Genomic DNA, 72089 nt, shown 5'->3' on the forward strand with positions numbered 1-72089 from the left:
GTCGTTTCAAGAGACTCCCGATTAATGAGCGGCTGTGCCCTTGTGACAGAGCCGAGGTTGAGACAGTGGAGCATGTCCTTCTATTTTGCCCTATGTATAGCGCGGACAGATCTAGGTTACTGTCTCTTCCTGAAACCATCCCTTCTGGACCTGATGGCTGTGTGTGATTTGTTTGTACATTGCCTTGGGGATGTCTCCTCGTACATCACCTCTCAGGTTTCCAGGTTTTTCTTGAGAGCTGTGACCATTAGAGGAGAGAGCTGTAACCTCCCTTAATTGGGCTTTTGGTGACTGGCTGCTGTGTCTCTTTTGTAGTGGTCGTGTTTTGGTCTGTGACTGTAAATAAAGTATTATTATTATTATAAAGGTACTTCAAATCTAAGTGTGGAAATGTGAGCAGGAAGGGTTATTTTACCATACCCTTGGTGAACATGCAAAATTGTGCAAAAAAGCCTTGCCCTATTGGGTCATTGTTTCAGAGATATTTCATTACCTAAACAGAGAACCAGAATGACCATGGGTGGGCAAAAACAATAACAACAACTGTGGGATAGGGAGCAACTTCTGACTACCTTTGGCTTCCCCCCTGAATTTTCTTATGGGAAGCTGACAGGAAGTATCACCCCCCCCCTCTCCTCCCCTGGGTTAATTTCCAGGGCTGAATGGCTTGCAGAAATTATTTTTTCTGAACTATGTTGAGACCTTAAGATTAAATGCAAACTTACCATTCTTTATTTCCTATTTTAAACAGAGGTTTCTGTGTGAGGTGTGCACAACTCATCACCAATTCTCTTTCCTGGGCTATTGTTTTTTCCCTGGATACTTACTGTTCTTAGGCCAATGAGTGATTTCTTCTCCAACTGTCATGCTTTCACCTCCAAGACCTTTGGTCAAATGTTCGGCTGAGTCTGATGACACAAGGCAGCCACCATAGCTTGATCTGTCCCCTTGACTAAGAGCATGGCAGAAACCCAGGACTTACTTCCCGATGTCTGAGAGATCTTCCCTTTCAGTGGTGAGATTCAAATTTGTTTAATACCAGTTCTGTGGGCGTGGCTTGGTGGGTGTGGCAGGGGAAGGATACTGTAAAATCTTCATTTCCTCCCAATCAGCTGGGAGTCGGCAGAGAATAGATGGGGGCGGGGCCAGTCTGGGGTGGTATTTACAGGTTCTCCAAACTACGCAAAATTTCTCTTACTGGTTCTCCATAACTGGTCAGAACCTGCTGAATACCGCTCTGTTCCCTTTGCTTATGATCCTTGTTCTTGAATCCCACCACCAGGCTGGAAATCCTTCTGAGCATTGAGTGTGCTATTTTTTTTAAACCACACAGGCTGTCATCTCTTAGTTGCCTTGAAAATAAGCTGCCTCAAAAATAAACTAGAGCAGTTAACATACTCAGAGCTTGATACAAACATATTAAAGTCTAATGGCATTTCAATGCTCCCATGAGCTGAATGTGTCAAGAAGTGAGAGACAGAGAACTGAGGCAAGTGGAGGCAGCTGAAGTAAAAGGGACAAGAGGCAGCAAGGAGATAGTGAACCTTGTGGTATAAATTCAGCACCGGAAAGAGAAAGGAACACTTTACTTTTTCTGGTGTTCAGAAAATGTGAGTTGTTTTGCTGGAGTGTATGTTGACTTCTTAAGGATTAGTGCACTAAGGAAAGAATGAATATGTGCAAAATATTTATTCCAAATCAGAGCTATTATGGAAAGTAAAGATGCGGCTGATAACTAAAGAGATTCTTCAGGAATTCTTCCAGCTCCTATAGGGCCCCACTTATTCAGTATACAATGAACGACTACCAAGAGATTCCCAGCCAAAGGAATATTACATTGTGACAATATGGACTTTTCTTCATAGTCCACTTAAAGTTCTATCCACTCGTCCTTGAGCCAACAGAAATATATAATGGCAAGAATTATGCTGTCCACACTGCCAATTGTGTTCCTCCACAGCAATGAAGCCAACGAATGGTGCTATCCTTATTTATTGAGGGCCAAATTAAGGAAAAGGACTGGTAGATTCCCCATCTTTTATTCTCCACCTGCTAATTAAATATCTGACAATAGGGAAACTATCACAATTAATTGTTCTTTGAGACATTGGATAGGGTGGGTAGATGGGACATATGGATGCTTTGAACAATGAGTTTAGCCCCTGTCAGAGTGCCTGTCTAACAATTGGAGGGCTCTAAGGGAAGACATGAGATGATAGGGAACATAATGTTTCTGATTCGCCAACTCAATGCAACTCCTCCTCTGCATCTATTATATGTCAATACTTCTAAATGTGGGTAAAGCACTGTTAATTTGCTTCAGTAGTAATAGCTGATAACAGGTGAGGCACACAGGGAAGATGTGATTGATTTGCGTGAGTGTCCCAAGGAATTGAAAAAGTCCAGTTCTGCCCTTGGGGCCAGTAGCACCCAGAGATAACCAAGGAACAGTCACGGATCTAGATCTTGGCAGACTTCCAGAATTGCAACATCATGATGCGTCTGTAACAACAATAATCTCCATGACAACTAGTGTCATCAAAGCCAAATTGAAGTGGATGAAACGGCATCCTCCCAAGGTGAATCGAAGTAACCGTGATGCATTGTACAAATAGTAGTAGAAACTGTTCTAGTCAATTCTGATTCAGAAATTCATTTACATAGACCCAGGAGTATTGGCCGAACAGGGTAAAGATTGTAGCACTCTAGAGTCACTCCTCAACCCAAATAAATGAAATAAAAATGGTAAAAAGTATGCAAAATCCTTTGTCAGCAGAAAAAGTGGAAAACTTATGATGCTTGGGGGTGTATAAGTGATGGGATTCAAACTTTTTTACTACTGGTTTTGTGGGCATGGCTTGGTAGGCATCGCATGGCTTGGTGAGCATGGCTTGATAGGTGTGGCAGGGAAGGATAATGTAAAATCTCCATTCCCTCCCCACTCCAACGTAACGTTACTGCAAAATCTCCATTTCCTCCCGATCAGCTGGGACTCGGGAGGCAGAGAATAGATGGGGGTGAGGCCAGTCAGAGTTGGTATTTACTGGTTCTCCAAACTACTCAAAATTTCCGCTACCAGTTCTCCAGGACTGGTCAGAACCTGCTGAATACCACCTCTGGGATGTATGTCCCATTTCTGCCATGGTTAGTTGTGAGTGAGAGGAGTGAAGTCAAAAACTGCTTCTGCACTTGAGAAAAACAATTTCTGAAACTATTGAGTAGTTCTGCAATTCGGCTGAAATACTCTCCCTGCCCTCTTTTCCAGGCTAAGCTCCGCTCATGCTCTTCCTTGAGCAGAACATAAACATTTATAGTTTTGGAAAAAATGCTCAGCTCCTCCCAGGTGGTGAGAGAAATGGACTGATTGGCACAGACCCATCCACAGGCATCCACACCAGTTTCCCAGCTAGTCATTTGGCCACACACAGCTGTTTGACTGGTATAACAACATCTCCAGCTGGATTGTTCCAGTGTGACATCCCTAGGCAACTAGGTTAGCACACTTACCCCACTCGTGCCCTTAGCTTAAGAAAAAGAAAGCCAACCCTGAGTGTGTGCAGGTAAGTGAGATGAGAGGAGGCAAGGGAGCACCTATAAGGAGATAGGAAGTGTTGCATGTCTGGACAAGTGCAATGCACAGTTTCAAGCAAGCAAGAGCACTGATAGTGAACTGCCAAGACTACAGGCCACAATGAGCAGGCCATCTTGGCTTGGTTCTGCATGAAGTTCACTTTGGGACTCAATAGCAACACTGCTTAAGAACAGAGCTTGGAGCTTGGCTAGGAGAATGGCAGCAGTAACAAAAACAGCATGCATGCTGAGGCATCTGCATCTGCCGAAGAATGCAAGAAGTTCTGGAAGCAGGCAAAGATTAAATGCCATTTGACAAAGATTTTTAGCTGCTGTAAAAACTGGGCAAAGACATAGTTACATGAACAAACAACTTGTAAGGAAGGCATGTTGAAAATGCAGTGAAAGTGCTCATTATGGAAGTCATTAAGAGAAAACGGTGGGAAAGCAACCAAAGGAAGTAAACAACTGGAGTGCTCCTGGACCAGATGAACTCCGTGGATTCTAGATAAAATCACTGACTACATTCAGCATTAGCAGACCAGATGAATAGAATTTTGGAAGCACCAGAAATTGAAGAATGATTAACAACTGAAAGGATCTTCCTAATGCTGAAGGATAAGGAGAAGGGAAATGAGTCTGGAAACTACACACCCATAACTTGTTTGCTAACTGCATACAAGCTACTTACAGGCATAATTGCAAATCAAATTTATAGCTATCTGGAAAGGAACAATTTACTTCCTGTAGAATGAAATGAGTGCTGCAAAAATTCAGAGGGAATGAAGGACCCGTTATGAAATGACAAGTTGGTTTTGAAGAACTTAAAAAAAACCCCCAAAAGGTTTATTTAAGGCTTGGATATACTGTAAAAAGGCATCTGATTCTGTTCCATGTAACCGCACTGAGAATGATCACAAAATTTTTAAAATCAGCAGAAACATTTGGCAATTTATAAATACTTCTATGAAGTTTTACTATTAAGTGAAATGGATGGCTAGTGGGGTAGAGTAAGGAAAAGATGAAATTAAACATGGAATTGTGTCTCATTATCACCGTAGCTCTTTATAGCAGCAATAGTTCCACTGACAACAATTTTCAACAAGACAAAATAGATACGAATTGGCTAAAAAAGAAGTACAACATTTTCATGTACTTTATATTGATATTTTAAGATTATTTGGAAAAACAAAGGTTGAATTGGATTTCCTGTTAAAAAAAAAACCCACAAAAGAATTCAGCAAAGATTTTGGAATGCAACTTGGCATTAATAAGTGGGCAACTATGGCATAATTGTTAGAAATGATGGCATACAGTTGATAATGAAGCCAGAATTGAGAAGACAGCAACAAAGAGCAGATGCTACCCTCATTAGTATCAGGATAGACTGTATTCCATTGTGCATGGCTAGACTACCTGGGCTTCCGAGTGTCAAATGAGGGAATAGAGATGGACCCAACCCAAGTACGAGCTGCCTTAGGCTGGCAACCCTCTCACATCTGCAGACAGCCTAGATTTAAGATGACCTCTGCTAAGTAGTTATTTAATCCAGTGTTTCTCAACCTTGACAACTGTTAGATGTGCGCGCGTCAACTTCCAGAATTCCCCAGCTGGCACTGAAACACTGCTTAAACTTGCTTCCTGATGTGTACAATATCACCAAAATGAGGAGAGGATCACTGAGAGGATCAGACATTTAGGCTCCAGTATCAGTGCTTGATCACTTTATAAAGACCAAATTTTTTAAAAGGAGACGATCACAAATTTTCAGAGAGGAACTCTGCTCAGCATTTTTCCATGGTTTTTGTACATAAACCAAAATAGCAATAATACATTCTGGATTAGTGTGCTTGAGATTGTGATTTTATTTTATTTCAAAATGACGGGCTTAGTTCAATGTAATAGCTGTTTTGCACCTGTCTTTCGCAGTACTCTTTTCAAATTTGGATACTGTCCCCTTTGTAAACAAATTACTAGTCTACATAGACAGATTACCTATCTAGAATCTGTAATCAGTGCTGTCCAAGCAGAAACTAGGTCTCTACTTCAGCCATTCCACTCTTTGGCGATGCCATGCTATCAGCCCCCTCTGCCACAAAGATCTTGCAGAAGAAGAGCAGTCTGGACAACCGTGGGATCTGGCAGGTTGAGAGCCATAAACACAAAGCTTTTGCTGTGACCCAGCAAAACAGATATAGTGCCCTTGCTGACCTTAATGGGGACGCTAAAGAGATAGATCAAGGTAGTTGTGATAATGATGACTCAAATAAGCAGGGGACTCAAATAAGCAGGGGATCATGGTCCAAAACGAAGAATCTTCTTCGGAAATGCGAAATGGGGAATCAGGTATCACACATCAGTCACAGAAGAAGATCAAGGTATGTAGAAAGAGAAGTCACCTTCTGGTTGGTGATTCAATCGTAAGGGATGTAAATTTAGGAGAGGATACGGAGGTTTCAAAAGAGGTCAAGTGTCTGCCAGGTGCTACCGCCAGCAGAGACAAGAGACGTATTCTTAAGATAGTCAAGAATGCAAGTAAGGACTGTGACGTTGATGCTATTATACATCTTGGCACTAATGATCTGTCCCAGAAAGATGTACTTTCTGTGCAGAATGATTTCCAGAACTTGGGGTATGAACTTAATAGTATGGGTTGTAGGCTTATCTTTTCAGAGGTTTTACCTGTATATAAGGAACAAAAAGGGAAGGGCCAGCATGTAGCAGAGTTTAATGTTTGGCTAAAGGAGTGGTGTAAAAGGGAAGGCTTTGGTTTTATTAGTCATGATGCCTGTAGCTGGTCCAATGAAAAACTGTACAAAAGAGATGGGTTGCACCCATCCAAGAAAGGGACTGAGTTACTTAGCATTAAATTCACAGATTTTCTTGATAAACATTTAAACTGAAGAGCGGGGACAGAGAATTAATAGATACAAAACATTTCTGTCCCCAGCAAACTAAAATCCATAGGGTTATAAGTGCATGTAACATAGATGCATGTGTGGGTAAGATTATCACTCCTGCTGTCAAGCAAAACCAAGCATTTAATAGTGATTGCCATACCATGTGTATGTATCACACAAATGGCAAGAAAATAGGGGCCACACCTATATCTATTTCTATATTTATATTTATGTATATTTATTGTGTTTTTAATATGACTGTACACCACCCCGAGTCCCTTCTGAGAGAGGGTGCGGTTTAGAATCAAATAAAAGTTAAAGTTAAAAGTTAAAGCAGTCAGGCATAACACAGGTTATGTAGACAGTAATCACAAGGTCAGTCAAAATGGACTCAAATGTCTATATACCAATGCACAGAATATGAGGAATAAACAGGGCGAATTGGAAATTCAAATAAAAGAGGGCAGATATGATATTATTGCCATTACAGAAACTTGGTGGGATGAAACCGACAAATGGAACATAAAGCTAGAAGGATTTAAATTATTTAAAAGAAATAGACCAAATAAAAGAGGAGGTGGAGTTGCACTATATATAAGAAATAACTACGTCTCTACAGAAATAGAGCACAACAATGATAAGAACAATCTTGAATGCATTTGGGTCAATATTAAAGGTTGTGGGGGAAATGACATTGCCATAGGTCTATACTACAGGCCACCCAACCAAGCAGAGGAAGTAGATGAACTTTTTGCTAGTCAGCTAACTAAGGTATGTAGGAAGCACACCACAATAGCAATGGGAGATTTTAACTACCCTGACATCAACTGGGAAACAAACTCTGCACCAAGTGGAAGATCCAACAGGTTCCTAACAAAACTAGCAGACAACTTTGTTTTCCAAAAAGTAGAGAAGGGAACAAGGGGATCAGCCATATTGGACTTAATTCTCACTAACAGAGAGGAAATGATAGAAGGTGTTGAAGCCATAGGAACCCTCGGGGCAAGTGACCATGCAATATTGGAATTCAACATTATCCAAACACAAGTAGTAGAACAAAGTCAAACTAGAGTCTTGGACTTTAAGAAAGCTAATTTCAATAAACTTAGAGAGAGCTTGGGAAAAATTTCATGGATGAGAATCCTCAAGGGGAAAACAACTCAAGAAGCTTGGGAAATTTTGAAAAATGAGATTACAAAAGCCCAGTCTAGCACAATACCAATGAAGAAGAAAAATAACAGCTCCCAAAAGAAACCAGCATGGCTGCATAAAGAACTATCTGACAAACTGAAAGACAAAAAAGGTAAGTATAACAAGTGGAAGGAGGGGGACATAACTAAGGCAGAATATCAGCAAATAGCCCGAGCCTGTAAAGATGAAGTGAGGAAAGCTAAGGCTCACAATGAAGAAAGGATTGCCACAAAAGTAAAAATTAACAAAAAAAGCTTCTTCCAACATGTTAAAAACAAGAAAAAAGTTAAGGAAACAATTGGTCCATTGCTAGGAGAAAGTGGCAAGAAGGTGACAAGCAACAGGGAGAAAGCAGAACTATTTAACTCATGTTTTGCATCTGTCTTTACACAAAGGGATAAAACAGTCCAACCTATCAAAAGCAGCACCACAAAAATCAGATTAGGAACACAAATTGAAATAGGGAAGAAAATGGTAAGTGAGCACCTGTCTACCCTAGACGAGTTCAAATCACCAGGACCGGATGGATTACACCCCAGGGTTCTGAAGGAACTAGCATACGAGATCTCAGAACCACTGAATTATATCTTTCAGAGATCCTGGAACACCGGGGAACTACCAGAGGACTTGAAAAGAGCTGATGTGGTTCCCATCTTCAAAAAAGGAAAAAAATTAGATCCAGGAAACTACAGACCTATCAGCCTTACCTCAGTACCAGGAAAGATTCTGGAAAAAATAATCAAGCAACAAATTTGCGAACACCTAGAAGCAAACAAAGTAATAGCCAAAAGCCAACATGGATTTGTCAAAAACAGATCATGCCAGACTAATCTTATTGCATTCTTTGATAATGTGACAAAATTAGTGGACCAGAGGAATGCCGTTGATATAGTTTACTTGGACTTCAGTAAGGCTTTTGATAAGGTAGACCATAACCTACTACTAGATAAAGTAGAAAAAAGTGGGTTAGACAGCATCACCACCAGATGGATTCGTAACGGACTGACCAACCGCACTCAACGGGTAGTCCTCAATGGAACTGCATCTACATGGAGGGAAGTATGCAGTGGAGTACCCCAAGGCTCTGTTTTAGGCCCAGTACTCTTCAACATCTTCATCAATGATTTGGATGAGGGAATAAATGGGGAACTCATCAAATTTGCAGATGACACCAAGCTGGCAGGAATAGCCAACACTCCAGAAGATAGGCTTAAGATACAGAAGGATCTTGACAAACTTGAACATTGGGCACTATCTTATAAAATGAAATTCAATAGTGAAAAGAGTAAGGTTCTACATTTAGGCAACAAAAACGGAATGCACAGGTACAGTATAGGTGATACCTTGCTCAGTAGTAGTAACTGTAAAAGGGATCTTGGAGTCCTAGTGGACAACCATTTAAATATGAGCCAGCAGTGTGCAGCAGCTGCCAAAAAAGCCAACGCAGTCCTAGGCTGCATCAACAGAGGGATAGAATCAAGATCACGTGAAGTGTTGATGTCGCTTTATAATGCCTTGGTGAGGCCACCCTTGGAATACTGCATTCAGTTCTGGTCGCCACGATGTAAAAAAGATGTGGAGACTCTAGAAAGAGTGCAGAGAAGAGCAACAAAGATGATTAGGGGACTGGAGACTAAAACATATGAGGAACGGTTGCAGGAACTGGGTATGTTTAGCTTAAGAGAAAGAAGGACTAGGGGAGACATGATAGCAGTGTTCCAATATCTCAGGGGTTGCCACAAAGAAGAGGGAGTCAAACTATTCTCCAAGGCACCTGAGGGTAGAACAAGAAGCAATTGGTGGAAACTAATCAAGGAGAGAAGCAACTTAGAACTGAGGAGAAATTTCCTGTAAGAACAATTAATCAGTGGAACAGCTTGCCTCCAGAAGTTGTGAATGCCCCAACACTGGAAGTCTTTAAGAAGATGTTGGATAGCCATTTGCCTGAAACGGTATAGGGATTCCTGCCTAGGCAGGGGGTTGGACTAGAAGGCCTCCAAGGCCCCTTCCAACTCTACTATTGTATTGTATTGTAGATCTCCAAACTTGAGACGAAGAAGAAAAAAAGTGCCTTCTTCCCTCCTACTCACACCTTGAGGCCAAATGCTGCAATATTAATTTTATTACATTCTCAGTAACTTATTGGAGATTAATTTTAGAGAAAGCTATGAGTTGCGATGGATTGAAGGCCTAAATCTGTTCAAATATGCAATATTAAAAATTGATTGTTATTTCTTCTTGTCATGCAGTTGGTCTCCAGTGACTGGGGCAAGAGGAAAAGGCTAAATTTCAAGTTGTTATTCTTGCCCATGGCTGAGCAGTGTTACTGGGTAAGTTTTGAATGTTGTGTTTCAACTTAGCATTATGGATTTCAGTTTTCTAGACGGTGCTTTGAACCCTAATAGCAATTTGGAGATTAATAATCAGAAACATTTCCCCTTATGGCTGGAATATTTTTCCTTCTGATATTTTGCGAAAGTAGCCCAGGGCCTGCTAGTTAGGGTTGGAGAAAAATAAAAATTTTTGGCTAAAAATATTGGGAGTTATCTCAATGGAAGGAAGACTGTTCTATTTCCTTAAATTGATAAGAATCCATGTTGTTGTTAGTTGTGAAGTCATGTCCAACCCATCGCAAACCCATGGACAACATTCCCCCAGGCCCCCCTATCCTCTACCATTCTCTGGAGTCATTTAAACTCACACTTTCTGCTTCAATGACTCCATCCAACAACATCATTATGTCGTCTCCTTCTTTTGCCCTCAATCTTTCCCAGCACTAGCCTCTTCTCCAGTAAGTCCTTCCTTCTCATTAGGTGGCCACAATATTTGAGTATCTGGCCTTCTAAAGAGCACTCAGGGTTGATCTTCTCCAGGACTGACCGATTTGATCGCTTTGCAGTCCAAGGGATTCACAGGAATCTTCTCCATAGCTGAGATGATTTTACCACTCTCTATTTTCTGAAACTTCCAGATGAATCATTATAAACCTTGACTCAATTCAGATGATGTTAACCTGATTTATCCTCTTCTTTCTTTCAGATGTTAGCAAGGAGCCAATTACACTTAGAGCGTATGGCTAAATTGGTACATTGGGACTGTGGTTCCATAAATTTGTAAGATATTCCATAAGAAGTTGTTAACTTGCGACTTAACTCATGTTTTCAAAAGTGCCTATCTACTTAAACTTAAATGAATACTTGGTGGGGCGGGGGCGGGGATGGGACTCATGATCGGCCAATATATCCAGATAATGATGGGCATGGAATTTTTTGACAGGAGACAGAGGGCAGTTTGTTCTTGGGGAAGATATCCATGTTGTCTTGTACTGATGTTGTGTACTCAGGCCCATACTCTGGGCATCAGAGCTCTTGCTCCTTAAAAGCCAGGTCACTTGTTAATAACACCCCTCCCCCATTTGTAACCTTATTAGGAAACAGTAAGCCAACCTGGCATGAATTATTGATACTTGGCTGGGGCTGGAAGGGTCCCTCCCCTTCTGTAAATGAGCCTAGCTGGATGACATCAGCTGAGACTCTGGAGCAGGAATGAGGGTATGTAGCAGTTTTTTTTTAAATCAGGGAACAGGCTAAGACTGATGTCAGGCCCAAAACTCAGAATGACATTTTTGTCTATAGATAAAATCTTGCTAGATTGAGGAATCTACTATTTGCAATAGAGTCTGAAATATTAGGAAGGGGCTATCCTCTTTCTTTCACACATGATATCTGGGCTGAGGTATTTCTTTTGGGATCTTTGGCCTGCCACACTCTCTCTCTTTCTTTACTATGCTGTTTCATTAGTGGGGAATAGGGAGGGGCAATAGTAAGGAATAGAATTGTAGAACGTGTTATTGTCAAAATAAAACATTCCTTTCTAGAAGCCCAAGGTCATCCTTTGTCTCTGCACCTCTGCACCTGACCAGAACTAGATGGATGGAAATGCCACCGTGGCAGTGGAAGATTGGACCATGTTATGGACTTGAGGGTGTGGGGGCAAGGTTTTGAACTTTCAACTGGGTGGAAACCCAGGAAGCTTTCAGATTTGAGTTTCCACAGATTGTACCAACATGTCTCTCTTATTAAATTGGAGCTTTGGTGAAAGTTATGCCTTGAACTCTGATTTAATTCTGGATGATATTTGGAACACTGACATTAACCAAAATCTCCCTTAAAATAAATCACCAGCAATCCTGGCATGGGGTGCTGGTGAGGAGGGCTGACTCCCAACACTGACCTGACCCAGTCAGCTTAAAATATCAGCAAAGAATTAAGATAAGATCCTTGAGAAAAGAAGCTATGATGAATTGCTTCTCTGAAGTTCTTCCGAAGTACAAGGCATTTGTGTAGGAGGAATTTTTCAGATTTATAGCATCTGGGAAAATGCAGGCACAGCCAGAGGGGAATGGCTGGCAGGGACAAGATGATTGGAGCCTTCCAGACCAACTTTTGCAGCTAAACGTGAGTGCATACTTCCCCTCCTTCCCCAGCCAAGGCTCGGAAAAAAACCTGGAGTGGAGATTTTGACTCCTTCCAAACAGTGATAAATGAAATGACCCATTACCCTGCAACTGAGTTGAAGATAGATTCTCTATCAAAATGGGGAGTTCAAACCAGCCAGCAGGAAGGGGTTTGGCCAACATCTATTCCTAATCAGCCATCAATGTATGGACTGCAGCCTGTGACTCAAGCACCACCAGGTTGGGCTTTCTTCCCAGGTCATGGATGGGAGAAATGCCAGTAGACACTTGCTTGGTCATCAACATGGGCCATATCTTCCCCTAGCTAGCATCTGATGGTTGGCCTGCAACCTGTGAATCAAGCAACCCCAGAATGGGTTTCCTTCCCAGGTCATGGATGGGAGATATGCCAGTGGACACCTGCTCTTCCTCAGCAGATGGCACCATGGCAGATAACTGGGCAGTGGCCAATCCAGGGATTGACCCCCCACACTGAGTACAATCTCATCTGCAATGCCCCAACAGGTTCTTACCCCACCTTGCTACAGAGAAGAGTTCTCGACAATGGAGGAAGGGATGGATGAGGGGGAAGCTGCAGGATGGATAGCAGAACAATGTGGTGAGGCGGTTCCTAAGTTTAGAGATGTAACTGGGTTCCTTCCCTCATAGGGGGCAATAAATGCCACCGTTGCTGTCAACTTGGCCACAAAGCGTCAGAGTGCTTAGCTCCAGCCCCAATGCCACAAATATGCACACCAACCACCATGGTGGTAAAGAGAAAGCCCTAGATGCCACCAGAAAAGAGTCATCTGGGCCAACAACCTCAGAGAGAAGATCCCCAACCTAAGGCTATGAAGAGTCCTACCAATGGGGAGTGCACCCATCCTTCACCTTCCAAGCCAATCTCCAAGTACCCGAAATGGGGTGGAAGGGGAAGTTGAAGCAGTCATGGACACTGGCTGCCCTCGATGCTTAATCAGCATGTTGATTGTAAAACAACTGGGCATATGCACAAGACCTCTAGCCTATCCCATTTGGGTTCAGCAGGTAGATAGAATGATAATTGGAGGGCCCCCAGCCACGCTTATGACCCGAACTGGTAAAGTTACAAGTGGACCGCCACTATGAGCTTCTCAGATTCATTGTGGCTCCAGACATGCCAGAATATATTATCTTGGGGCTTGCATGGCTTGACAAGTAGAAGCCTATGATAGAGTGGGAAGACGGCAGTAGGAAATTGATGATTGCGTTTGGGCCACTACCACCGGTGGAGGAAAAGGGCCACCCAGCAATGATTGAACCCAAAGGGCCAGAACCTGCAGCACCTGCAGCAGAGACAAAAAAACCCAGGGGTCCAACAAGTACCCAAAAACTTGTTGGGAGATGTTTTGTCGAGAAAACCGCAGTACGACAGTAAGAAGGGAGTTGTTGTTCATCCCATCATTTCTTCCTCCCACCAAAAGGCAGCCCAAGTCACTAACCAATGACAGCTATGAAATTGGCACTCCCAACAGACCAGTGGCTCAACAATAACCAGGATATCCTAATGATGGAAGATGGATTAGCTAGAAGGGGTCCAAACTGTATGTCCCTACGGGGTTGAGGCTAGAAGTTCTACAGCAAAGCCATGAGGTGGAACTAGGAGGCCCCTTTGGATTCCTAAAAATGCTTCACCTCACCAGGCATTAATTTTGGTGGCCAAAGATGAAAAAGGAGATGGATGATTACATAAAAAGCTGTGCTACTTGTGCAACAATGAAAATACTGCTGGAGAAGCCCCCTGGACTACTACAACGAGTGGCCAGCCCTAACCGACTATGGGAAGAGGTCGCAATGGACTTCATTGTCAAACTCCCAGACAGCAGTGGGAATAGAATGATCTGGACAGTTATTGATTTGGTTTCCAAGCAGGCGTACTTCCTCGCTTGCTCAGGTTGCCGTCCGCAAAGAAATTAGCAAAAATGTTTGTGAAACACATTTATTGCCTGCACCGAGTGCCCAAGAGGATCATTTCAGACCGCAGAGTCCAGTTCACAGCTAAGTTCTGGAAAGAGGTTCTGAGCTCCATTGGGTCCACACAAGAACTGAGCTCAGAGGTTCATCTCAGCATGAACTGTGCAGCGGAGTGGGCCAATGCGATGGTGGAACAATACATCTGGTGTTATGTGGACTATCAGCAAGACAACTGGTCGGATTTGCTACCCTTCACTGAAGAGGCGTACAACAAAGCAGTCCACAGCAGCACTGATTTAACTCCTTTCCAGATTACCAGTGGCATGGAATTTGTTCCCATACCTGAGCTGCCTAGAGAACCTCCTTCCCCCATGTCTCTGAATGAATGGATGGACCCACTAAAGAAAGGATGAGAAAATACGAAGAAAGCTCTAGCAGATGCGGAAGAAGGCTACAAGAAGCAAGCTGATAAACACTGCTTGCTCCAACCCCCTTTTTGTGTGGGGGACAAAGTTTTTTGTCTACCAAATGCATAAGATTAAGAATGCCTAGCAAGAAATTGGCCCCCAAATTTCTAGGTCCATTCCCAATACTGAAGATAATTAACCCAGTTACAGTTCAACTCAGTCTACCCAGAATTGTAGGGAAGATTTACCCAGTATTTCATTGTAGCTTGTTGAAACCAATAATTGGGTCCAGCATAAGACTGTCCACCCAAGCTCCCCCTCCTCCTGTAGTGGTAGAAGGGGAAACATATTATGAGGTAAAAAATGTTATATTCCAGGCTGTATAGGGGTCACTTACAGTATTTAGTGCATTGGAAGGGGTATCCTTTGTCCGAAGCTACTTGAGTGAAAAGTTGGGACCTAAAAGTGGCTAAGTTAGTAAAACAATTCCATGAGAAGTTTCCCGATAGGCCAAAGGGTCCCTGGGGGCGGGGAAAGAGGTGGTTAATTTTGTTATGTTAACCCTTATGTTATTCTCTTTTCAGGAAACATTTTTCTTCTGAGGAGAGGCTGCCTGTCAGGCCTGCAGTCATATTCCTTTTAGGATCTTTGGCTTGCCACACTCTCTCTCTCTTTCTTTACTATGCTGTTTCATTAGTGGGGAATTGTGGAGGGAATAGTAAGGAGTAGAATGTGTTTGTTTTCAAAATAAAAAAATCCTTTCTAGAAATCAAGATCATTCTTTGTCTCTGCACCTCTGCATCTGACCAGAACTAGATGGGTGGAAATGCCAGCATGGCAGTGGAAGATTGGACCATGTAATATAGTTGTGGATGTGGGGGCAAGGTTTTGAACTTTCAACTGGGTGGAAACCCAGGAAGCTTTCAGATTCGGGTTTCCACAGATTGTACCAACATGCCTCTCTTATTAAATTGGAACTTTGATTAAGGCTATGCCTTGAACTCTGATTTAATTCTGGATGATATTTGGAATGCTGACAGGTATCTCTTAATCCTCAGGAATACTCCCCCTCCCTCCTGCAGATCTACCTCCTTTGTACATTCCATCACACCACCTGGGTGAATTAAGTGATCCTATGGATGCACTTTCAAGGTGCTTGGAGGCTGTGAGGGCTTGGATGTGGAATGACAGGCTTCAACTGAATGATCAACTAAGATGGAATGGCTTTGGTTGGGAAACTTTTCTATATCGAGAGGCTTACTATCTCTGGTTCTGGATGGGGTGGCACTACTCCTTCTCTCAGGGGAGCTCTTCTCTCGGTCACCCATACCCTGGTCATCTCCTGTATTGGCTACTGCAACACACTCTCCATGGGGCTACCCTTGAAAAATATCCGGAAGCTGCAGCTGGTACAGTGTGGGCAGTTTTGAATGCTGCCATGTAACTCCACTGCTACATGATCTGCATTGGGTGCCAGTTTGCTTCCAGATCCAGTTTAAGGTATTGGTTTATGACCTTTAAATCCCTTTATGGCATGGGCTTAGGTTACCTGAAGATCTGTCTTGCCCCCATTGTATTGATCTGTCTCACCTGACAGGAAAAGTAGGTCTAGGAGCTAGACTTTTAACCTTGTCTGCTGTTATTCCCACTCTGTGGACTCCATCCTTTTAGTCTTCCAGAAGAGTGTTAAAACTGGACTCTGCAAACTACCATGGGGATCCAAGAGTGGTATGCAGCTCTGAGGGTGGGAAGAGTTCCTTGAAGAAGATGCACCCAAAGCCTCTTCTATCATGCATATTATATAATTCTGATAAATACATAAATGAAATAAACATTGGTTTAAATGCTCACCATCATTATAATATAGCAATAATCTTAAATTCAAAGTGACCACCTATACAATTGCAATTACAAGGTCCAAATGTATACCATAAATTCAGTCTGCATTTTCAAATGTCAATTAGATTATCTGAACTCAGCCAAAAGAATAGTCAGGTTGTTGGTTATTGATACATGAAGATCATAGTGAAGTACTATTTATTTATAGGTTCCATTTATTTTATGAGTTATGGGGGATAAGGGAAGTTCAGGTCTGGTGGCTTGCAAACTTGGATCAGATTCACCAATTTTTCCCAAGGTTTCTAGAACAGTTATGGGCCAGATTGGCGCTGCTAATACATGCGACAAGATACACTGGGAGCATCTAATTTGCTGGGCTAGGCATGCCCTTTTAGAGTATGTATTTCATTTGTCAGCCACTCACCTGAGCTGCTGCTGTTGTTCTTAGCTGCAAAGAGGTGCCAGCCAAAAAGTATTTTCATCATGCTGATCCAGATGTCTTCCACCAAGTCTAGGCTGTTAGTAGTCAGAAAGTCAATGTTGATGTTAAAAGAGCACACAATGGCACATGCACAACTCCCTCCATGCTGCTTGAAGTGTTGCTTTATAGATATCCATAAAAAAAAGCATATTCTGTGATATATTCACCTCACCCAAAAACTCTGATTCAGATACTGAAAGGACTAATAATAATAATAATAATAATAATAATAATAATAATAATAATAATAATAATAATAATAATTTATTAAATTTCTAGACCACCCCCTCTCCCCGGAGGGACTCGGGGCGGTGTACAGGCATAAATTTAAAAAACCATACAAACAATCATACACATAAGTAAAAATCAGATTAAACAGCCCCTGTACAATTTATAAAAATTAAAAAAAACAGACCTTAAAACCAATCTTAAAAAATTTAGAAATAGGACTGAGGTGGGATAGGTGGAATTAGGCCAAGCCGGCTAGCTGGAATAGGTGGGTTTTAAGTTTCTGACGGAAGGAGCGGAGATCCGTAGTCATTCTAATGTCGGGGGGGGGGAGGGGGAGGCTTTATGCTTTAATGAATTAAGCCTTGTATTTTCTTTGGAGTTGGGTCAAGATTGTTATTCCCATATTAGCACAAGACAGAGGTGAGGTGACAGAAGAAAATAATGTCAAGCAAGCAACTCTATAAGAAGAATCGGCTGACTGACATTTGAGAGTTAAAACAGATGGTATCTTAATTTTTTTTTATAACAATCAAATGCCCATCTCAGAAAATATTCAAGTGAAATGTTTATGTACATGAATGCATTTAGAATAAAGATATATAGCAGAAATAACCCCATGCTTAATCTTAACTAACAAAAATGTTTATCATTTTTCAAATAACCCCACTCTTCATATTGCAGTAAAATGGCACTTTAGTTCCTTAGTGGTTGGCATTAGCTGTGGATATTAGCTGAAATTTGTCCACGGCCTAGTACAGCTGAATGGCTCAATCAATCAGTCAATCAATCAAAAAAACATTTAACTACCTACTTATCTATTAATCAAAGAATGAATTTCAGATGGATTGCATTTTAAAAATGCCTAGAGAAAATCAGAATAGCAAAAGCAAGGTAAAACGAGAGAACAGATTTGAAATAAGTTCTGAAATAAGAATATATAACCATATATACATTATATATCAGTTCCAAAATTAGAAATGATGTTATGCCTATCATTACCAGTTATTGAAGATGAACCCGAAGCTGCCACTACACTCATCTCCTGCTTGACAGCTTCCTAGAAGCTCCTGACTAGCCATTATGCCAATAGACTCAGGCTTTTCAGCAAAGGTTGCCTTATGTTCTTAATTCCAGAATGCAGATATATCTCATTTTCTGCATTAACAACCTGCAGACCAATCAGTCATGGTGAGTTTGCCACCTTTTCACAAGGCCCAGTTCCTCCAAATATGGTTACAGCTCAGTAATGGGAAAGATGCATGACCAAGAATTGGTTTTTGGGAAGTAAATGAATTCAGAAGAAAACATGTAGTCATTAAGATCAATTTTAAGCAATGCTTCGCTCTATGGAAGGCTGTTGAAAATACTTTGTCAGGCCAACAGCTCTACAGGGACCGGAAGTGGCAATGCGGTTAGGACTCACAGAGGAAATGGTCCTCCACTTGTGAAAAATCACCAGGCCAGCTCCATCTTTCAGGAGTGTCTGTCACAAGGATATGTTCCATGAGCCACATTACAAATAGTGATTTATTGATTCTGTTGTACCTTCTTTGAGGCATAGAGTCTGTGAATAGATATCACTCTATGGAAATCTTATTTGGCCACTCACCCTGGCTGTAAGAATGAACCATCATGCAATACAATGACCTCTGTCAGACCTGCAAGGCTGAAAAGAATAAGCTCTGATCTTCTGTCCTACCTTCTGCACTGAGCCCAGGGGCAAGAAAGATTTAAAAGCATCTGGCATTTTTCCCTGGCTGTTATTGTGTATAAAATGTCAGGCACAAAATGATTTCCTGTTAAAGCAAGCAGATTCTTCTTTCACACGATCACAGAGATTCTGGCTTGATCTGATCCTGAGGTTTATCTCTTTAAACCAAGATAAAGCACAGACTATTATATCAAAAATATTGGATCACTGCTTATTTGCTATATTCCCCTGAAGAACTAATTTTTTTCCACTGATCTTTTTTCAATGTATAAATTTAGCCAAAGAACAAAACATTATGCACAAGGTGAGAGCAGCATGAGTGCTATGAAATATGGATCATAGTTTTGCAGCCTGCAAAACACGAAATGTAGAACACCTTCCAAAAATATGTGCCCAAACCATCTGTGCTTGCCAGGGCTAAAGGAGAAAGGTAGCAGCAGGAAAAGGAGACCATGCTCAAATTGTGAAATGTGGCATGGTAAAACACTGGAATTACACATTGTCTGGATAGCACAGAATCCAAAGTCAATCTCACTAGACAGGCTGACAAATTTTGCAGACTTTGTAGTTTGGAATGAAAATATTGATATGCCTATTGAGCTGAATACCTTACTAGTTCTGGCCAGATGCAGGCAGACTGTTTAGAGAATGGGCCAATCTTTTATGACTGAGCAAAGCATATGTGGGATTAAAACTCCTATTATTGCAATTTTTTAATACTGACTGACTCTTTTGGGTTGAAGTAAAAAATATCCAATCAAAGATGCCTTTAATTGAGTCCTTGTTGGTTTCCTTGGTGCGTAGTGCTGACTTCCCACAGCCGCTGTCCCCCGTGCTCTAGGCAAGCCCAGAGATTGTCTGCAGCCTACAATGAAGGCCGCAGCAGATCCCTTGGTTCGGCTAGAGCACAGGACCACGTGGCCATGAATTCGCATGGGGAGGCAGCAGTAGGAAGCTAGCTGAAGCGCCCTACACTCTAGGCAAGCCCGGGAATCGTCTGTGGCCTGCAACAAAGGCTGCAGTAGATCCCCGGGCTTGCCTAGAGTGCAGGACTACATGGCCATGACTTAGTGGGGGGGGGGCAGTGGCGACAGCAGGAAGCTAGCTGCAGCACCCTGCACTCTAGGCAAGCCTGGGAATAAACTGAGGCCTGCAACAAAGGCCGCAGCAGATCCCTGGGCTCAGCTAGAGCTCAGGACTGCTTGGCACTCTGCTGAGGCCTTTCTTGCCACATCCCCCCCCCCCCCCATGCAGTCCCAGCCTCGCCTGACTGGCTAAGCCACCTCGGCTCTATGCCAGGTGGGCATAGCTGACTGGGTTGTCCCTGTGTCCCTCCAGTACAGCTTATCTGCTACCTGGTTACCTGCCTACTGCCTGCATCCATCACACCGAAGAGCAGCTGATTCTGCCTGCCTGCTGGTAAATGACTCGGGTTTTTTTCTTTATGCTTTTAATGTATTTTTAAAGGATATTTTATTTATTGTTTTCAGAAAATGTTTTTTAAAATTGTTTTTAGGGAATTTTCTATTTATTTATTGTTTATAGAATATGTTTTTAAAATTGTTTTAGAGAATGTTGTTTTTAATTTATTGTTTTCAGAAAATGTTTATTACGAGAAATTTTCTTTCTTTTTGGAAATGTTTTATTTGTGATGCAATATGTTGCTTTGAGTGTGCAGGTTGCGGTGGTGGGTTGCAGGTGGTACACCCCATACTGGTGCCTGCCCTAGGTACTGTTCCAGTACTGTGGCCCGGAGGGCCCACCTGCCCACCCGAGTTCCTTACTTGTACTTGAGCTCTTTGGCGCTTTTGTGCATGTGCATGAAGTGCACGGTGCTTGCGTGATGCTCCGCCGAGCAGCTGGAGCATCGCGGAGGCTCACGGAGACATTGCAAGAGGTAAGGACGCATGCATCCAAAAAACCAAGAGAGGAGCAATCAGCTGATCCACAATAGTCATGAGCACCAACACCATCAGCACCAACATCACCAGCACCACCAGCACCAGCACCAGCACCACTTGAAATTGGAGAAAGCACAAGTCCATCTCCTCCACTGAAGTTCCAAAACTTCCTGACTGCTGGAGTTTACAGCAATACAGAAACTTCAAGGAGAAGTATGATGGACTGGCAGTATCTGACAAAAATTAGGTTGTAAGTACTGTGTGAAACCCATGTTCTCATTAGAGAAAGATATTCATGTTTTTAGAGAGTGAAAAAATTTCCAAGTTGTGGCAGCAGGGGCAACTAAGTAGAATCAGCAATCATCTCAGCATGGAGCTGAGGCGTCTTAGCCAGTCAGGCGAGGCTGGGGACTGCGTGGGGGGTGACAAGAAAGGCCTCAGCAGAGTGCCAAGCAGTCCTGAGCTCTAGCCAAACCTGATAAGAGATGGGACCCAATTCCTACAGTTAAAAAGTGACTCAGAGCACACCATCACATGGCTGATGATCCATAAGTGAAGACCAAGAAAAGTGCAACTGAGGAGTCTGCATGCAATTAAAGTCTTGCTTTCTGTGTCTCTTCTTTGTGCAGGTTATTGGAGCAAGGTGGTGAGATGATGGTGTAGAAGACCAGCAAGGACAGTCATTTTTCCTCTGTAAGTAGCTGTTTTATTGCTTTGTGTGCTGGTTTCATCCTTAATGTAAATTGAAGAGTTCATTTCTGTGTCTCTTCTTTGTGCGGGCCATTTATTGGAGCAAGTGTGGTCAGTGATGTAGAAGACTGACAAGGACAGTCATCTTTCCTCTTTAAGTAGCTGTTTTATTGTTTTGTGTGCTGGTTTCATCCTTAATGTAGTGTATGCAAATTGAAGAGTTTATTTCTGTATCTCTTCTTTGTGCAGGCCATTCATTGGAGCTAGGTGATCAGTGATGTTGAAGACCGGCAAGGACAGTCATCTTCCTTCTGTAAGTAGCTCTTTTATTGTTTTGTGTACTTATTTTAATCTTATTTGAGTAGTAAGTGCACAAAATAATAAATTTCTTTTTTTTATATCTTCTTTTTGTAGGTCATTCATTGGGGCAAAGAATTCAGTGACATTGACTTGGTCACTCCTACCCGGTCACATGACTGCCAAGCCACTTTCACCTGGTCACATGATTGCTGAGTCACTTCCACTCAGTCACATGACTGTCAAGCCACCCCCATCCAGTCACATGACTACCGAACCACTCCCACAAAACAGGGCACATCTACAGAATGGGTTCTAAATTTTTTTGAAACCCACCACTGTTTCCCCCCCCCCCCCTTTATTTTTAGACCAAAGGTGGGCAGCTTATAGTCTTCTCAGTCATTTTGGACATTCCTTGGTCTAATGTTAAAGCCTGTATCCAGGCTATCAGTTCAGACTGGTTAAGTATTCCCCCTTGTGCCCAAACTGTTTCTAGAAAAGAGGACAGGAGGAAATAGGAAAAAGAAGTTGGAAGATAATTGGTGTCCCCATTGATCATGCTGCTTCCATAGATCATCTTCGAGGAAAGATAGCTTTTCAGAGAAAAAAGGTTGCCACAGAAACCTATTATATATACAGTTTATTATATCTGATATAAAGCTTCCATAATGTGGGGAAGAAGACTCGCATTTTTCTAATCCAAAAGTTTCATCACTTTCCCCACATAATTACTAAAATAACAGCTACAAGAACTCATCACCCAAAGTAAAAAACTTGGCTTGCCTTTGTCTTCATTGTACTACAAGAAAGACTACTATCTATGTTTTGTCCAATGGTTGGTATTCTTTTAATGTTTTTATTGGAGGCTAGGATGAAACAGGAAGTTTTCAGATGATACAAAGCTGTGTAGGATGGCTAATACTGTAGAACATGGCTTTTCAAATTTTGGGGGCTGCAACTCCCTGAAATGATAAACGGCTTTGTGTGACACTTCAGCATGATTGATCTTATTGGAATTCAAATTGGGCAAGAAATAAATATGCACTTCCCTTTAATAATTAAATAGGAAAGATAGAATTTTGCAACTTTTAAAAATAAAAGCTTTTCATTTTCATAAAAGCTTTGTTTGCTTTTTTTAAATAGCAGTAACTTTCTTGCCTTGAACAAATAGGATAAATGGAACCAGAATGGTCATAGCCCACTCACTTAATCCATTGTGTTCATTTTTCACACTGATCCAAAATTTAGGAACATTATTGGAAATTTCATTCTCAAAGAAGCATCAGAAGAGACATTAATGAATTGTTTCACCTCAGTAGTACTGTGTGCCAGATATCAGTTTATCTGGCATTTGATTGTTTCTTTTTTTTTTCAAAAAGTTTTATTGGTTTTTTAAAACATTTATAAGGAAAAGGGTAAGTGGAATGGTTACAAATTTTGGCAGTTGCAAGTGTGGCAGACGCCCCCTCCCTCCAAACTCATAGAATACATCTAAATATAAAACATTAATACATAATCATAAAAAATCAGCATATTAATTCTAGAAAAAATAGTTTTCAATCAATTTATGTAGTTATGATATAGAATCTAGATATAATTTCATTATAACTTTCGGTCTGTTTATAACATTGTGGTTTTCTTATTCATTTTTGTGATCTGAGCTTTCTCAGTGTTGCCCCTTCACCCCCCGCTGGCAGAGCTCCGGCCCCTCCCGTGTCCTGTGTGACCATTGTGGTGTCTTCTGTTTTTTCTAGGTTCGCTTTATTTTTTTCCATAAAGGCCTGAGCCTCTATGGGTGTATTGATTCTGATTCTTGTCTCCTCCCAGAATATCAGCATCCCTTCAGGCATCAACCATCTAAACCACACCCCCTTCTGGTATAGTTTATTCGCCATTTGATTGTTTCTTTATCCAGTTGAATTTTTCTATTACCACCTCTGAGAAATGATTCTCCGAGAAGAAAAGTACCTTATCATATAAATGTGTGTGTAAGTGCTGTCAGTGAATTGTTTTAAAGCAGGAAACATGTCTGAGTATACATTTTCCATTTAATTCAATGAAAACAGCTTTGCTAATAAATGCCTTTAATTTATTACTGAGTTGAAGAATATTATTGCCAGCTTGCAATGAAGTATTAGGGATTTAAATCTTCTAAAATGTCACTTAAATGTGCTAAATTAATATTCTCAATTAAATATGGGAAAAGTTCATTTCTCAGTTTGACAACACATGTCAAAATGTTTTCCTTTGACAGAGTTCATAAGCCATCTCTTGCATAAACCTTGCAAATTTCATTGCTGTTATAGATCTTTTTATAAAGTATATAATTGTTTGTAGACTTGGCATTCAAGATGGGCAAGAAAGAAACATATCGATTTCTCTGTTGGTTGGCTGAAATATTTGGAAGTAAATATTTGCTGATGAATCATATTTTCTATCCAATCAGCACCCAGAGATTCTGACCCATTAAAGCTTGAAGTTATCCGTAATAGCCTGACACAAAATATGCCCAGTCAGTGTATATCCCTACAGATTTGCATTTGTATAGTCATGAATAATAGCCCAAAGTTCCTCAGCTTTACTCATCCTTGTAATTTCTTTACAGAAGAGTAAATCCTCAAGTATTGTAGTCTCATCAACAATTCTAACATATGGTATTAAATGAGCATCTTTTGCACTTTCTGTCACCCCATTTCTTTGAATGGCGAATGGCTTTGTTTCTTAGCTGTTCAATTAGCTGATCATTTAAATCCTCTGTTAGAGTTGCGGTTTGGCTGGAAATGGTTTCATTAGGTCAGGGGTGTCAAAACCTAGGAACTTTAAGACTTGTGGACTTCAACTCCCAGAATTCCTCATGCTGGCTGGGGAATTATGGGAGTTGGTCTACAAGTCTTAAGGTTCCCAAGTTTGAACACCCCTGCATTAGGTGAAAGGGTCTTGCAAGGAGCTTGGCAGCAGAATCTCCCAAAATAATTGTAACCAAATCAAGCACTACTGGAAGAATTATAATTTCTCTTTGGTGTGTGGCATTTTGCACTGGGTGACTATATGCAAGTTGAAGTGATGTGCTTTTACAGGGACAGGAATATATTTAAGTAGACTCACATTTTGTTTCTTCACTTCATTTCATCTTTAAATGAAGATAGTTGGTTTTATTGGCTGAGTGTGCACAATATGTTTTCAGATATTTTGTAGCATAATTAACTTTATACTTTCAATGGACAGGGATTTTTTTTTTAGAGGGGGCAAAAACACATCGTTATTTTTCTCCAATTAAAAATCCAAGATATGGAAATTTCATTGTACTTTCTTGAAATCAGCAATATTGGTAGATTGGTGATAAAGGAAAAGTTGAACATGACCAAAGAAAACCTTCACCATTTTGAAGGCTAAATATATAAAATAAAGGATAAAAATTCTGAACTTCTGAATTTCCCTTCCAAAGAAAGAAACTCCAGTAATTACTGAGATTAAATCACCAATCACATGCTGTTTGATTAGGGGATGGTTTTGATAAATAGTGAGTTTTATGGGTTTATTCATCTCTCAAAATTCCTTGTGAGCAAAGCTATAGTTTTAGCCTGGCTAAGTCCAGACAAAGCAGAAGGGGAATTTAATGATGCTATGGTTTTGCAGCTGCCAACTATCAACCTTCTCCAGGGTTTGTTTGATGAAAATGGTTACCAGTTTAAATGTCTACAGAGATTTTTAGTCATGCAGGTCATGGTTGTTCCAAAGGTGCTTTTTGAAAAGGCAATTGGACCTTTTTTCCCCCTTGAAGACATTTTACTTCTCATCCAAGAAGCATATTCAGTTCTGACTGAATGGTGGAGAATGGATAGTCCCAAAGGTGCTTGTTAAAGAGGCAACTGGACTTTCTGGTTTTTCTTTGAAGAAATTTCACTTCTCATCCAAGAAACATCTTCAGCTCTTCTTTAGAATGGAAGGATTTATATTCCTTGCAGTTAGAGGCAGTATTTACCAGTTCTCTGTACTACTCAAAATTTCTGCTACCGGTTCTCCAGAACTGGTCAGAACCTGCTGAATACCATTTTAATTTTTTTTAATTTAATTTAATTTAATGCTTCTAGACCGCCCCCTCTCCCGAAAGGGACTCGGGGCAGTGTACAGTTCATACAAAATATAACCAGATACAATAAAATTAAATATGTACAGTTGACAGTTGACATGGAGGAGGTTAAAATGCCATTAAAAGAACTGTACAAAGCAGATTAAAATAAGTTCAAACCCCTAAAAACAAATACAGTGAATTAAAAAACCCCTAAAATAACCAGATATAGTACGTTTGCCAGGAGGGACAGTTGAATTATGCCAGGCCTGCTAATCGGAACAGGTGAGTCTTCAGTTTTTGCCGGAAGGAGCGGAGGTCAGAAGTGGTTCTAATGTCGGGGGGGAGGTCATTCCAGAGGGTTGGGCCCATCACAGAGAAGGCCCTACTCCTCGGTGTCGCCCGCCGGCATTGTCCAGTGGATGGCACCAAACCACCTCTGGTTTGGAGCATTCTTGGAATTGCTGAAAACCAGATGACTGCAAGGAATATACATTCTTCCGTTCTCTACCATTCAGTCAGAACCAAAGAAACTTCTTGGATGAGAAGCTAAACATCTTCAAAGAAAAAGAAAAACAGCCCAGTTACCTTTTGAAAAAGCAATACAATACAATACAATACAATACAATACAATACAATACAATACAATACAATACAATAGTAGAGTTGGAAGGGACCTTGGAGGCCTTCTAGTCCAACCCCCTGCCTAGGCAGGAAATCCTACACCATTTCAGACAGATGGCTATCCAACATCTTCTTAAAGACTTCCAGTGTTGGGGCATTCACAACTTCTGGATGCAAGCTGTTCCACTGATTAATTGTTCTAACTGTCAGGAAATTTCTCCTCAGTTCTAAGTTGCTTCTTTCCTTGATTAGTTTCCACCCATTGCTTCTTGTTCTACCCTCAGGTGCCTTGGAGAATAGTTTGACTCCCTCTTCTTTGTGGCAACCCCTGAGATATTAGAACACTGCTATCATGTCACCCCTAGTCCTTCTTTCTCTTAAGCTAGACATACCCAGTTCCTGCAACCGTTCTTCATATGTTTTAGCACCTTTGGTTACCTGTTTATTTAAGTGAAATGGGAACAGGTTTTGACTACAACCAAGTTTTGCATGCCTTGGCCCCAGGTGATTCAGTTTTGTATGCTCACAGAATTATACAAAGTAGACTTGGTACCTTGTCTGGATTTTCCTGTCTACTTGACTACTTTGTTCAGACAAAGGGGAAGAGGGGATTCTGCTCTGTGTGCACAAAGCCTGCACAACTGTTGAGACCATTCAGATTTGCTCCCAGGAGTTGGCAGGGGTTGTAGCCCACAGTTTGAGAACTCCTGCTCTAGAAGACATAAATCAAATTTAGAACACTTTTGGTTAGCAGAGTGGAAAAATAACAAAGTGAAATTTAACAGACTGAAACATCAAGTTTGTCATTCAGGAAAAAAAAGAAAGGTTTTTTTTTCCCTTTCACATTAAATGTCCAATCCTACTGGTGTTATGCTACTGTGGGTAATCTCTGCATTTCTGCATCTCACAAAGTTGGTCCCACACCTTCTGCCCTTCAGCTCCAGTGTTTAGCACTGTGGTCAGACAGAGGACAGATGCAGCATCTGAATTCATTGTCATGTCCCACAAGAGGTTTAGTATTTTGTCCAGAAAATCTACAACATCCTGTTATTTGTGGATTTTTACAGCTTAATTGGGTTTTTTTTAAGTGATGTTTCCACCAAGTCCTTACAATTACACCCATATAGAAAGACATTTAAATTATAGATTTGCATCTATACTATGGTATTTACAATTTAGTATGGAAGTATTAGTCATTGTGGTGCAGAGGTGGATTACTTCCGGTTTGGCCCAGATCGGGCGAACTGGTAGTAGTGGTGGAAGGAGACTCCGCCCAACCATCCGGATGCTTCTGTGCATGCACAGAAGTGTTGTGCATGCACATGAGCGCACAAGATCCTGAGAGTGAACCAGTATTAAAAAAAATTGGAAACCCACCACTGGTGTGGTATATTGGTTAGGGCTAGAAACCATGGCACTGTGAGTTCTAATCCTGCCTTAGACAAAAACCTTTGGTGAGTAATCTTCTCTCAGCTCTAGGAAGAGGCAATGGCAAACACTTTTGAAGAATCTTGCCCAGAAAATTGCAAAGACTTGTTCTCAGTCTCTGAGAACTGGATATGATTGAAAAGAAGAAAAAAAGAGGATGTTTTAGTTTATATAGTGGATGTTTTCACTGTTGTAAATGACTCCTGTACAAGCCAATGAATCCAAGCAGATGTGGTGGCAGACAAGATAGCTAGCTAGATAACATTTTTCCTTGTTGTCTCTTCTCAGCCTCCCATCTGTTTCTCTGCCTCTCTGTCTCTCTCTCTCTCTGTCTGTCTCTCTCATGTATATGTATCTATTCATCCATCTATCAAATCTATCATCTATCATCTATCTATCTATCTATCTATCTATCTATCTATCTATCTATCTATCTATCTATCATCTATCTATCTATCTATCTATCTATCTATCTATCTATCTATCTATCTATCTATCATCTCTTTCTGTCCAAATAATACATATACTTGAAGGAGAGAGAAATTAATATAAACATGTTGCACTTTATTTCTATGGAATGGAATGAACAGAGTGTTATTAATTAACCACCTGATGTAAAGCAGACAATTTGTATGTAGGCTCAAAGGACACTTAGCTAATAACCAAATGGCAGCTAGAACCTGAATATTGGCACAAAGCTTAAAAAAAACCAACTTGAATGTATTACAGCTTCATTGAAATGTACTATGTTATGAGTACTGGGAAACAGATGCTGGCTTTTTAGCTGACACTTTGTTGTCAAGATTACAACCAATGAGAGATAAAATAACACTTTGCTTATACTTTATAGAAAAAGTAAGAGGAAAAAAAGGCTGTGGTTAGAAAGAGACTAATGAAAGAGGAAGCCAATCTGAATCCTAATTTTGTTTATGACATGGGAACAAAGGAACATAAATGGAATAATCTAGCATGAAGAGGTATTTTCTGCAATTTGACATTCTCTAGAATGTGTGTAAGGTGGCGAATCCTCAGATCCTCTTTAGTTGGGAAGTTAAGGAATGTCAGGTTGTGGAAGGCTGGTCAAGAGTCCTCTGGGTGGAAAACATATTATTCAGAAAACGTGATATAGAAATGAATTAAACCATTTAAAGTTACTATTTTTTTACAATGATGAAATCCATTGGTTTTATTTATTTTAAATTTAGTTAAAACAAATTTAAAATCTGTCTGTCTGTCTGTCCGTCCACCCATCCACCCATCCACCCGTCCACCTGTCCACCCGTCCACCCGTCCATCCATCCATCCATCCATCCATCCATCCATCCATCCATCCATCCATCCATCCATCCATCCATCCATCTATGCATATATCTTTACCTACTTACCTACCTACTGGTACTTACGTACTTACTTACCTACTGGTACTTACGTACTTACTTACCTACCGGTACTTACATACTTACTTACCTGCTGGTACTTACTTACTTATTTTTGCCATCCAATATCATCAAGGGTATGCATATTTTGAAAATGATTTGGAAGAAATGCTTCAGACCAGACAATGTACGTCTCTCCGATCCTCCCTCTCATTTATTAAAGTAGGCATATCTTTTCCCCCCCAGGGTTCTATAGGAACCACATCATTAGCACAGTTTTCTTCACTTCACCTTTGGTAGAGCCAGGAGTGCTGGTTGTTTAAAGAAAATAAAAAGCACTTGTGATTCTTAAAGGAAGGAAGTGTTTAAAATGTATTTATTTTTTCATCTTCTTACAATTAAGTTTTTCACATTATATATGGGTGCTATGTTTTTCATCTCATTAGTGTTTTGGATGTTTACAAAATCATTTTTTGAAAGAAAAAAATACTTTTTTAAAAATAAAAAAAATGTTATGTTAATATGCTACATATTGTGTCTACAAAAAATATGACTGATCCATGTGGGAATTCTGGGTCCATGACTAGTCTTCACCTGTTGAAATGGACTCATAAATTTCCATGCTGGACTTTTACTGAGACACATCTGGGACATCTAAATGTATTCTAGTGAACAGAGGTGAGGTTTTAGGGCTTGTAATACACATTGCTTATTCCTTTGAGGGAGTTGGAAAGTTTTCTGTTGAATAAATCTCCCAGTCACCAAGAGAAAAAAGAGAAAGGAAGAAACTGTTTCAGCTCTGTAGTATTATGGAAAGATGACAAAGACAAGGATTTGAACCAGACACATTCCCCTTATTTAGCAACACAAAACCAGCTGCTATAGACCATAAACTGTAAACCATAGAGGAATGGCTTGGAACTGAGAATTACATTCAGATTCCAACAAATACACCTGTTGGCAAGTTTTGAATGTCTAGGCTATAGCCAGAGGAATGCAACTAAGCCCACTTTGTTGAATGAATAGTTAAAGGTCCCTGTCTTTGAGTAGATCTAGCTTTTCTTTTAAAAAAAACAGCAACCCTGGATATTTAATTAAAAACAGGCAAAAACAGCTTCATTTGTAAAGGACTTACCTCTATTTTCAGTGCTCCCTTACATAGAAATGGAATCCAACATTTAATTTCCTGTACTATATCTGGCTGGACAGTAGCATTTGCCAGACCTTGCAAATGTTTTCAAAGAACCGATGGTGTCATTAGCTCATGAAAAATCTGCAAAGTCACAGTTCAACTATGAATCCCTTGTGAAACCAAATTTCCTTCCAACTACTAGACTTTGCATAATGGATGCATTTCTATTGTTAGCCCTGTCCCCATCTGATAACTCCTGCTTACAGGTCAGGCTTAAATGTCAAGGAAGAATAAAACATGAACATAATCTTTTCATTTCCTGTCTTTCACATCAACTAGGCCCAGCAGCTACTGTTAGATATTAGCAACTGTTATAGTGGTTTCCACCAAGGTCCCCTGTTCCGGCGGGAACAGAGATTCAATTTCATTGGTTGAAGTGTCTGACAGCTCCCTATAAAAGGGCTGCTGTCAGACTGAACCTTCGCTAGATTGTACATACTTGTTCTGTTACAATAAAGAGCTGTTGTTGCCTATGCCTGAGTGTGCCTTTACATTACCCGATCTTACACTGGCGATGAAGGTGGGATTGGAAGGCAACTAGGTGAACCAAAAAGAGTGTAGCAATCCAGCAAGTAAATCCAGCCCGGAGCTCAGCGTGACTTCGAGCAGCCATTTTTGAGCGGCAAACTCAAACGCCCTCAGAATACAAAATTGTCAGCAGACACATTTCTGGTTTAGTACAGCCAGACCCTGCCACTTCTTTTAACTTGCGATGCTTCCCCGTTTGGCGTCGGAGCCATCCTCAGCTATCGCATGCCCAATGGAACTGAGGCACCCATTGCTTATTATTCAAGGACCTTGTCTGCTGCTGAGCGGAACTACAGCCCGCTGGACCATGAGGCTTTGGCTGCAGTGGCCGGTGTAAAAAGGTTCCATGAGTACCTCTACGGCCGTGATTTCAAACTCATCACAGAGCACAAACTGCTACTGGGCTTGCTGGCTGGGGACCGACCTACTCCTGTATCATTGTCGCCGCGAATGACCAGATGGACTATTTTCCTTGCGGTCTATATCTATCGCCTCGTCCATTGACTGGGCTCAACCTTGGGACATGCTGATGCTTTGAGTCACTGCCCGCTGCCAGAACTACTTGTGGACCCTACCCCTGAGACGCCAGTCCTTCTTACTGATTGCTTAGAGACTGGTCCTGTCTCGTCTAGTGATGTTGCCCACCACTCTGCAAGAGACTCCATGATCAAACAAGTTTTGAACTGGATGTGGAGGGGGTGGCCCAAGTGGCCTGTTGGGTCAGATTTCAAAATGTATTATTGTAAAAGAGATGAATTGTCTGTTATTAATGGCTGTTTGCTGTGGGGGAACCGGATCATTGTTCCACCCAAATTGAGAGTTGCAATATTAGAGGCTTTACATGTAGGCATCCTGGAATTCTCAGGATAAAGTCTTTGGCTAGGAGTTATGTGTGGTGGCCTAACATGAGGGGGGTGTTCCCCTTAGTGAACTATGCCCATCAGGCTTCCGGGCATTTCACCAGCCGAGAGCCCAGGGCAGGGGTGATGAGGTGGCGGTGGTTATTAGGGAAAGTCTCAGACCTCAGGAGGTCACTGTGCCTCAGATAGGCAGGTGTGAGTCCCTTTTTGTGAAATGGGACCTTGGAGTTCAGGTGGGCCTTTTTGTTACATACTTGTCTCTATGCTATGTTTCATCAGCCCTGACGAAGCTGCTGGATGTGTTAGCTGGATTGACAGTTGATTTACCCAGGCTTATGATCCTGGGGGATTTCAATCTGCTTTCCATTGGCGAGACATCCAAGTCAGCTCGGGAGTTCATGGCTTCCATGACGGCTATGGACCTAACTCAGTTAATTCAAGACCCCACCCATAATAGGGGACACACGCTCGACCTGATTTTTGTCTCTGGGCAGTGGATGAATGATCTAGATTTAGGGGATATTTCTATTCAACCCTTGTCATGGTCTGATCATTTCCTCATTAGGCTTGACTTCCATACTGTTACCCCTTGCCGCAGGGAGGTGGAACTAACTAGATGGTTCTGCCCCAGGCTCCTGATGGACCCTGAAAGGTTCCTGATAGAGCTTGGGACTTTTCCTGAATCCCTTGCTAACAACTCGACTGAAGCCCTAGTGGAAGCCTGGGATAGGGCGGCCACTGGGGCATTGGATTGCATTGTGCCTTTGTGGCCTCTGACCCAGTGTCGATCCCGGGTGGCTCTCAGGTTTACTGAGGAGCTCCGGGAGATGAAACGCTGGAAAAGAAGCCTAGAGAGTGGTTGGAGGGCCAGCCAGTCCGAATCTGATCGAACCCTAGTAAGAATTCATATTAAATCCTACTTAGTGGCGATAAAAGCGGCAACATATTTCCACTCTTATCGCGTCCGCAGATAACTGCCCAGCCGCCCTGTTTAGGGTGACCCATTCCTTACTTAACCAAGGAACTAGGAAAGACACATTTTCAGGGTAGGGCTGAAGAATTTGTTCAGTATCTGCAGGATAAAATCGCTCAGATCTGGACAGGCTTGGACTCTGACTGGGTAGATTCGGGCGAGTCGACGGGGATGAATCTTGTGGAGACAATCTGGGATGAGTTTGACCCGGTGACCCCCGAGGGCATGGACAGGATTATGGGGAGACTCAGTGTTGCCACTTGTGTGCTGGACCCGTGTCCCTCTTGGTTAGTTTCGGCTTCCCGGGAGGTGACACGAGGCTGGCTCCAGGCGATTACCAACGCTTCATTGAGAGAGGGGTTCTTTCCCACTGCCTTGAAGGAGGTGGTGATGAGGTCCCTGCTTAAGAAGCCTTCCCTGGGTGGTCTTGCAAAAAAGTTAAAGCATTTTGGATAAAAATATGGTGGATTATTCAAAATATTCTTAAAAAGAGGATAAAGTTCACTCCCCAGCTGTTCTTGTTAGGGATAATTACAGACTGTACAGTTATAGAGACTAATTTGATTCTGAATTTAACAACGGCAGCAAGATTGCTGGTGGTGCAGTACTGGAAGAAGGAAGAGTTGCTTACTATTCAAGAATGGACGTTAAAAGTAGTAAACTTAGCAGAGATGGCCAAAATCTCAGCATATCTCAAGGATCATTCAGATGAGAAATACAAGTTGGAATGGAGAAGATGGATTGAATATATTCAAAATAAATATCGGACTAAGAAATTCCAATTAGCTTATGAGTGAAAGAACAAGGATTGGTATAATTTATCTAAAGTTAGCTTAACAAAAGAAGAGGTAAATACAAGAGGAGGAAGATGCTAAATTTAGTTAGCTTATGTTAGCGTATGATTGTTAAATGTTTATACCCTGCATTTTGCTTATACCCTGAAACTCAATTTATACCCTGAGTTAGCCAAAGCTCTACCCAAAGGGAGCACGAAGTCACTCCTTCCACAGCCAACTCAAACCCGAAGACACGGGTTACTTATCTACTTGTGTTGCAGGCCCCAACGAGCTCCAAGCGAACCGGCTCTAGAAGCTCCAGCTGCAGCCTGTGAAAGATTCCAGGAGCTTCCACCAAGTGAAGCTGCAGAGCCAACAGGTCCGTCCGACCTGTCTGAAGAACACCCTCCAACTGAACTGCGCAGGTCTGGCAGAGCTAACAAAAAGCCTGCCTACCTGCATGACTACGTTACCAGTCGGATGATTCCATCTAAGAGGGGAGGGTGTTAGATATTAGCAACTGTTATACTGGTTTCCACCAAGGTCCTCTGTTCCAGCAGGAACAGAGATTCAATCTCATTGGTCGAAGGGTCTGACAGCTCCCTATATAAGGGCTGCTGTCAGACTGAAGCTTCGCAGGATTGTACATACTTGTTCTGTTACAATAAATATCTGTTGTTGCTTAAGCCTGAGTGTGCCTTTCCATTACCCTATCTAACAGCTACTCTGCACAGATATGTGTGTGCAGACCTACATTCACGGCCACAATTTTCTGGGATACTGTTTACAATTTCTCCTACCCAAATACTCATGCTGAGGGCTAATCAATGAGGAAGATGAATTGTTCCTGCTTACAAAAATTGCACTTTCCCTAGCCTTCCTAAATAGCCGGCTTGGAGAAGTACAATTCACACTGGAGAAATACATAGATGATGATCCATGCTATCTTTTATGTCATCATCAGATCTCACACAGCCCAGCAAGTAATAGCAATATGCCGTTTACTGCTTGGTGGGCTATAGGAAGTTCAACCTGATGGGATAGATGGCATCTGTGGCTTAGCCACCATGTAGATTGTGCGAAAAACCAGGATTAAAGACCTTTCAAAAACCACAAAAAGCTGTTAAAACACGAAACGACATGGCAGCTTGCTTCTCTTTGCATTTGCCAAAAACATGTTTTTGATTTTGGACAATCGTTAAACCACATATCAAAACCAATCAATCACTTTCAATACCTTTAATATCAATAATTTTTCACTCTTCCTTTTCATCTCATCTTTGCTATCTTCTAATGTTATTCTCACTGCTGTGGAAAGTCATGATAAGTTTTTGTTTTGTGAATAAGATCACGAGTGTCACTTTAGCCAATCAGATTACAAAGCAAGCAGAGCAAATGAGAGTAGAGACAATAGGGGAAAAATGGTGAGAAGGTGCTGATGATGATAGTATAGTATAGCCTTTATTGTCATTCTACAATATGTATACAGCAAAATTGTTTTTAGCCTCACAGGTGCAATCCATGACAACAAATACAAACAACGTAAATAGTATAAAGAATAATCCCTATGGATGGAATTAGGAGAAAAAAAGAAAAAGAAAGAAAAAGAAAAACTAGCCATACATTTCCATGTTTGCATGGAGCGTGTGGTTGTGTTTAACAGCCCAAGGATAGAAACTATTTTTAAACCTATTTGTTCAGCTGGCTATGCTTTGTTGCCTTCTGTCTGATGGTAGAAGTGTGAAGAGACACTGACCAGGGTGTGAATCATCTAGTCGTGATTTTAGTCCACATGAGCAGGCTCATATAGAAATTTGTAATTCTTACAGTACCTGGATTCTAAGCCATATATAACTTTAAGAGAAAGCACTAATATTTTGAAAAATCCTCATAAAGTAACTGAGATGCCTGTGACGCTGCTTAGAAATTATGCAAAATCCACTCTACCAACTGGTTCAATAAGCAGTTTGTTGGCTTTTTCAAAAAAATCTAGTTTCTGAACAATTCTCAATGCTGCCATGCCCATAATGACCAGAGAACCACTCAGCTTTCAACAACTATTTTTTCTCTCCCGTGATTTACATTACATCACTCCTTTTTGGACTCTTTATTTTCCCCATGCATTTTTCCTGCAGCCAGTTCATAGTCAGAAGAATCCAGGAGGCCTCTGAACATAAGCTCTGCTCATTGTAGGAATCTATGTCAGGCAGATGGCTACCTAGCCTTCCCCTGAACACATTCAGTCCTCCATCTCTGTTGCTAACTGCTTCTATTGTCAACCTGTACTTATGGCAAGGGTCCCCCCACCTTTTTCTAATTTTCAGTCATTTTTTTGCCATGCACGGGAATCCAGCATGACAATCTAGGTATTTCTGCTTGTGACCTTTTCACATCCAGAGAGCTCTGGCAAATGCTGGGATGTTAATGATGCTGCTTTTTGATATGCAAAGAGAACACTCTGTATCTTTCTCCCTTATCCACATCCTCTGTGCCGCTAATGAAGAAGTTTGTGGCAGGCATCAAATGTTTGGTGCTTGCAAAATAGAACCATAGCATCTAGCCGATGGAACCCTTCTATGCAAAAAGGCACTGTCTGTATTTGCTGTGCTCCAGCCACTAATAATCAAAACCCAGCATGTTGAAACAGCAAGCAGTTTGCTTTCAACTCTGTCTGGGCAGATCCTATGCAGATGAAAGCAGCAATGTGGAGTGGTGTAACTAAGGCTCAGCTATATTAAGTGGTTCCTAGTATAGAAGTTACCGTACTTGCCGGTTATGCAGTGCAACATAATGGGTAGAGGGGAAAAGGGAAAGACCAAGAGCACTGCTTCAAAAAGCTTGTAATTCAAATTTAATGGTGAAAAGACAGAAAGAGGAGAGATGGGAAACATAACAGAGAATGGACAAGGCTGACTACCGAACTGAAAATGACTCAAGCTGCATTTTATATTGACAGTTTAATTCTATGTGTGTCTATTTAGCAGTGAAGGTCAACAGAGCTTGTTAGTTTTTTTGTGTTTAGAACTGTAACTTTAATATGTGATCATATTTATTTTTTCTATTTCTTTAAAAAATAAGAACCGCAGACAGCAGGTTATTGAAAAGCAGGATAATGCTGGATCTTGTCTTTTCCCTCTGAGCAAATTAATAATCCCCCCACTTCCCCCAAAATGATATGTGCCAAGAGAAGGTTCTCCCACTGCAAACATGGGGAGGTGTGGGGATCAGAGAACAAGGAATGTGAATGTTTTCCTGCCACTACTTCTTCTTCACAGCAGAATCTGAACAAACTTCCTTGATTTAAAAGTAAAAGAGGTGTAATGGATACAAAGCAAAGAAAATATTTTTCCCAACCAAATCATCAGCTTGTCAGTAAAGGATAAAAGTGCCCCACCCGCCCCTAGTAAACATTCATGCCATAATATATCAAATGTGCTAGGATTTGAATATGTACATTGAAAGTCCAGCATGAACTTCCTTGCCTTCACATTTGGCTGCTAGACACCATAAAAACAGAGTTGCTGCGAGGTGGGTTAGATGGTCTCTGAAGTCCCTTCCAACTCTGATGATATCTTCTGCTTTTTGTACAGATATAATTCTGTATCTTACTAAATGCAAACTGCAGCTTTAAGGTCAAAGTAACCCAGTTTACATCTTGTGTAATTACCTGGCAACATTGTTTTAGGATTACCTGAGTATAACTTCTGTTCTTTTAGCTGCTTTTCAAAAACTCAGAAAAAGATAATGTGATTTCCATGACACTTAGCAGAAGTGGAGAAACATTCTTCTACTTTTGAAAAGAGCATGTGCATCCATGTCTTTGTGTCTAGATTGCTTTCAGAACTGGCCAGAAAGATTCATGTGCTGCTTATATCATGCATCATTCAGAATGCATGTCAAATGTGTTGCATTTGCTCACATAAAACAAAGTGCCGTGTAAAGTGATAAGATGATTTTATGGCATCTCATAGGCATTATGGATAAAAGTAAAGACAAAAAACAATAATTCCTTTCACTGCTGACATTATGATACTTCTTAGTAATGAAAGAAACCCAACAACTGATTTTTCAGGCGAAGCAACTGAAATTATGGTGTTTTGGACAAGGGGACCTGAAGAGTTTTTGCTGTATTCTGTCTTTCAATCGGAAGCAAAGTTGACATGGCAGGATAAAAGGGACCTTTTTACCTTGATAGACTTTTGGGGATGGTTAGGAAAAAACTGCTATAGAACAAGGGAATTAACATTCAGTTGCAGCTCCATAGTTTTGTGCTTTAACTTCTCTAACTGCCCATATTCTGTCACTCCTTCTCAAGCATTTACCTCCTTCATCCCAACTTGTCTTACTTCTTCACAGCCTTGTTTGAGAAACTTTATGTTTTCTTCTTTGTGCCTTTTTTGCTTCAATTACTCAGTGAATGTATTTGTATTTGTATGGGGAATCTAAGTCATGAATCTTGACTACCGTGATATTCCTAATGATATTAGAGGAATATGCTGGGTGTCTCTCTGTATGCTGAGGCTGCCACATCTATGAAGAACATTTTTGGAGTTGCAGTCCTAATCCTAATGGATATCAGATTGGACAATATGTAGGTAAAAACACTACCTTGATTTTCTATGGAATTAGATTGGATTTTCACCACGAGGAAATGCTACTCATGCCCTGGCTACCTCCAAAATGGACTATTGTAATGCACTCTACATGAGATTGCCCTTGAAAATACTGCAGGAGCTTCAACTAGTACCAAATGCAGTGGTGCAGGTAGTTATGTGTGTCCTTAGAATGGAAGATGTTACACCTTGGCTCCAGGAGGTGCATTGGCGCTGGTTTGCTTTTGAGTTCAGTTCAATATGCTGTATTTGATCTTTAAAAGCCAAATGGCATGGGAACAGCTTATTTGAGGGATTGCCTCTTTCTGGCCACAAAGGTCCACAGTATTATGAGTTTTGTCTGCTAAAAATTCCATCTGATGGGACCTGGGAGATGGGACGTTTGAATGCCCTTTGGAATATCATTTCTCCTGCGGTGATATTAGTTCTAATCCTAGTGCCAATTAAGAATTCCTTCAAAACAGGGTTCTTCCAACAGACTTGAGATCCCATAGAAATTGGGAGCTAGCTATGTAGCTACACTGTGTGTAGGGTGCAGGTTTATTTTCCTGCAGCCATATTTCTATCTATATCTGTCTAAATTGTTGTATTATACTGCTGTTTTATATTTATTTTACCTGATTTTTTTTACTGTACACCGCCAAGAGTCATATGCCTGAGATGGGCAGTTATATGAATTCGATAAATAAAATAAAATAAAAATGCCTTTCTTTTAATAGCTGGAAAAACTTGCTGTACAAGATTTTTTTCAAAATATGTTTTTTCCTTCAGTGGTTCCGAGAACAGCTTATGAAGACACACCATTTTCAAAGCCTTTATAAAACATGTACTAAATGAATTCTGACTACTTCTAACTTAACTATATCATTTTCTGCTGTACGCTGTATATTGATAAGTTATAATTACAACCAGGGCCTTATTTTTTCCCCAAGCTTAGAGCTTATAGATAATGTCAACCAATAATTGCCTCCAAGCTGCTCAGGAACTGTAGCTGTTCCTTGAGCTCGCCCAGAGATTCTATCCTTTGGTGCCTCAATTGTTGATATAACAGAAATCTTTCATCTCTTTTCCATTAAAATAAGAGGAAAACAACTTGCTTGCATCCTTCCCCCTCCCCTGGCATTTATCTGTTTGCATATTTTTATCAGGCAGTTTGCAAGCAAGCAAACAAAAACCCTTAGCCCTGCATCATTGTGTGAGGCACAGCAACAAAGACCTCGCAGAAGGTCTCCTAAATAGGAGAGGAATGCCTGTGAAAGGAGATCAGTTGAGAACAAGGCATTCCCAAATCCCATGGCTTTGGAGACCCCATGACCAAGATGATAAAACTAAATGGAGAGTGTGGGGAGGAGATTAATTGTCCATGCCACATTAGTTGGACATGCTGATTTCAGGCAGAAAAGAATTACTGAAGCTCAGCACAGGAGCTGGGAGGAGGCAGGATGTGGTGAGGGATTCCTCTCATTGAGAATATCCCATCCCTGTGGGCTAGAGAATTGTTGCTGAGCTGCCCAAATGTAATCCAAATGCCAATAATGATGCAATTTAGAAAAGCCCTTTCCCCCCCAAAATAATTTAAGTGGGGTTGCATTGGAAAAAGCTTCAACACTATGAAAATGGCTAAGAGGAATGGCATTCTGTTGGCTGACTAAAAATGCACCTGGGTGAGTGCTGAGGTGACTTATTTTCTCCTGCCTCCCACCATATGCAAGCGCTGTTAAATCCTGGTCTTCATCATAGGAAGGACTGTTCATATTACTTTCAATGAGACTCTCACATTCCTCCCTCACTCTGCCCTACACATGCAGAACAGAAGGTAACTAACCAGTATCATAACTTCACTGTATAAATTAAGCATTGCTGCTACACAATGGCCTGCAAAGTGTGAACCAGAACCTGCTGTGTGGGGAATGACCCGAGCTCCCATCTGTGGAAACACATGCCAGACTGTATTCCTCAAGTGGCCATCAAGCTGCTGCACAGCCGGGGAGATGGATCTATGAATTCAGAACAACTCCCTCTTCTCATGTATTTCTGTATCTCTGTGCTGAGGTGTGAAAGACGGGGTTGGGACTGGTGAGGCGGGAAAGAGGAGACCTGCAAACTTGCCAATTAAAGAATGTTCTTGAGGGAGTTGTCAGAGGGAGCTGTCTGGGGCTGTGGGGCCTAGAAATGCTAGTATGGTTTTGAAGGCACCAAGCCTCATGTGGGCGGCCCCCTTTTCAGCAAGAGGGGAGAAGCAGAGGGCTGTTTGTTTATCTTCTTTGCAGCTTTGAAGACAGACTTGCACTTGTCTCTTTCCTGTTGGGAAACATGGGTGATTGCAAGAACAAGAACCGCCTACTCAATCCTCACACGCAGTTAGTTAGAAATGACACAAACAGCAGGTGCCCTGAAGACAACAGCCGGCAAAACTCTCTCCGCATTCCTTGGAAAGCAACAGAGAAATCTCTGATGTATAATATTCTATTTATGTCAGTGAAAGACAGTGCTCTGCAAGCTCAGGATCAATTTTTTTTTGCAAAATAGAAAATTGAGATCAGATTTATTTATTGTATTTTCCATCGGCTCGATAACCAGAGTTATCTGTTTATGGGTTGTTTGTATAAAATTGAGTCCTTTGTATAAACAATCTTTTAACACGCCATGTTTCCTTTTAGTTCATTATGGGATTGTGGGGTAGAATCTCTTTATTTAACTGTTACATTAATACTTTGTCTTTCCTCTAGAAGAGCTTAAGGTGGGGGAAGGGTTGTATGTATTGATATCTCACCCTGTCCATTTTATTAGAACAACATGTCTGAGAAAGAGGACAAACTCCACTTTTGATCTGCTAATGTCTGGCATGAATAATCAGATCTGCACACAAAGAGCTCAATTAGTTACTTTATAAACCTATAACACAGGAATCTTCTCAGACTGATGTCAGATTAGATGAGGTTCAATGACATTCGGGAAGCAGGGTATCATTCTCCTCTCACTTGTACCCATGTAGGGATCCCCATTTCATTCCTCCCCCTGGCTTGGATAGTCTTTCTCTGATATCTAGCAAAGTAAATGGCACTTTGCACATTTATCCAATTTGCTCCATCCAGGAGTATTGTAATATCATCACTACAACTTAAAAAAAGGAACATTTTTTCCAGCACATGTCACAGTTTGAGATTCATACACAACTGCATTATCTCAGCAAGGGACTTGAGATAGTGACTAGCCCAAAGTCACAGTGAGTTTCATATCTAAGAGGAGTTAGGAGTTTGGGTTGTGAATTTTAACCACCTTGATCTCCACAGATAACTAGGTGCAGTGCAACCTACAATGCCCCGTCTCAAAACCAAATGTTTGCACAAGCAGAAAAGCTTTACAGTAGCCCTGTATATCAAGCCCACAATAGGACTATTTAAGGACCTCTCCAAAGGATTATCTTGAAACACAAATGTCATCTTGGTTTGTAATGGGTTTCAGCTAGTTCTTACTTATGGACACTGCTGGCTCATATTTAAATGGTTGTCCACTAGGACTCCAAGATCCCTCTCACAGTTACTACTATTGAGCAAGGTACCACCTATACTGTACCTGTGCATTTCGTTTTTCATGCCTAAATGTAGAACCTTACTCTTTTCATCATTGAATTTCATTTTATTAGATAGTGCCCAATGTTCAAGTTTGTCAAGATCCTTCTGTATCTTAAGCCTATCTTCTGGAGTGTTGGCTATTCCTGCCAGCTTGGTGTCATCTGCAAATTTGATGAGTTCCCCATTTATTCCCTCATCCAAATCATTGATGAAGATGTTGAAGAGTATTGGGCCTAAAACAGCTTTGGGATACTCCACTGCATACTTCCCTCCATGTAGATGCAGTTCCATTGAGGATTACACATTGAGTGCGGTTGGTCAGCCAGTTATGAATCCATCTGGTGGTGATGCTGTCTAACCCACATTCTTCTACTTTGTCTAGTAATAGGTTATGGCCTACCTTATCAAATGCCTTACTGAAGTCCAAGTAAACTATATCGATGGCATTCCTCTGGTCCACTAATTTTGTCACTTTGTCAAAGAATGCAATAAGATTAGTCTGGCACCATCTGTTTTTGACAAACCCATGTTGGCTTTTGGCTATTACTTTGATTACTTCTAGGTGTTCACTAATTCGTTGCTTGATTATCTTTTCCAGAATCTTTCCTGGTATTGAGGTCAGGCTGATAGGTCTGTAGTTTCCTGGATCTATTTTTTCCCCTTGTTTGAAAATGGGAACCACATCAGCTCTTTTCCAGTCCTCTGGCAGTTCCCCAGTGCTCCAGGATCTCTGAAAGATATAGTTCATCTGCTAGTTCCTTCAGAACTCTGGGGTGTAATCCATCCGGTCCTGGTGATTTCAACTCATGTAGGGTAGACAGGTGCTCACTTACCATTTTCTTCCCTATTTCAACTTGTGTTCCTAATCTAATTTTTGTGGTGCTGTTTTTGATAGGTTGGACTGTTTCATCCCTTTGTGTAAAGACAGATGCAAAAAATGAGTTAAATATCCTCTATTCTGGATATAGCAATCCCATTTTCCTAGGCCATGCAGTGTGAACCTGACATATCCTTACTTCTTAGTTTGACATGACCAAACCGCAGGAATCTCATATATTTTTGGTCTTTATGTCCCGATTATAGGAACTTCTTGTTCAATCTACTTTCTTTGCGTTTCCAGAGCTCACTGGAAGGAGCTGTGGTGACGCAGTGTTTAGAATTCAGTATTGCAGCCTATTCAGCTCACTGCCAAGAGTTTGAATCTCACTGGTTCAAGGTTGACTCAGCCTTCTATTCTTCTGAGGTTGGTAAAATGAGGGTCCAGAAATATGCTGACTTTGTAAACTGTTTAGAAAGTGCTGTAGAGCACTATAAAGCAGTATATGAGTCTATGTGCTATTGCTAATTAACTAATTAACCCTTCACCAGTGCAATTTGTTTGAGACACATCCTATGTTATTTGTTTTGATATTGATTTTTGCGTCTGTGTTGCAGAGTGTCAGAGGTCCTGTCCCATGGTTTGATATTCATACAAAAAACTGGTTGAGTTATAATGGTGGTCTATGCTTAGGATATTTCTGATTTGCATATAAGGATGTTAATTACTGAATTTTACCTCCTTCTTCCTGTGCATATTTTTCTTTTATATATATACCATATATACAAATATATATGTATTTCTGTTACAACCCCTGGTATGCCCAAATATGGGAGGGAGCTCACTACTCCCCCTTTCTGTCCTTCGGCTCATTACAGAAGACCATCCAGGCAGAAAACCATTTTTTTTTTTTGTAATAAAATTTTATTGGTTTTTCAAAATTTATAGGGAAAAGGGTAAATGGACAGGTATACAAATATTGGCAGTTGCAAAATGTGAGAGGCATCCCTCCCTCCATACCCGTAACATACATTTATATATAATGCATTAGTATATAATTGATTATAATCAGCATATTAGTTCTATTATTAAATTCGATCAAATTAAACATTACAATATAAAATCCAAATATAATTCCATTTTCACTTTCGGTCAATATATAATAATATGATTTTCTTATTTATTTCTGTGATCTGAGTCTTCTTGCTATTTCCCCATCTCCCTCCACTGGCAGAGCTCTGGCCCCTCCCGTGTCCTGCGTGTCCGTTGTGGTGTCTGGTGGTTTCTCTAGGAGTGTTTTATTTTTTTCCATAAAGGCCTGCGCCTCTATGGGTGAATTAATTCTAATTCTTGTCTCCTCCCAGAATATCAGCATACCTTCAGGCATCAACCATCTAAACCACACCCCTTTCTGGTATAAATGACCATATTTTTATTTTTAATGTTGCCTTTGCTATGTTTGTGTTGTATTTGTGCTGATAAATAAATAAAGGGAGACTAGTATAGATCTATTTCAAGCTATTTAGCTCTCATCAGCTAGCCATACCCTTACTGGGATTAGAACCTGGGCTGTATTACATATTAGGCAGATGTATTAGCCCCTAAGCCAGAGGCTCTCCTCCTTATCAGCTGAGCCAGGGAAATAGGTATGTATTTGTGTTACAACCCCTGGTATGCCCAAATATATATAATTTTTTGAATAAACACAAACAAACACCTTAAAATCATCTTCCATTACAAATTGTAGAAAGTGTGTCAATTGGTTACAAAGAACTTTCATGCATCCCTTCCACAGTCATCACCAATGATTTATATCAAGTTATATATTTTACATCACATATATTTATATATATATTGCTATCATCATACCTCATCCTTCATATGAGTATAGTTGTTTTAACGTCCCTTTATAACAAACATTCAAAAATTTTAAAACAAAACCACATAGTGGCATTCCCTTATCTATTTTCAATATCATCCAACCACATTATACCTTTATAACACTTTCAAAATAAAAATTAATTATGTTTAATAAAAAAAATTAGACCTCTTTTCTTAATCATTATTTACAATTTATATCCAATTTCCCTTTTATCATGTCAATACAAATTATTACATTATTATCATTATCAGTCATTTATTTAACAATATTTTGACTAAGTTTAACTTACTTTTCCCCCTTTTTTCACAAAATTTCCTCTTATCAAACCAATACATATGTATACATTGTTATCATTATCAATTATTTACCTAACTTTATCATTATCACTACATTTTTAACATAATGCTCTAATTTTAACTAAATTTAACTAGTATTTTATTATTAATTTTCATATCTCAACCTGTGTCTTTCCAGTAATAGTGTAGTCCTATTTCTTTTGCCATTTGTGGAATTAGTCTTCTGGTTATTTCCTTAATCAAATTTGTTTGGACTTCTCTTTGCAACTTGTTGCTTGTTACATATCTTGTAAAATCTCAAAACCCTCCATCAGCTTCTTTAATCAGCTTAGCTTTGGTTATCAGAAGTGTTTTCGTCAAAGTTTCCCTCCTTAAGTCCATCCATTCTTTTTCTTCTTCTTCTATACCTTGAAATCTGTAGTAAAGCACTTTTCCATCTATCTTCTCTTTCCTTGTTCCACTCTTTCCAACCACACTCAGTTCACTGTCAATATCCATGGTTATCTTGCTTCTTTGTTCATTTTTCCCTTGGGTTTTTAGGACTCTAGCCTCCACTTTTTCCATTTGCTGAATATCTTCCATTTTTCCATCAGGTTTTACCACATTAAAATTAAAATTTTCAATATTTTCCCATCTCTTCTCAATTCTCTCTGTTGTTTCTAATAATTTTTGAATTCCAAATATAATCTGTTGTAAAGTTATGGTTTCTTTTTGAAGTCATGCCATCCTTCCAATTAGTAAACACTTCCACTCTAGTTTAAAAACAAATCTTTGTTTTTACTTCTTTCCAGCTACCAACAAGCATCCAGAGAGCACCTGCAAAAACAACCCATGCTCTTCTCTATAAACAAGCTGAAGCCTTTGAAGTGCAATGTAAATATGATCAAAGGGGAAAAAGAAAAAGCAATGTTTCCAGGTCTCAACCTCCAACCTCCAAGTGGCAGTGTAACTTCTTTTCCCTCTAAGATTACTACCTTCTTTATATTCCTTTTATATATTCTTTATGTTTCAGGCTTAGAATAAACAAAGTTCTTAAATGGAACAAAATAAAAATAAAAAATCAATCCCAACCAGTATTGTAGAAATAAAGGAAAAGATTTAATCCATAGGTAAAAAAGAAATAGAAGAAGAAAATCTGATACTTTCATTTTAAAAAGTAAAAAATGTTCACAAAACTTCCATTGATAGAAAAAAAATAAAATCAAAAAAGAGAACACACTGTCCAATAATGCTTAATTTCACTGCTTATTTCCTTTTCTTTACCAGTTTAATTTAACTTCAATCTTTTTGGGCAGTGTTTTATAAAAATAAGATTTCCTCACCAGATGGACACACTTTCTCTTTCCGCTTTCCTCCCATTGTGGAGCTGTCCCGACTTCAGCAGCTTGAGGCTATGCTTTTTGTCGCTGGCAAGAAGAGATTCTCTTGGATCAATCAGGGACTTTACGATGTCCCTGAGATCAGCAAGATGTACTCTTCCCTGTCACCGTCTCTTCAGGATGGTTTAGGTCCAAATGGACTGTCCAGCGGCAAAAGTGTTGACTGCAATCTTGGAGCTCCAAGGTCGCAGGTCATACCATCGTGACGTCAGCTCCTTTCTCCTTCCTGTGCATATTTTTCAAGGAATGCCTTGCATCAGCTATATGTTGAGTGAAACATTTCTTCAAACTTTTTCATGAAATAATATGTCCTTTTGATTCCAAAGAATTAATTCTAAAAGCTTGCTCTGATGGTGAAATTGACAGAAGGCATAGCCTTGGGGAACAGGAAAAAGAGTTGCTACCAATTGTCAGATAAAAGAAATTCGAGTCTGGGGCAGATCTGTAATCTAAGTAAGCATTTCAGACAAGACCCTCTCTAATTTCATGATGATAATGGAAGGGAAAAATGCATTTAAACTTGAAAGATTCTGTTACTGTAGCCTTATACTAATAAAAATCATTTTGATATTCATGGCTTTTGTTTCTTAGCTTGGTCTACCTTGAAGGGTTGACAGGTGATCTTATCAGTTAGTGCTAGTGACCAAAGGATACATCTGCATTGTATATTAATAGTATTCATAGGATTTAAGCCCTATTGGAAGATGGAACAGTAGAGGATTATTATAATTAATCGCCTTTACTGTTCTTGTAGACTACTCATCTTGACCCTGCAGCTCAGCTTTGGCTGAAGGACCATATCAAATGGTTTTCTGCAATATGGATCAATGCTGTTGGCTTTGCTCTAATTCTGTTGAACAATAATATAACCAAGGCCTGCAGTGCAATCTTAAATTGATGTTCTGGTAAATGGATTTTTATAACTGATGGCTCATAGTAGAATTACAAATATTCTGTGGAGAGCAATCCTAGTTTTATCATTCCAGTCTAACCATCGCAGGGCTAACAATCTCAATGACTCTCCCCTAAAGTGTTTCTGATTTCAATTTCTATGTTTACTCACAGCAGTTGGCTGCCTGTCAGCACTTTGGGACATTATCCCCCCCCAGCCCCGCCCAATTGTGTACATGGAAATACATGCATACATGCATACGTACATGTATGCGTACATATATTGTACAAAAGTCCAGATAACATTTATTTTTAAACATTCTATATCTTTTCACTGTATCTTCTGTTATTTTTTTTTCTTAAAATAACAGAAAATAGTTGTACAATGTTTTGGATTGGTAAACATTAGAAACCTTCCATCTTCTACCACCAGAGCCTTTAATGTTGTTGTCATTTTACTGTTGAACAATAAGCTGGAAGGCAGGCTGAAAGATGCTTTTGCATAGCACATAAATTATTATTAATGTAATGTAATAAAAGCATTATGAATGTGTTCATTTTAATTTTTATATGCATTTACTTAAAAGTAAGCCTCTGAGTATTCATAAACACACTGCAAAACACCACAAAAGGAGACATTTTAAGAGGGAGGGTTATAAAAAGAGATTTTCTGGCACCCCTAAAGGCTTTTTCTTTCTTTTTCTGATAAAGAACAAGGTTTACCACAAACAATTGTTAACAGGATTTCCAGCTGTTCTTTCCTTCGACAGCATCCAATATTTACTGAAAGATAATGATGGGTTAGACATGACAAAGTGGCCAGCAAACCAAGTGGGGAGTAGACAGTTGCGTACATATTGCATAGTGGTTGGAGAGAGCCATTCATTAGTTTAGAAAGCAGATTTCCTGATGTCTGAAAAAAAAAGACAGGAGTCATCAAGAAAACACCAATTCCACAATGGCATTGTGTGATCACCTCAGCCCCCACTTTAAAGTATGTGAGCAAAACATGCCAATTTCCTATGGAACAATGACTAAAAGCATCCTTAAATATGAGAGTCGGTCTATAACTGGAGGGGACATAGTGGGGACATCATCTGAGAATCCTGGGTTAAAATTTCTGGCCCTGTCTCCCTCAGCGTTTTACAGGGTTAGAAGTTTGTTTGTCTTCTAAAAGGTAAAATGCGTGCATTAAGCCCATTAGAGGCTCAAGTCATTTATTGTTCATATTTTACAAGACAAAATAACCAGTGGAAAAATACATGATTGGTTTGGGGCAATAAAAGCAGGGAGTCTCTGGAAACTGGGGAAAAAGAGTCTAAAGCCACCTGCAGCCTATGGATGGAGGGGTTTCCACTTCTGCTCCCAACCAGGGGTGCTGCTTGGAGACCTGGTGCCAAGAGCATCTGTATTGTGGTTGAAACCAGAGCCATCTGAGAGTACAGATGGTAAATCTGTCCATTTTGATTTTTCTCAGTTCTTCGAATCTGTCAAGTTGGATTCTTCTCAGTTCCTCATTTTCCAAATAGGTCAAGTTCAGTTTGTCAAAGAAGACGTTTGCTAAAAATGATATAAAATTGTTAATGTAGTTGGATGTCCACTTCTCCAAACAAATGCCATTTTCTTTGTCCAGTGTACATTTTTTTATTTCTCTATATTTGTACCTTATTTTCATAGAAAAAATGCATTTTGTATGGCTTAATGCATTTTCTTTAAAAAGTTTATTAACTGCTTTGCAAAATTTGCAGCTTTGCAGATTTCAGATGACAGTTAAATTTAAAAGTTATGTGTTCAAAAAAATCAAAATGAGATAAATCAGAAAGTGAATGAAAATTAACCAATCACCCTACACATAGTCAAAACAGGAATCTAAAATTTCTGGTTGTTCCTTAAAACTTGAACCTGCAATTTTATGCTACTTATTGGTCAGTTTCCCAGTATCTGACAGTTTTGGTGCTCCTTGTTTCCCATTAAAAAAAAAGACTGGATTCTCCAGAAAACAATGTAGTCATTTCAATTTTCCCACTGTAGGGAACTTTCATAGTTGCTGAATCTATTTCCATTCTCTCTGGGGCCATTTCTGCCCTGATACCTTGCCATAGTGACGTGCCTTCAGGGAGCATAAGGTAGGGGCAGATGACAAAAGCAACATGGTACTCTTCTCCTTTTATTTCATGCATGACATCATATCATGATGTCATGCATGTAAAAAAGGGGTAGAGTTTGTATCATGGCAGCACTACACAGTTTTAATCATTTTGACCCAAGCATTAGGTTCTGCAGATATTTCCATTCCTGTGCTGCTTTTGTCTATCTCATGAATGGCAATGGCAGCCAATCCACTGGAGAAAATCCTATCTTGACTGGCACATTGTCTACGATGAGTACACATCCTCAGATCAGGAGCAAATGATATGCAACTCATTTGAACAGATAGGATAGAGGCAGGATAGGAAGTGCGTCTGGAGGGCAACAAAATTTAGGGTTGCATTCTAACTAAAAGGGTAGAGAATTGCTGTAATTCAGCAGTACGGAAGGAGTGCTGAGAGCATTGAGCACTGAGAAATGTCAGGAAAGAAATTGTGTAGAGGTGAAGTTTTACAGTCAACTCAGCAGATGTTTTCAGTGCATTGAATTACATGGAAAGTTTATTTTTAAAAAACCTGTCAAGGGGAGAGTAGATTTGAAGGCATTAGTGCCAGGTTTAGACATTGAACTAAGCTATTATGCAATTAGCTTGGTTTTTAGCTTACTGAGCTGGCTGTTAACTTGGTTTTGGCTTACTGAACTGTATGAAAACAGATATTGTGGATTGTAAACCATGACCTATGGCTTAGGATGCTGTACAAACCCAGTCAAGGATAGGTTATTTTTTTAAAAAAAACAACTGTTGTTAAATAAGCTATTAATTATCAACAAGCATGAATTAATGACATAATTCTGAGACTCCAACTTTGGGAATACCCATGATGAGTGAGAATACTGTGGTCAATAGAGGTGGAGATGTTAGAATGCAGTATTGTAGGCTGACTCTGCCCACTGCCAGGAGTTTGATCCTGACTAGCTCTGAGGTTGGTAAAATGAGGACCCAGATTGTTTTGGGGCAATATGCTGACTCTGGAAACCTCTTACAGAGGGTTGTTAAAGCACTATGAAGCGGTATATAAGTCTAAGTGCTATTGCTATTGCTATTTTCATTCTCTAACGTCTTTGGGGGATTGCTTATTAAAGGTAATGAAAGCCAGTCATATGTTACCTAAACAAAACTCCATGAGCTAATGAGACCATAAGAAATAACATGTTCACTGATTTAACTTCCTAATTTATCTTGAAATGACAACACATCATGATTGTTATCTGTTGTGGCCCAGCAGGAGCCTTTACCTTTACCTTTATTTTGATTTTTATACCGCCCCCTCTCCCCAAAGGGACCACCAGACTCCTAGAGTGAGGGTCCCTATGAGTCGGCTCAGGAGGATGTGGAGAACCCTGGACAGGGTTCCGACTCTGAGCAGGGATCAGAGAGTCTGGTCGGCCACCAGGAGGTGCCTGAGGCATGGAGCAGCGGTGAGAGCCAGATGAGGGGGGCTCCTGATGCCATGCCTTGGAACAGTGGGGAGGAGTCACGAGACAGTGAGTCAGAGATTAACAGGGAGTTCCTGGATGCCCGTTATCTCCGCGCCCATAGACGCAAGGAGCGAGGGCGCAATTATCGGTGGTAAGGGCTCTCAGCTGCTGATCAGGAGACTCCTCTTCAGGCTATAAAAGGGTTGACTGTACATACGCCCTTTGCAGCAGTCAACAAAGAAATCCTGCAAGAAGTTTTGGTCTTGAAATGTAGCAGGCTGGATAGCTGCTTTCGTGTCTTGTACTTGTGAGCTTTGTCGTGGTGGTTTACTGCCACGGAACTTTCTGTCTGTCTGTAAAATAAACCTTGTTAATTCATATTGTTCCGGAGCGTGTTCTATGTGGGCAAAGGAGGAAGGGGGGGGGGCGGGTCAGAACAGTTATCTATGTGAAAAAATGTACAGAACAAGTCTGCAATGAATCCAAGCCAGTTCTAACTGATATACCAACACATGCACAACAATTATATTCAGTTATATCCATTCACCTACTTGTTTCCTTCATGGTGCAGAATAGGATCACCTGATATCCTAGTTTCCATCTTTATTCTGTAATTATTAATTGCATAAAAGGGTTAAGACAGAAGAAGATGGTAAGCCTTCTGCTCTTCTTACTTCTTGCCTTTTTCTTTCTTCTCTCTCCATGCTTTTGCCTGCCTTTTGTCCCATTTTGCCAGTTAACTGCTTCTGATGTTTGCTGAAGTTCAAATAAATAACCACCAAGCTATATTTCTGGCTAGCTGAATAGAATGCTGTGTGTGCGTGCTGTGATCTGCATATTGGAATTGATGTGTGATGCGCTGGATGCAAACTAAACTGGAAATTATTCAGTAATTTTCCAACAGATAAAACAAAAGCATATTTCATACTATCATAGCACCAGAGAAGCAAAGAGCCTTCTAGACCAACTGCCTGTTCAGTGAAGGATAAGTCATTTCAGACAGCTGGCTATCCAGTTTATGTTTGAAGATCTTTAGCGAATATACCACTTGATGTTGCAAGTTATTCCAGTAATCGGCAGTAATTACATCCAGGAAATTCCTTCTAAACAACTTTCCTGTAGTTTCAACCCTCTGCTTTTGGCTCTGCTCTCCAGGGAGATAGAGAACAAGTCCACTTATTCTCTTTATGACATCTGAAGATTGTTGTCATATTTACACTCAGTACTGTCTTCTGTATGCTAAATGTATCCAATCATTTAACCATTCCTCACAAGAGTTGGTTTCTAGTGCTTTTACCTTCTTGGTATCATCCTCTGAACTTGTTCCAGTATGTCAACATCCTTTTTTAGTCTGTGGTCAGAGTTTGCAGTGCACAGCTGGGCCCAACAAAAGTAGAATAAAGTAGGATCATTACTCTCCTGATCTGAACTGCCTGCTCTTGTTAGTGCAACCCAGAATAACATTTGCTCTCACACTTAATTCATGTTCAGCTTGTGATCAACAAAAATCCCCACATCTTTTTCATATGCACTACTGCTAAGCCATATCTCCACAATGCTATATTTGTATCGTTCATATTTTCTCCTTAGACTTTGCATTTTTCCCTTCCTTCTGCAGGTGTGAAAGTAGATTTTTCCTCTATTCCTTTTATAGTCAAAGAAACTAGAAAGAGTCCCTCTGTAATGTTTGCCATGCCCACATTCCTATTGCGGGCTAAGCTGCATCTTATTGGACCATTCTCTGGTTGCGGCTTTTACCTCTGTCTCCCAAGGCCATTCCTACAACGCACAGTACCACCTTATAGGCTGCTATAATTTATGACCTGGGTGTGTCATGCATTTATTTAACAGTTAAATATACAACATGCCTAAGGGTGTATCATTTAGGCCAGGGATCCCCAATTCATGAGCCATGGACCAGTACTGGTACATGGCCCATTAAGAACTAGCCTACACAAATGGTGGGTAAGAATGCAAAGCTTCATTTGCACATGTGCAGGAGGCTAGGTTGTATGCATAAAACTATCCCCACCTCTTGCAGCCACTGCTGCTGCTACTGCTGCCAATCCATAGAGCCAGAATGGTTGGGGACCACTGATCTACACCATATTTTATTAATACATTAATGTGGATAGCATGTTATAGGATTTCCTGTTTAAGCACAGGGTTGGACTAGAACAGCGATGGTGAACCTTTTTTGGCTTGCATGCCATAAGTGGGGGGAGCGCAGGGGGGTCGTGTGCAGGTGTGCCGCACCCATAATGCAATGCGCAACCCCTCCCAGTGCACATACGTACACTACAGGTGCGACCCCCCCCATTTTGAATGCTTTTTTCACCCTCCCCAGGCTCCAGAGGCTTTATAGGAGCATGGGGAGGGCGAAAACAGCCTTCCCCGCCCCCCGGAAGCCCTCCGGAGGCTTCAGGGACCTTCAGGAGGCTTCTCTGAAGCTTCCAAAGCAGTCAAAACAACCCTCCGAGCAAACCGGAAGTCACTTCCTGTTTGCTCGGAGGGTCGTTTTAAGCGCTCCGAAGGCTTCAGGGACCTTCAGAGCAGTCAAAACGACTCTCCAAGCAAACAGGAAGTCTGTTTCTGAACTTCTGGTTTGCCCGTAGGGCTGGTTTTTTGCACTACGGAGGCTTCAGGGAAGCTCATGAGGGCCTCCAGGGGTGCGGGGAAGCTCTTTTTGCCCTCCCCAGGCTGCTGTAAAGCCTCTGGAGCCTGGGGGGGGGGAATGGCTTTGAAAAAGGGTGAACTCAGCTGGCTAGCATGCGCATGCGTGCTGGCCAGCTGACAGGGCAGCAGCTCACGTGCCCTGACAAATGGCTCTGCATGCCACCTGTGGCATGCGTGCCATAGGTTCGCCATCACTGGACTAGAAGTACTCTAAGCTCCCTTCCAACTTGATTGTTCTATTATTTTGTTATTTGATCAGAATGACATAAGATCTGCCGCTTGAGCAGGGGGTTGGACTAGAAGACTCCCAAGTCCTTCCAGTCTTATGATTCTATGATGTACCGTGACAAATGCTTTGCTAGGTACCTGTAGTATCTATCAAAAAAGCAATTAAGGCTATGTTGTCATGATTCATCTGTGATAATCCAGGCTGATTCTTGTTAATTACTGCATTTCTAGCCCTTATAAATCTATTGTTTGATCATTTGATTAAGGACCTTGTGATATATGGATAGATTGCTGTCCTACTCACACACACACACACAGCGGTAGGTTAAAAAGTCTTGATTGAGCTGCTGAGCCCCTATATAGTGCCCAGCAACTCTTGAATAACAAAAAAAGCCCCATTTATCTCAGTCCCACCAGAGGCTCTAAGGAGCTGGCAAGACGAGCAGTCTCAATCCCTGAAGCTAGGCAGAAGCCAGAAATAAGGAGCTCAACAAGAATCCCAGTGGCTTGAATTAATCCACGGGGCAAGGCACAAGTCCAAGGCACAAACCAGAGGTCCAAATCATGAGTTCAAGGGAAGAACATGAAGCAAGGCCAGTGGTGAAATTCAATTTTTTTTTACTACCGCTTCTGTGGGCAGGGCTTGGTGGGCATGGCAGGGGAAGGATACTGCAAAATCCCCATTCCCTCCCTGATCTGGGGCCAGCCAGAGGTGGTATTTGCCAGTTCTCTGAACTACTCAAAATTTCCACTACCGGTTCTCCAGAACCTGTCAGAACCTGCTGAACATCACCTCTGAGCAAGGTAACAGGACATGTTGTTCCAGCAATATTCTTCTCTTTGGGCAGGCTTAAATAGTTAATGCCAATATAGCCCCTCATGATGGACAAGTTGTTCCTGTTGCCTCTCAGTAGCTGACACAGAGCTGCTAAGTCTTGCCAGGGTTTAGCTGAAATTTGTTGCTTCCATCCATGCCCTCAGAGGATCTAGGGCCCAGGCACAAAGGTAGAACATCAACAGAATTGCTTAAATCATCACTAGCAGTATAATGGAATGTATGAATGAATTGGAGAATGAGGGGAAGAGATGGTGCCTATCAGACAAGAGAGACAGATGCCCACAGTTGTTTAACAGAAAAAGAAACTTAGGAAGGACCCATTCTAAAAATTAAAAGTGGAGGTGGGAGGTTTGTTCCTTTAAACTTGCAAGATTGATATCTGCCCTCCCAACTAAACCAGATGAACTAATCCTACTTTTGACTAGAATTGGTATACTATATAGGTTAAAACAATCTTGCGAGTGGACAGACTCCAACCAAACTCTCACTCCTGCAGGTGGAAGCCTGCACTGAGGAAGAATTTGGCTCCACAATGATCAGCCGGATGCCCTCTCTTTCTCTCTTTCCTTCCTCTTCCCCTCCCCCCCCAATACAGTTGCTGAGAACGTTTTGATACTTAAATGTTTGTACATTCTTTTGTGTATGTTTGTTCAATCTTAATAAATGTATTATTTCACTATGCATTTCTTTTTCTCATGGAGAAAGTCAACATGGATAGAAGTATTCTTCAGTCTGTTTCTGGATGTGTGTTTATGAGTGTGCCTTCTGGCATTGCAGTAGCTTTGATTGGACATCTATCTTTTTATTCCAGTAACATCAACACAACCTTGGCAAAATCCACAAAATTTGCTGTGTTCCACTTTTGCTTTGATAAGGAGCACAAGGAGTAAATCACTCTTTGTGCCTCCCTGATATTTTCAGGAGGCTGAAACCCTGCTAGAGGAAAAGGCCACTTACTCTAATGCCGCTGACCCCAACATCAACATGCATGACACTCTGCCATTGATGGTAACCCAAACTATTTCCCACACAGCTAGTAGCACATCCTCCAAGAAAAGGGATTTTCAAAAACCTGTCAAGAACAAGAATCGATTTCTCCTGGAAGTGATTTCGAGTCGGAAGCTGAAGTTGAAAGAAAACAAGCCTCAGGGGAGATGGTGTGACTAGAACTGTATAGTCTATATGTACATGGGAGTGGGGATGCTGAAATAAGGGGATTGTTAACAGCAGCAAAATAGGTAAAAAGAGTACTTTATCTGTAGGAAAAATAAACAGCTGCTACTTCCAAAATGTAGAGTCTGAAGCTAGTATTACATCCTACAATGCTAGTGCTTCTGTTGGCTATTGCACAATCTGCTCCAGTAAATACCTTTGTCAGGCCTGCAGCCATCTTTTCTTTTGGGTCTTTGGCCTGCCACACTTTCAATTATTCTGCTATGCATTTTCTATTGTGGGAAAATGGGAGGGGGGATTGTAAGGAGTCACATACTATGTAGCCAAAACAAAATTCCTTCTAGAAAGCCAAGGTCATCCTTTGCCTATGCACCTCTGCACCTGACCGGAATGGATGGGTGGAACTGCCAGCATGGCAGTGGGAGATTGGACCATGCGATGGACTTGTGGGTGTGGGGGCAAGATCTTGAACTTTCAACTAGGTGGGGAAAACCGGGAAACTTTCAGGTTTGGGTTTTTCCAGATGTGCCAACATGGCTCTCTTAATAAATTGGAACTTTGAGCAATGCTTTGCCTTGGACTCTGATTTACTTTTGGATAATAATAATAAATAATAATAAATTTATTTCTTAGCCGCACCCTCTCCCGAAGGACTCGGGGCGGCATACAATAAAACACATAAAAAACAATATGGACAATACACACACAGAATAAACGAACACGCGTACATGGAGGAGGTATGAAGATAAGAAAAGACAGTTAAAACATAGTTTAAAATCCCCTAATAAAAGTCTAAAAGTCACAAAAATTAAAAAACCCGTCAGGAGCAGTGTGAACGAACTATGGTTGAGCCAGGCCAGGATGCTATTTGGAATCCTGGCAACATTAGCCAGGATGCTATTTGGAATCCTGGCAACATTAACATTACTTATGTAGTCTACTCCGATGCCAATGGTCTATTCTTATTGGCATTCCACATCTGGTTCTATGGTCCTCCAATTTACAATTTTTACAATCCTACTTGAACAATTTGAAGAAGCTATTGTTTTTAACAGTTATATCCTCAAGACTTCCATATACATTGGACATAGCTGCCTGCGTCAAACTGTTAAGGATCTTAGAATATTGGGATTGTCATAGTTTTCTTTGAAGAATCTTGAGAATCGTGGTTCATGATGTACTGAGAATTCCTCATTTTTAAACCTTTCCTCAGGTCTCATGAACTGCGGTTGCCAGTAAGAGGTGAGCAGAGAGTCAAATACTTTTTCTCTGCTAAAAACAACATAAAACATGCATTTGATAATCATTAGTGACACTGGACATTGTGTGAACATGTGGATACAACAATGATGGAGATTATGTTCAAAAACTTGTGAGACTGCCAAATCTTACTCTCAAGAAATTAAACTATCTTTGCATAGCGTGTTTTTAGCATCATTTTATTTTTTTAAATATAATTTTATTGAAAATATTTTTAACAAAATAAAAAAAATAATACAAATATTAGAAGAGAAACAAGAAAAATAAGACGTATTGGTAAATAAGTAAGTAAGAAAATAGAAATAGAAAAAATAATAAAAATATAAAGAAGCACCTTCTGATCTTTTTTCATAGTGGTTACAAATGCATTTATAATTCGTTATCCCTTTCTAAGATTACATCATAATTTATTTTTTTTCAATAAGCTACCATTGCTAATCTTCAAACCCATAAATCACAAGTTCATTATTCTCTTTTTTCCAGCAAAATCTCCGTAAGGGGTTTTCAGTCAATGATAAATGTAGCTGTTGATCTTTCACTAATCAAACAAATTAATTTTGCCATCCTAGTAGCTCTGTCACCTTAATCAACCATTCATCCATTGAGGTATTTCAGAGTCTTTCCATTTTTGTGCAGTCCTGCTGACCTTTAGCATGATTGTATGAAGGCTGCCATACTATTATTGGTTCATTACTCCATTGCCTTTCACAGAAATTTGACAAGCTTCTTCACAGCCTGTTCCAGAATTGCGGGACAACAGAATTTATTATTACTATGTTCCTCATCCTCCTGTTTCTCTTGAGTATTGCATGCATTTAAATTACTGAATTCTTAAATTGCAATCCTACTGTTGGAAGAAATGTCCTTTTGGGTTCGGCTCCAAGTGGGGAAAAAGACACTGGAGACATGGAGGCTGCTTGGAAAGGTGGTTTATTGATGGACAGGACCATATGGCTTGAGTCCTGAACAGAAAAGGTGATCACATGCTTCAATGTTGGAGAAAAAGAGAAGGAAGGGCTGAGATGCTGAGTCCCTGGTTTTATGCCCTCTCTGGCCTTTGATCTTGAGCTTGTATTCTGATTGGTTGTCAGACTCCCATGCAGCCATGCAGGGGCAACTCTCTAGGCTGCGTTTTGAATCCAGGTTTGTTGAGTTCTCAGATGCCATGTGGCGAATTGGGTAAAGGGCCAATATTATCATGCTTTAATCCCATCCCCCTGGAGCTGAAGGGGAGAACTCTTTATTATGTAAAGGGACTGGCTTGGCCTTCTTAATAGCCCATTGACAAAGTGGGTGGAGGCAGGAAGCTGCAGGGAGCTATTCTCAATTTAAAACATGTTTCTTCCTTTTCACATCCAGGGAAATATAATATTCTGCCTTTTCAACATTTCCTAGAATATTTTATTTTTCTGGGAGAGGGCTGGGTGATAACTTCCTACAATCTCTTCTTTTTTTTTCCAAAACATGTGAGTGGAATGCACATGTTCTTGACAAAAGATTAAAATTGGTCAGATGAGGGAGACTTAATTTTTCTGATGGAAAGACATTGAGACAGACAGCAGAAGGATCCCTTCAATGGCTCCCAGAGAGCTTTCAACCATGAAGGTCTAGCAACCAGGGCACAATTTCTGGAAAGAAATTTACAGTATCCAATTTTCCATGCCAATTAATATCAGATATCACTTTCTGTGAGCTTCCAGACAGGTTTCAAGAAAGCAGAAGTCCCAAAATTCTTCACAGACATGCTTTTCCTTTAAGTTATAGGCTGCCCATTTCGAAGGGATGGTTCTTGAACCTGCCCTAGCTCTTATTTTAGTGAGGCCAAATTGAGTTTAGCTAGTGTGCAATCCAGGCTATTTAGTTTTTTTTTCAAATTACACACAATGAGCCCAGGGACTCCTACTCATGAGACCACCAGTGCAACATATCCTGCTTTACTAGGTAACTGGGCAGCATCATTTTTTGAGTCACAGTCAGGGTTTGAGTTTTGAAAATCCTTTCTGCTACTCTTCAAGTGGGGGAATTGCCTGAGGGGAATTGCCCCTCTTCCATGGGATTAAAAGGGAGATATCACTGCTTAGGCTTTTGTGCCAGGGCAAAAATCAACCTAGGAGAAGCTTTGTGTGGAGGTAAATCAAGGAGATAGTTTCAGTCTAAATCCCCCCCTCTCTCTCCCTCCCTCCCTCCCTCTCTGTGTAGCTGCTTCTACAATACAGAAAATACAGACATTTTGGACAAAATTTCCCTCCCACTAGACAGAAATCTAAGGTGTTCAGAACTTGCTGTGCTAGCCATTCTCAAATACAATTCTTACATGAATATATTAAACTGATTACAATATAAATTAGACAAGAAAGAAAACCTTACAATCAATTTCCACCCACCCCCATAGTCTTTACAGCTGTCTTCTGGGGATAGAAGAGAGTCTTTTGGTCTTTATTTCTCCATTTCGGGGTCCGTTCTTTCATATCTGCTGGATGGCATTAGGCTTAGCTTGCTAGTAAGAGTGGTCAGTCAGGCTTGGCAGAGTCTGTCCCAGGCTTGGCTAAGTTTTTTCCTCATGTCAGGTTTTATCAGGATGCAATCACCAGCAGCCAATTCGACAGTTATGGTTTGAGCTAGCAGTCCTTTGTTTCTGAGGTAAAAAAAAGGAGAGCCTAAATTATCTTTAGTCTCATGTTGTGGAATTTCACCCATTCTGTCCAAGTGTGGAAATCCAAACATTATTTCAGAAGGCAGACAATGTAAATTTCATGGAATATCACATTCCCACTGCCTCTATGATTGAAACACTTTTGCAATGATGAGTAAATTTCCAGGAGGGACAACAACTTGTGTTGCAAACAAACAAATAAGCAAAATATCATAGGGTATCATAGGGCACCTTGACTCATAAGCATTTAAAAATGCACTCAGGCATAAAAGAGGGAGGGAAGAAGAACAGCTTCAAAAAAATTGCAATTAAAAAAAGGGGTACTTTGAGTCAACACTCCAAAATATCAGATTCCATTCTGATGGAAAGAAATTCTCATTAAGTATGTTAAAACTTTTACAAATGTAAGCAAAATGTCTCAAAATCATTTCTTTTGATAGGTTTAATTAAGCATTTTAAACCTCAAAAATTTCCAAAAGAAAGCAAAATTGTATTTAGAGCAGAATAGGAAATGTAACTGCATAGCTTTTATATGCAGATGAAAAAGATCACAACAGTGAAAGGTAAAGGTTCAAGAGCAGGTCACCCATTTACTCCAAATTTCTCAGGAAAGAGAGAGAAACATGTGGTTAAAGTGAGCAGAAAAACCCGCAGCCGTCTTTAATTATCCAGAAGGAAGGAAGGCACAAAAAGTCCCTCTGTAGGGTGCAAAAGAGTTCCCCCCATAGGGCAAGAAAAAGTCCCTTTAAAAAGGGTGTGGAAAGGTCCTCTAAAGACATGAATTTTGAAGCGGGGAATACGAAGCAGCAAGCCCGGCTAAGACAAAGTGAGCCCCACATCTGAGCGGGATCATGGGAAGAGGTAGCTCAAGGGCAGCCATGGAAACCCTCCTAGGGGAGCTGTTGGGGGCCTGGGACAAAAAGCAGATGCCCGTCCTGGCCGGTATGAAAAAAAGGAAAACAAGAAATATGTAAGAAATGGGCTTTGCTGAAAGATGATACAGGAAAACTAATTTAGCTACATAAAGGTACTTAAAAGAAAAGGGAAATGTTGGGGTTTCTTTTTTTTTTCTCTTGTCTGTTTGTCTCTTTCTCTTTCTTCTATGCAACCACGTTGCATCTTAACAAACGAAGTAAATAAATATCTTTATATTCTTGGAAGAACAGAACAGCAATTACATTAATTTCACTTCCCAACTATCTCACTTAAAAAGCATTTCATAGCTGCCAATGGTAGGAAAATGATCATTTTGTACATGATTGCACATGTACAAAAAGTAATTAATACGAGGAAAAATCACTTTGAGCCATATAATTTCTAGCCCTACCAATTTTTGGTTAAATACATACAGAACATCGTTCTGGTGTTAGGATATGATAGAAGAAAAGAAATTGGGCTTCACTGTCCTGCCAGTAATCTTCCCCTCCCTATCAGATATGCAGAAGTAATGCTGCAAACTTTTATATGAAGAAGGGAATTTCTTTCTGTTATATGCAGAACAAATACATTATTATCCAGAATGTGATTAACCCCAGTTACCTAGAGTTCATACCACCATGCACAGCACTTGATGAATATAGTACAGAGTGATGATGTTTTTCATGTAGTTCACTGCAAGTACAGCAACACAGATTGAGGTGAGGCAGGTGAAATAATATAAAAGTCCAAATAGTGTGAAATAAGTCCTTCATTTATAGCATCTCTATTAAAGTCTTCTTGAAAACATGTCTTATTAAATTCAATGGAACTTACTTTCAGGTAAGTTTACCTGCAACTTCAAACTCCTTAAATAAAATTGGGTTTACATGGTAAACAAGCAATAATCTATTGCTTGCCATCAATAGATTATTAAAAAGTAATAATTACGAAAAAGCAAAAATTAGGAAGTGAATCGTGCAGTTATCACTCAGAACTGAGTGATTGTCAATTATATTTACAGATAATCCTTGACCTATGACCACAGCTGACCCCCAATTTCCGTTACAAAGCAAGACAATTGTTAAGTGAGTTGTGCCCCATTTAACAACTTTTTTGTCACAGTTATTAAGTGAATCTTGCAGTTGTTAAGCAAATTTGGCTTCCCCATTTGACTTTGCTTGTTGGAAGCTAGCTGGGAAAGTTTCAAATGCTGATTATATCATCCCGGGACACTGCAACTGTCATAAATACATGCCAATGGCCGTGCCTGAATTTTGGTCAGGTGACATAGGGATGCTGCAATAGTCATAAGTGTGAAAACTGGTCATAAATCATTTTTTCAGAGCTGTTGTAACCTTGAACCAGTGGTGGTATTCAGTCGGTTTGCAATGGTTTGAGTGAACCAGTTGTTAAATTACCCATCACCAACTATCAAAGTGGATCCTATATGCTGCGCTGTGTTGCAATGGAGAAATGGGCAACAGAGTGGCCGGCATGAGAGAAGGCTGCTTTCCTTTCTCCTTCCCTTGTGCCATCTGCTCCATTGCCCATTTCTCCATTACAGCACCCAGGATCCACTGATGGGGAGGGACATAATTTAACAACTGATTCACCCAGGATCAGGTTGGCCATTGCGGGAGGCTCGTCCTGCATGTGCAGTGGAGCTGGTGGACGAGGATGAGATATACCTCCCATGACAACCAACCTGACCCCGGATGAACTGGTTGCTAAATTATTTGAATCCCACTACTGCCTTGAATGGTCACTAAATGAATGATTTTAAATCAAGGACTGATGAGTTATTATTAGGTGACAGGAAATGATGGCTAATCTATAGTTAAAAGCAAACATTTGATATTTATATTTAATAAACATGTTGGGTGAGAAAAAAAGAAAACTTTTTCCATACATACAAAGTTTCTCTTTATTTACAGATTCTTCAATAAAGAATATTTGTAGCTCAGGGTTGAAAGGATGGGTCCTTGTTTGTTTTCTTGCAGAAGTTTCATTACTCTAAGTAGGTAACATCATCAGTGCTAGTAAGGAGTGCTGTTTGCTAGTTCTTTACTTATCACTTATCATGGATCGCTTAGTGTCTATTTGAAGTTATGACAACATCCACAGAACTACGTATGACCCGATTTTGATGTTGTAGACATTTCATTACCTGACTAGGGTAATGGTAACCCTATTCCCTAATGATGTTATCTAATTGAATAATGAAAACAAGCACATTCAGAGAGCACCAAGCAACCCATATTTCAACGTTGAGCTATAAATATTCTATTCTATAAGCTCCTATATTAGCTGTAGGAAGACAACCATGTTATCCTGAATCTTTAGATCTCAATACTGCTACTTTTGGTTCCATGAGCACACTTTACCTACTCCATATTTAGCATTTGGGCAGACATAATAGAGATTTGCATGCATTTGGTCTCACTGGGTTGAGCTCAACACTTTGAGCAATGTAGAGTCATGTTTGTATCATCTTGGGTTATTTCTAACAGTGTTGCCTGGGACAGTGAGATCAGCGGCAATGCATGGATATCCTATCACTTTTCTCTTCCTCCTATATTATCAGGTTAGGAGCTGCAGTGGGAGTCTTCTACCTATCACTCGATCAGCTACTTTTCATTTCCTAAAGGACAAGGACTCCAACTCCCAAATGCCGTGCAAGGAAGCGAAGCAGAGGCTCTCGGAGGGAAACCAGAGGCAGTGGGGCAACTGGGTCCCTTGACCTCAGAGGAAGGAGGGGCCAGTTGGAAGAGGGGCTTTGGTCCTGCTGCCTCTGGCCGATGGAGCTTTACTGTCCCATGGCGAGGAGTCCGTCCCTCATCCCGGAGCCTTCGTAACTTGTTGTCACTCACCTGGGGTGGTGCAGAGGCTTCCTTCTCCGGGCCTGTAATTGTCCGTGTGTGGGCACGCCTATCTTTTCCACAGCGTGGGGCTGTGGCCAGAAGATGAGGAATGCAAGGGGGGCCAGTGGGGCCTCATCCTTCTGAAGAGGACCTGTCCCCAAAGAGGGCAGATGTGGTGGCATCAGTCTTGGGATGTTCTGTGGAGCCCCCCAAGGAAAAACGCTGCTGCCAGGTACTTTTAACCATATATTTTGGTCCTTTGACTGCAGAATTCTGCAAAAAACCATAAATACAGGCCAGTTGTTGTGTCTGTTTCTGTGTCTGTCTGTGTGTGTGAGTGAGAGAGACAGACAGATGGACAGAGAGAGGCACACACAGAGAGAGGGAGTGAGAGACAGACAGACAGAAGAAACACAGAGGGAGGGAGAAGAGACAGATAGATAGATAGACAGACAGACACACACAGAGAGAGACAAAGAGCCCCAGAGAGAGACAGACAGACAGACACAAAGAAAGAGACAGAAAGAGACAGAAAGAGAAAGAGAGAAAGAGAAAGAAAGGAAGGAAGAAAAAAAGAAAAAAGAAAAAAGAAAGAAAAAAGAAAAAAGAAAGTGGGAGAGAGAGATGAAAGAAAGAAGGAAAGAAAAAGGGAGTGAGAGACAAAAGGAAGGAATGAAAGAGAGAGAGAGAGACAGAAAGAAAGAAAAAAAGAGAAAGAGAACTTATGATCACAATTGAGCCCAAAATTTTGGTTGCTAAGCAAGAGCGTTGTTAAGTGAGTTTCACCACATTTTCCCAGTTGGCCACGCCCACCTGGTCACATGACCACCGAGCCACTCCCACAAAACAGGCCACATCTACAGAATAGGTTCTAAAAAAAATTGAAACTCACCACTGGTTTGCCTGAATAGCAATATTCCTAATATACTACTATAAACACAGAATTGGATAAACTTAGAAAATGGATTTGTGAAGCCAGTTCCTAAGCTATCATTTAGCTGTATGCTGACCCACATCTAATCAATATAGGTTTTGCTTACAGCTCCCTTTTCTGCCTAAATCACAGTTTATTGCTCTCTCAAGTTGATAATTGAATCAAAAGCAATTAAGCAAAAAGGTAGGAGTCAGTTGTCCCGCAGTATTTTTTCGCCTCTATATTCATACCATTAAAAAGTAGACATAAGAATGACAGCCACATTTTCTCTGCTTCCCTTGAATATAAAGAGCCTAGTACTACATATCTGAAGGGAAGGTGATAGTCACACCTTATTCTTTATCATAGCAATGTTTATATTAACGCTGAGACAAGAAGTCCTTCTCTTCGGCTCTCTTTATGTAGAGTCATTCCCCACTTGAATCTGAGCTGCTCTTAGAGTTGCTTGGCTTTTGTGTGCATTTGGCTCAGTCCTTCACTAAAGATATTTAGTGTCATCTAGGCATCACCATGCTGATATAAATGTAATGAAGACTGACTTCCTATTGCCACAAAGATAGGTGAGTGACCTAGACTATGCTAAAAATAAGTGTTTAGGAACTTAAACCAATCACACTAATGAATGTAATTTCATTTAGTTGTCCTGGTGCTCCCTGCCATATAGGCACAGCCCAGTGGTGGGATTCAATTTGTTTTTACTACCAGTTCTGTGGGCATGGCTTGGTGGGCATGGTGTGGCTTGGTGGGCGTAGCAGGGGGAAGGATACTGTAAAATCCCCATTTCCTCCCAATCAGCTGGGACTTAGGAGACAAAGAATAGATGGGGGCAGGGCCAGTCAGAGGTGGTATTTACCAGTTCTCCAAACTACTCAAAATTTCTGCTACTGGTTCTCCAGAACTGGTCAGAACCGGCTGAATACCACCTCTAGGCCAGACCTGTCAATATCTGTAGTGGAATGTAGTCTGGATTCCCAGGAGGGAGGGGCTGCATTCCATAGGGCAAAGAGACAGCAAAGTTTAGATAGTTTCATTGGGAAAAAGAGAGTTAAGACGGCTCCTTCCTAGCCATTCTCAGAGCATAGTGATGCAAGTAGTTGCTTTAGTTTGGCAAGATTTCTGTCTATAGATGAGGGACAACAAAGGAAAGTGCTCAGAAGTAATTCTACATGTCTTTCTGGTTCTCATGAGCCTGCCATACTCCTGTTGTACAAAATCTGAACAGCTGTTGTGCAGCTTCACTAAGCATAATGAAGAGTAGACACATAATGTGTCCATGAAGAGAAAATTGTTTGCAGTCCCGGGGGGATATTGGTGTCTCAGTTTCCTTCTCAGCAACCCAAATGAAAATTTCACTTTTAGAGCCTGTTCCATAATTTTTGTGGCTCTGCTTTTAATCCTGCAGCAGCTATAATACCTCTTCGGCAGGGTCTGTTTTGATTCTTCCTCTTCCTTATCAGACCTTTCAAGTTGTCCCTCCTTGCTGATTTCCCCTAGAGAGGTCATCTTTCCATATCTAGTAAGCCCTACTCTGATTATTATACCAACAAGTCAGATTGGGGAAAGGAGACTCCTTTTTAGTGAAGAGAACCAAATAGGCCAAAATACACCAACACTGTCACTTGTTTCTAGCTGACAAATTAGTTTTGCATGAAGTTTTTAATGTGACAAGCTTGTTCACTCTTCTCCAAGGATTGCTCAAACAGACAGCCATGCTGGGAGAGGCAAAAAGAACAGACAGAAGGTGCCTGGGAGGGGTTGAATAGAGGCAGCCTGTATCTTACCAGAGCAGATGGCATATGTGAATGTTTGGATGGATCCCTACTGTGCCCGCACAACTGAATCGAGTTGTTCTATTGTTGATTGCAATATCATCTTTTCTGGCACTCGGCTGCATGTTGGAGAAGTTCAGAGTGCCAGGGTGAAGGGGAAGATTGGTGCATCAAGAAGAATGAAAATATTTCAGCAAATATTCAGATGGGCACATCTAAGGAATTTTTTGCATGCTACAAAATCTTCTACTCTTCTCTACCAAGCACAGCCTAATGATAGACACCATGATGCCTATGAACACCAGTGTGCCATAGCTAGCAATCTCCAACCTCTAGTTATCTCCAAACTTCAGGGTTTTTAAAAATTCTTTTCCTCTAAAGAAAAATTGATGAGAAATTATGCTACAAAACATTTAGCCTTTCTTTATTTGATCTCTGTGCTTTATATAAAGCCATACCCATTGTTGGAAAATGATAGTGGCTTCACTCCAGTGTTTTGTTTGTAAGGGTGCCCACCCAACCAGAAAAAAGAAACAGTAATATGATAGAGAGGGCTAAAGGCTAACAGTCTCTCCAGTTTGTCTTTATGTTTTTATGATTGGCCACATTCATCATAGCAGCCATTTTGTGACTAATAGCAATAGCACTTAGACTTATATACTACTTTACAGCTCTCTCTAAGTGATTTACATAGTCACCGTATTGCCCCCACCAATCTGGGTCCTCATTTTACCAACCTCGGAAGGATGGAAGGCAGAGTCAACCTTGAGTTGGTCAGGATTGAACATCTTGCAGTACTGAAATAATGCATTATAACCACTGACTAAGCGACTGTTCCCCAATACTCCCACTCTTACAACATTCCCAATGTATCCACCAGTCTCCAAAGTTGCAACTCTCACAGTGGTGGGTTGCAGGTCGTACGCCCCGGTAAACAGCAAATTTGACTATGCCGAGAGTTCAGTGGTGGGATCCGGATCCCGGTGCAACCATTATGGTGCAACGGTGCCCAGCGTCCACCACATTAATGCATGCAGTGCGTGCACACATGCGCACAGTGCATGCATGCATCCTACCCTCCAGCAACACCTCTACAAGCCTCCATGACGTTCCAGCTGCTTGGGGGAGCGTCGCCCAGGTGCCATATGTGCCATACACGTGCGAAGAAGCATTGAAGAATTCAAATACAAGTAAGGATGACGGGCATACCAGTGCATGCCCGGAGCACCAGGTACCATTCCGGTACAGTGTTCCGGAGGGCCCACCCACCCGCCCGTCTTCCTTACCTGTATTTGAACTCTTCAGCGCTTCTGCGGACGTGCATGGTGCGTATGGCTCCTGCGTGATGCTCCACCGAGCAGATAGAGTGTCGTGGAGGCTCGCACAGGCGTCGCTGGAGGGTAGGACGCATGTGTCCGCTGCACTCATGTGTGTGCACGCTGCACGCATTCATGTGGTGGACGCCGGTCCCTGTTGCACCCTACCAGTTGCACCGGGATCCAGAACCCACCACTGAACTTATGAACGGCATAGTCAAATTTGCTGTTTCTCACCAGCCATTTAGTGAAGTCAATGAGACCAATTTGTATGTTTTCTCTGTAGCATGAACAATTCTGCATTTGTCCTTACTCGGAAGATGAAAAAGGAATTAGTAGACATGCTTCCTTTTCACATATTTCTTGCCAACAGTACTGGTCCAAATTCTGATTAATTATAAATGCCTACAATGTAAATTGACCCTTTACAATATGTCTCATAAATACCCATGAAACCTTCATTTGCAATGATAGAATCATTTCTTCTTCTCTCTCTCTCTCTTTTAATAACAAAAGTTTTATTGGTTTTTTTCAAATATTTTGGGGAAAAGGGTACATAAGTGTGGGAAATTTTTTTTGACAGCTACATCATACGGAAGGTGGTACTTCCCCGGAATCTTGCATCTCTTTCATATTTTATATATATCAAAATATCATTGTTACATTCATATTAGCAGTTATTTTACTCAATTCTTTGACATCTTCAACCATACTTTATATCATTTCTACATTTCATTATATTAGCAATTGCGATATGTTTTTAATTCATTTCGGTGACCTAAGTTTCATTGCTGTCTCCTCTCTCCTGTCTGTTGGCTGAGCCAAGGCTCCTCCCCCCTTCATGTCTTGTATGCCGTCTCTTGTTTCACCTAGGAGGTCATTATGTTTTCCCATGAAGGCTTCTGCCTCCACCACTGTGTTAATTCTCACTCTACCCCCCTCCCAAAAAATCAACAAGCCTTCTGGAATTAACCACCAAAACCAGATATTTTTTTCATATAGCTTTTTAGTTAGAAAGAAGAATTTCTTCCTCTTATCTCTTATTCTTTTTGGTATCTGTTTCAGAATGGTTATTTCTTTGTCCTTATATCTTAGAGGTTCCCCCCTTTGAACTCCTAGAATCTCATCTCTTGTAGTCTTTCTAAAAAACTTAACATGTACCTCCCTTGGAACATTGTGTATTCTAGCATATGCTGAATTGATTCTATATATCAGGTCAATACATTTCTTCTTCTCTCTTGATTTGATGGGGAAGGGACCCTAAAAGGAGAGGTCTTCTGCTCTGCTGCGCAAAGGTGCTATGCTGCTTCAAGAAGGTGGAAACCTGATCTCTTCCTGGAATGGTAGAGCAGGGCAAACTGCTCCAGCAAAAGGTAACAGGTTCTTTAGTCTGTCCTCTTTTGCCTGGTGTGTGTGTGTGTGTGTGCAGCCATTCCATGCTATGATATCACGTCACCAAGTATTCTTCTCATAGTAGAGGCTTTACACTGTAAATACAAATTGACCTAGATGAGTAAGATCAGTTGACAGTTCTGTTATATATAATTGCCATACATCTAAATACTGTTTCTCCTTTTCAGCAATTAAGAGAGGCAATTTTTAAAGCGGATAGGGGAGGCTGCTATTATGCCTTTAAAAGCAGAAATTACAGAAATTACAAGCATTTTCCCTTCTTAGCCAGCAATTCAGTGATAGGTGGAAGGAAACAAATTTCTTATTTGTTAAGCATTGATGTCACCTCCTCCATGCCACATCTGTATATTTGTTTTGATTGTATGTCGCCCCGAGTCCCTTTGCGGAGAGGGGGCGACTGATAAGTCAAATATATATAACAATTAAATGACTGTGCTTCACCTATGTTGGCATCTCAATTGCAAAAATTGTACAGGATCATTCAAAGTTGGAAAGAGGGAACTGTGATTGTTGTAGCAATTTTACAAGCCCTCATCTGCCATGGCCAATAGTGAAGGATGCTGGGAATTGTAGTTTAGTAACATCTGGAGAACCACTTCAATTGAAAGTCATGTGAGTTCCATTTCCTGTTCATCCACTGACTAACCTGTAGGCAGTTCTTGTTTAGCAACCACAACTGAGACTGGCAAAGTGGTTGTTAAGTGAAGCAATTGTGAAGTGAAACTGTGACTGTGCTTATAAGCTTCTTCAGCTTTCCTTGGCTTTACAGACCTGCAAAGGTTGTAAATGTAAGGATTGGTTGTAAAGTTACTTTTTCATCACTTTCATAACTGCAAATAGTCCCTAAACAAGGAGTACTTGTAATGCTTTAGGAAAATAATTCTACCTAGCCTCAGTTCCTCAATTGTAAACTGGGAGAAATAGTATATTATTTGAACTGTGCTCACTTTGAACTCTGATTCAAATTAAACCATGGTTAACTCAAGCAACTCAAAAGCATTTTCAAGCATGACTTTTGAAGTGAGTCAAAACTTTCCTTACTTGTAATTAGAACATAAACATACATAAGCTAGAAAGCCTATTCTGTTTAAAAATTATTCCCTCTCTATTCTTTATACACATCAAAGATTAATGAGTGTGCATGCAGAGGCTGTCAAATCTGGGCTGAAATATCAAGACAACTACCACATGATAGGGAAAATTAGAATTTTCTTTGACTCTTTGTTTTCATCTAGTAACCATCCAGATTTCCGCAACCCAGATCTGGTAACCCCAGTTCAGTGTATTTTCAACTTATTTGCACAAATAGCAATATACTTTAAACCGCTTATACATTAAAAGTGCTATTGTGATACAATAGGTGACTTGGATGTTTCACTTGATGTGTTCTTTCCAACAATTGTTGTTGTCTTCCACCATAATTTATTGACCACTGAAGATGGGGCACAGCTGCACATAGCATATTTTGGGGAGAGGGGGACCAAAACCTATGCTCATACAGCTGAATATTTAAACTACACCATCTGCAAATGATGGAGAATTATATCCCATGCAGGCTTCTTTCTTGTTGAAGTGCTATCTGAGGGACCAGCTGTGTTGCATGCTGACAAATCTGACAATCACCAATAATTGCATTGCCAAAGAAAAGAAGAGAAAAGAAATTGAATGGGCAAGTTAACAAACACTTTTAATTAATTAAAGATTGTGGTTAGGATATTTCCCTTTCAGATAAGACCACTTAGGACATCTGGTGCTTGAGGCAAAAAAAAATCCAACATAATCTTCCTTGCTTGAGAAGAAAAAAAAATTAAATAAACTACAAAGTACTATCTTTCAATATTTTTCAAAAGTAACTGTCTCCTTCTGGCTAACAGCAAGGCTAGCTCTGTCTTAAAACAATTTTTTTTCACCAAAGTTTGACTGATTTTTTTAAAAAAATGGTTTACTATCATCCATTTATCACTTTGAATCAGTTCTCTTGGGGAATGTCTTCATTTCGAGGTCAATTTAGCACTCAAGGCTGGAAGTGGTAGTTAGCAGGCATGGCATAAAGCTCAGTAGAGTTAATGAGGTCAGGCAGTAAAGAAAGTAAAAATCTCTATGGATGGGCCACCTTCCTACCATTTTCCAACACTCCGTAGGCTGTCTTAGCTGTTGGATTTCATCCTCTGGTCTTTATGAGCTTTTTTCATTATTGTGAAATACTATCTTTTTTTTTCTCATATCGAGACATATTCCACAGCATCTTATTTCCTCTGCCTCTTGCTTGTTTACCTCTCAGTCTTGTATGAAAGCAGAAGAGGAAACGCCAGCATTCTGTCCCAAAATGGACCAAAATGGATTGTTACACATCAGAGTGATTTGCTTTAAATCAACCAGATATCAATTTGCAGCAATGACCAAACATTGGTCTTTCTTTCTTTCCCCCACCTAGCTGAGACTGTCCAAAACAAGAAAGATTGAAGGGGAAAAAATTAAAATTGATATGGGCATGAAAGGATTGGCTAAAGAACTTCAGTTCTGATACTAAAATGAATTCACTTCACTGTTTTTATACTTCCCTTCTCAAGCCACTATTCTGCAACAGATTATTTTTGATAGACCTAGGGTTCCAAAGGTAATGAAGTAGGACTGCATTGTTAAGGTATTTCCATGTCCTGCATCGGAGTCTTATATTCACAGACAGGAAAATGATAGTTCTTTTCTACTGCTTTAAAAAAGTAACATTTTAGAGATGCCACCAAGAATCTGGAGGTTATGGTCAGCAATACTTCCTGGTTTCCTGCCCCAAACTATCTAAATTAGTGAGCATCAACACATCTAAGGACCAAGGATGCCAAACATCAGTAGTAACCCAAGGATAGCCCTGAATTGTTAGATTTTGGCTTCAGACAGAACCCAGATCAGCATCTCTTCAATATTTTGTTACTGTTCTATTGGATGAATACATACTGTTCTACCTTTTTTTCCTTCCATCCAAGTCATAGTCTGAGTCATGGCTAGAAATATGAGTCAAAGAGAGGTGGACACTCAATTATTAGCATTCAGAAATCTTAGACTGCCTTTCTATTTGCGGATTTGTAGAAGAGTACTTTCCTGAATAATGTAAAGAATGCAAACACTGGGTGGGATGTACTCTTAAGAACCGTGAGCCAATTCAGACTTTTAGACATGCTCAAGAAATTCAGAATGAGTCATCAAACCATACTTTTCCTTTAAACTGTAAACCTTGGCTGTGCTGTATCATAAAATGCTTTGAAAATCCCTGCAGTTTCAAAATGAATTTGTCATATGCCGCAGAAGGTGAGTGTTTGAAGAATACAAGCTGTGGAATCACTCTTTTGGATCCCAATGCACAGAAAGTATCTTCAGATTTCTCTCTCTCCAGAATCTTTCATATAGGCTCTTAACATATGACAAAGGTGTAGATTTTAAGAAGAGGGTATAAAGCTGTTTAAGCTTCTCCATCAAGGAAGTGACATTCTATAAGATGTTCTTGGCTCAAGTGAATAAATGCCTTTCTGCTTATGATTTCTTTAAAAATGGACAAACATATAAGGCTGAATTTTGTTTCTGG

This window comes from Natrix helvetica, assembly GCF_964273705.1.
Source record: "Natrix helvetica genome assembly, chromosome: 1".
In the NCBI taxonomy this organism is placed as follows: domain Eukaryota; kingdom Metazoa; phylum Chordata; class Lepidosauria; order Squamata; family Natricidae; genus Natrix; species Natrix helvetica.